Below are 69,425 nucleotides of genomic sequence, written 5' to 3'. Positions count from 1 at the left end.
TAGCGATACCAGCGATACTAGCGATAATAGCAATTTATTGCTCTGTGGATTACTTGGCGGTGCTATTTCAAGGGAAGAAGGGAATACTAGACGGTAACACGAATGATACCGTCACATATCCAGGCTAGAGACTGTATATTTTCTTGATCCAGGCTAGAGGCTGTATCTCAGCTTGTATCCAGGCTAGAGGTTGTATCTCATCTTGTATCCAGGCTAGAGGCCGTATCTCATCTTGTATCCAGGATAGAGACTGTATCTCATCTTGTATCCAGGCTAGAGGCCGTATCTCATCTTGTATCCAGGCTGGAGGCCGTATCTCATCTTGTATCCAGGCTAGAGGCTGTATCTCATCTTGTATCCAGGATAGAGACTGTATATTCTCTTGTATCCAGGCTAGAGACTATATCTCATCTTGTATCCAGGATAGAGACTGTATATTCTCTTGTATCCAGGCTAGAGACTATATCTCATCTTGTATCCAGGCTAGAGACCGTATATTCTCTTGTATCCAGGCTAGAGGTTGTATCTCATCTTGTATCCAGGATAGAGGCCGTATCTCACCTTGTATCCAGGATAGAGGCCGTATTTCGTCTTGTATCAAGGCTTGGACTGAGGCACTTCAGGATCCTCTACCAGGCAGCATTATATATTTCCCTTACGTCCTAACCAGCAGCACATGTGGGGGGTTTTCTGCCCCAGTGAAACTGGTAGGACAGACGGAATGTTTAATGAAGTCAAGTAATTTAACGCCCCCATTACCTCACTATAAGAGGCCAAACCCCCCATACACCAGTGTGGTTTTTTTCTGTCCTTTGGGACCGTAGGACAGACGGGGGCAGCCATTTGGCTGCCGTACACTTAGATTACACGCTAACCTTTTGTTTGCTACCTTTCAGGTTTACTGCTATCTGATCGCTGGTACTGCCGTGCGATGGTGGAGGCATCCTAGCTCGTGTTCTAGGCATGGAGCTCATGTATTCAGCTGCCTCTTTGGTGGTTGTCGGTGAACACAATGATTAAAGTTTGTTCAAGCCTGGCGTCTGACATCACTCTGGGCGCCAAATTTGAATATAAAAGCTTCCAGTCCTTCCGGGCTGTGCGGTTTGCAGCCTGGGTTGTTACTGAGGCAAATTACTTTAGTTACCAACTTTCTCTGATTGGTAGGTTCTCTGCTGCTTTGTTTATCTAATGAATAGACATTGTTCATTCATTTTAACTCTTTCTTTGCAGATAATGTCTTCTGCCAGTGGGGATCAGTCTGGGCGCAAGACGTCATCCAAGCGCAAGCATTTGGTGTGTAGGGATTGTGACACCTCTCTAGCAGACTCCTATGAATTTAATTGGTGTCCCTCTTGCCGTCCTCCTCCTCTTCCTCCTGATACGAAGCCTACCATACGGGACGTAGTAGTCTGGGTAAAGGACTTTGTGGAGTCCTCAATGAACACCCTAAAGGATTCCTTGTCGTCCAGAACATCCCGTGTCCGATCTCCTCTGAGACCCACTCCTATGCAGGAGGAAGCCTACTATACCGTGGACGAAGTCCATTCCTCTGAGTCTAGCGGGGTGGAAGAAGAGGCCGTAAGGTACTCCTTTCCTGTAGAGAAGACCCAGAGGTTACTTAGATCCATCCGGTCGGGGGACCAGGATGTTGATCCCAGGGAAGCTTCAGAGTCCACCTCTAGAGGGCCAAGGGCCTTCAAAGTGGATGAGAATCCTCCGGCAGGTGCAGTCGGATGTCGACTCTGGCATGTCCCCTGATGACATCCTGGCGCAGTTTAAGTCCATTCTACTGGCCATGGATTTTCTGTGTGACTCCGGCCCACAGCAGTTAAAGTTAGCCCCTAAGGCTATGGCCCTTTCTTCAGCGGGTAGAAGGCCATTATGGCTAAAACCTTGGGTGGCAGATAATGCCTCCAAGTATAATTTATGCAGCCTCCCTTACGAGCCAGGAAGGCTTTTTGGGGCCGAACTGGACCGCATTATAGAAGGTCTTGCCTATAGAAAAGGTAAATGCCTCCCTCAAACCCCTAGGGGTAGGGGTAGGCAGGGTAGAGGGTCCAGATCCTTTCAGAGCCAATCCAGGCCTCAGCGAGGTCGTGGGTCCAGGAAGGGAGGATCATATCGTTCCGGTGGGAACAAAAACAATAAGGCTGACCAGTGACGGCCCTCCCCTTCCGCCACATCCAGTCATAAATTTGACTCCTATTCTTTTAGACCTCCCAGTCGGAGGCCGTTTAACTTTTTTTTCTAAATACCTGGACAGAGTTTGTTCCAGATCCCTGGGTCCTGAATATAATAAGGACAGGGTACAGGATACAATTTCTTTCTGTTCCCCCAGAAAAATTTGTTTTGACAAAATTACTTCCCCGCGAGAAGCAAGCGGTGTTGGAGGAGTCTATACTGGAATACAGACGGAAAGGGGCCTTGGAGGAGGTTCCTCCTGAAGACATTGGGTCCGGCGTTTATTCTCCAGTTTTTCTTGTTCCCAAGGCCACAGGAGGTTGGTGCATGATCATAGATCTCCGCTACCTCAACAGATTCATAAAAAAGAGGCGGTTCCGGATGGAGTCCATCAAATCGGTAATCAGCATCCTGAGCCCTGGGGACCTGATGGTTACACTGGATCTAAAGGATGCCTATCTTCACATCCATGTGTGCCAGGCCCACAGGAAGTATCTACGAGTGGCAGTGAGTCTCAGGCAGACGTGAAACATTTTCAGTTTGCCGCGCTTCCCTTCGGCATCACAACCGCCCCCTATATCTTTCCCAAGGTGAGGTGGTAATAGCTGTAGTAGCCCCCCTCAGATTGAGAGGCCTGGAGATCATTCCATATCTGGACGATTGGCTCCTGAAAGCCCACTCGGTAGAGACTCTTCATCTTCTGTAGGCTCAGTCCTTCCTCCAGAGTTTGGGCTGGATTATCAATTGGCAGAAGTCAGAGATTCCTCACTCCACCACCAGGAGGTTTCTAGGATTCATAATAGATTCTGCCAACATGACGCTCTAAAGGAAGCCACTAATGGCCACTAATAGTCACCCTAGGTAACCCTTCCACTGCAGTAGACCTCTAGGGGTATTATGTTTTGACTCACAGTAACCCTGGTAACACACAGTATTACCGTTAACCCCTTAACCACCCTAGACCACCAGGGTTAATAGGTATCAATCTCTAAAGTTCTCTAGATAACTAATGATACTAACCCCTACCCTATGCTGTCAATTGCTCACTGAAGCTCTCCATAGATTGCAAGTGAAGTTCTTCAGTCTATACCACCAAAATTCCTAGCAGCACTTTGTATCTGTTTCTTCAATTCACATATATATATATATATATATATATATATAGTGACACGGTGACAGGTTTGGTCTGGGAAAACAGGTATTTTCAGCCAGGTGAGGTCAAATACTGCACCGGATTTTAAATGCTGGTCCGGGTGTTGGCAGCACCTGGCTGTCCTTAAATAGGCAGCTGGGCTTAGAAGCCAGGTCTCTGTGTTGGGATCTGGGAGTCTTGTGTCTGGATAAAGGTTTTCTACCTGTTTGATGTGAAAACAGGTTGGTGCTGCTATCAGCAAGGACTCTTTGAGGCAGAATTGCCGCATTGTGTGAATTACCACCAACACCGCAAGGTGACTTTTTGTTTGTTTATGACTGCTTGTTTTGTCAATTGCCGGACTAAAATTACTGCATGTCAGGCTTTTAAGTCCGGCGGCTTTCTCCGTGCACCGCCGTGCTGCGCCGGAGCTCCGCCCCCGTCCCCATTATAGTCAATGGGGACGGAGCGGCGGTCCGCGGGCACGGCGAAATAGCCGCAGGACGGATCCGACATGGTGAACAGCCTGTCGGATCCGTCCTGCCGCAAGTGTGAAAGTAGCCTAATCCTGTCTACCAGAGCGAGTCCCCACAATATATATATATATATGAAAAAACAATGGATTCCAGCTCTTCTTAATAAAAAAAATGCTTTATTCGACTTCCATAAAATCCGACATCAAATAGGACACTTAGCTGTGACGCGTTTCGGGCCACAACATCTTAGCCCTTCATCAGGACAAACAAGTAAACGTAAAAACCTCTATTTTATACCCGGGCAGGAGACATGCCCATTTGATTGAATAATCCCCATCACCTGGAATCAGCACCTGGTGGCTAGTCGAGGGGAAATTCAGTCAAATGGAACGGAGACTCAATATTGCTGAAAATTACCTTATTTATATTGTAGGGTCAAGTCATGTTTTCTATTCAACCCCTTAGGTATACAGGTTCCAAGAGTAAACATCCAGTATGTCTCTCTACTAGAAAGTTTCTGTCTGCGATCTCCCCCTCTATCCTTGCTGGACAGTGAGGTTTACAGAATGCAGATAATATGCTGAGAGACACTAATGTGTATTTATCACTGGCAGCTAACCCCCTCCCCAATATCAGTCCGACTCCAAGCTATACGACATCCTCCGGAAGGAGTGTGCCTGGGTGTCCTGTCTGAAAAATAATTAATATAAGTGGAACACCCGGGCACACCTATATTCCATGCTCCCCCTAAAGTGCACAAGAGGGGCTTTCCTCCACCCTTAAGACCAATTGTGGCAGGGATAGGATCTTATTCGGAGTGGGTCGATTCCCTGCTGCAACCCCTTGTGCCTCTTATACCGGGCTATCCTAAAGACACATGTAGCGTTCTCCAGAATTTCCATCTATTTACATGGCAAAAAGAGTATATATGGGTTACTGCCGATAGTAATTCACTATATACCAACAACCCACACCACTTGGCTATTTCTGCTTTAAAATGGTTTTTGGACACGTATAGCAATTACACCCTGGAACGCCACCGATTATATTTGTATTTGCACAGATTTTTTACTTAAACATAATTTTTTTTATTTTAATGGTTTATATTATTTACAAATATCCAGAGTATTAATAAGTGCAAAATTTTCACCTTCTGCGGCCAACGTATTTATGGCGTGGTGGGAAAATTGTTTTTTATTTTCGGACAGTAACCCATACTCGATGTCCATGAAATGGTATGGGCGCTTTATTGCTGACATGCTGTGGGTATGGCAGAGTGATGTAAAAGATCTGATGCTATTTGTGGAGTATCTACACAACTGTGTCCCCTCCAATAAACTCACTTTGGTCAGGGATTTTTTTTTCTCGATTTGTATTCTTGGATCTCTCATTGTGGGGTGATCGAGGGAACCATAGGGTTTATACCTGCACACATGGAAAACTAATGCGGTGTCACGAGGGTATCGAGAACCACGCCTGACTCCGTTATACCCGGGGTCAGGAAGTCGCAGCGGTTGGCTGCACGCTCTATTTAAGATAGGGCTGTTTTCCTTATAGTAGCTTTCTGGGTTTGCTTTGCAAACCCTTTTGGCTCACTCAGGGATCCGTAGCTCCTTCTCCTCAGCTGTTCCTTGTCCAGCACTCCCAAACCTCCTTATATTCCCCTCTCACACTTCTCTGGTTGCCAGAGATAGAGCTTCCTGCCTGGACATCTATCCTGACCCACTGGAGCTGTGTTGCTGCGTTCTCTGACTGTTGATTCAGAACGCTACCCTCCGGATCCCTGTTGGACCTTTGTGGACAGTTGTTGTCGTCCACCTGGGTGTTTGTGTTTGTCTGTCCTCTCCCTGGTGTTTCCCTCTTAGTGCAGTGGTGCGGACTAGCGATCCCACCGGCCCGTTCACTATCTAGGGCTCATTTCAGGGAAAGCCAGGGTTTAGGCACGTGATCGCCGCACGGGTGAGGAACCCGTCTAGGGACGTCAGGGCAGTCAGGTGCCAGCCGCAAGGTGAGTTAGGGGTCACCACCTTTCCCTCTCCCTTAGGCAGGGCTTTCCCTGTTTTCCTCCCTGTGCGTGACACCGGTCATTACATGCGGGCAATACCCTGCTCCATGCATCATCCTGCCATCCCCCCCCCCCCCAATGTAGCCAAAAATATCCCCAGAGGGGAAATGTTGAGGGCTCGACGTAACTGTTCCACCCTGAACTTATTCTTGAAGGAAGCCTCTGATATTTTAGCAAGGTTGCAGATTAGGGGATATTCGATGGGAAATATTCGCAAGGCGAAAGAGCATGCGATGATCATGGATAGAAATTCTCTTGTATTTACTCGAACCAAGAGCATGAAGCAAATCCATAAGAAAAAATATAAGAGAAGAAAATGTGATCCATTTCATGTTCGAAATTTGAGTGAACCTGTGACCTTTGTCACAAATTATAGTGCCGAATATCCCCTTGTCTACAAAATTTTACGTAAACATTTCCCAGTTATAGGTTTTGATAAGGGCTGGGGGGATATTGCAGAGGCAGGCATTGAACGCATAGCGAAGAGAGCACCGACTATTGGACAAAAAGTAAGTCCTAGCTTGTTTTCGGAGAACGCGATTTGTGAACCAGTTTGGCTGACTACGAAGGGCAATTTTAAATGTGGAAGCGAAAAGTGTATCTGCTGCTCACATACAGTACAGACCAAAAGTTTGGACACACCTTCTCATTCAAAGAGTTTTCTTTATTTTCATGACTATGAAAATTGTAGATTCACACTGAAGGCATCAAAACTATGAATTAACACATGTGGAATTATATACATAACAAAAAAGTGTGAAACAACAGAAAATATGTCATATTCTAGGTTCTTCAAAGTAGCCACCTTTTGCTTTGATTACTGCTTTGCACACTCTTGGCATTCTCTTGATGAGCTTCAAGAGGTAGTCACCTGAAATGGTCTTCACTTCACAGGTGTGCCCTGTCAGGTTTAATAAGTGGGATTTCTTGCCTTATAAATGGGGTTGGGACCATCAGTTGCATTGTGGAGAAGTCAGGTGGATACACAGCTGATAGTCCTACTGAATAGACTGTTAGAATTTGTATTATGGCAAGAAAAAAGCAGCTAAGTAAAGAAAAACGAGTGGCCATCATTACTTTAAGAAATGAAGGTCAGTCAGTCCGAAAAATTGGGAAAACTTTGAAAGTAAGGGCTATTTGACCATGAAGTAGAGTGATGGGGTGCTGCGCCGGATGACCTGGCCTCCACAGTCACCGGACCTGAACCCAATCGAGATGGTTTGGGGTGAGCTGGACCGCAGAGTGAAGGCAAAAGGGCCGACAAGTGCTAAGCATCTCTGGGAACTCCTTCAAGACTGTTGGAAGACCATTTCAGGTGACTACCTCTTGAAGCTCATAAAGAGAATGCCAAGAGTGTGCAAAGCAGTAATCAAAGCAAAAGGTGGCTACTTTGAAGAACCTAGAATATGACATATTTTCTGTTGTTTCACACTTTTTTGTTATGTATATAATTCCACATGTGTTAATTCATAGTTTTGATGCCTTCAGTGTGAATCTACAATTTTCATAGTCATGAAAATAAAGAAAACTCTTTGAATGAGAAGGTGTGTCCAAACTTTTGGTCTGTACTGTATGTCAGTTAGTAAAAACATTGTATCCACATGGAATGGCAGTACGCATGAACTGCGACAATACAGAAAATGTTGTGTTTGTCATTACCTGTCGAACCTGCGCGCTGCAATATGTGGGATATACTATGAACCAGCTCAAGGTAAGAATTTGCAAACACCTGAGTGATATCCCGCATGTTTCAACGCGAAATGTATCGGCAGCCACCTCACACTTTGCAATAGTCCATAAAGGCGATACCGCTGCGTTTTTCGTGCAAGGTATCGAAAGAGTTACTACACCAATTAGAGGGGGAGATCGCAGACAGAAACTGTTTAGTAGAGAGACATACTGGATGTTTACTCTTGGAACCTGTATACCTAAGGGGTTGAATAGAAAACATGACTTAACCCTACAATATAAATAATGTAATTTTCATCGATATTGAGTCTCCGTTCCATTTGACTGAATTTCCCCTCGACTAGCCACCAGGTGCTGGGGATTATTCAATCAAATGGGCATGTCTCTTGCCCTGTGTATAAAATAGAGGTTTTTAAGTTTACATGTTTGTCCTGATGAATGGCTAAGATGTTGTGGCCCGAAACGCGTCACAGCTAAGTGTCCTATTTAATGTCGGATTTTATGGAAGTCGAATAAAGCATTTTTTATTACGAAGAGCTGGAATCTATTGTTTTTTCATATTTTGCACCTGACTCAGTCCGAGTCTGATTTTCCGTGCTCCACTGGGAGGTGAGAGCTGCAATGATTCCCCTTTCACCTGACTTTCAAATATATATATATATACCGTATACGTGTGTGTATGTCTGTTTGCACCTCCGTTTTCTCACACTGATATTGTTTAAAGAGGCAATATTGAACTGCCTGCAGTCACCACTAGGTGGCGCTCCCTGCATATGACTTTACACTGAACTCATTGGGAGCTGTAAAAATCTGTATACAGTGAGCTCCCCCTAGTGGCAGATTCATGAAACCACAATTGGTCCTAGGCGATAGTTCTTGCTTATCAGTCTCATATTCCACTAACTTGTGACAAAAAATTTAATCTCACATGAACTCCCCATGCCCCTCCGCGAATACTTTGGGTGTCTTCTTTCTAAAATGGGGTCATTTGTGGGGTATTTATACTATCCTGGCATTCTAGCACCTCAGGAAACATGACAGGTGCTCAGAAAATCAGAGCTGCTTCAAAATGCGGAAATTCACATTTTTGTACCATAGTTTGTAAACGCTATAACTTTTGCGCAAACCAATAAATATACACGTATTGGATTTTTTTTTTTTATCAAAGACATGTAGAACAATAAATTCTGACACAAACTTGTATAGAAATGTAATTATATTTGAACAATGTAACCAGAGAAAGTTAAAAATACACTTTTTTTGAGAAAATTGCGGCCTATTTTGGATAATATCGGAAAAAATGAAAAATGTCAGCAGCAATGAAATACCACCAAAAGAAAGCTGTATTTATGAGAAGAAAAGGAGGTAAAATTAATTTGGGTGGTAAGTTGCATGACCGAGCAATAAACTGTTAAAGTTGTGAAGTGCCGATTTGTAAAGAAGGGCCTGGTCACTAGGGGGGTATAAACCTGTGGTCCTTAAGTGGTTAATAAGACATTTCCATATTTTCTTCATCACTTATAGCGTCCCAGAAGTGAATATTCTTTATATTATATGGAGGATGCTTTTCTGGATATGTTCTAGCTTTCAGTACGGTAGTCGGCCGGGTAAGCATGCCCCCATAGAAGTGAGGGGAGAGAGACTATGAGAGAACCGTCTGAAGGCGCTTAACATACATACCACATATTCCTATTCATGTATGTCAGTATACACTGCTTTGTTTGCATTCTATTCAGGTCTGTACTTTCTATATATATGCATCATTTTAATTGCAATGAATCATGTTCTCCACCTACTAATGGTCATGTATGTTTCATAGCCGCGTGTGGCTCGTACTGTCGGGTTTAATGATTAGTGTCATTATAAACTGCTGGCTTGGGAGTTCTATTCATTTTGTAGCCCTTGTCTGTGTCATCCCATAGAAAACGCAGCTTGCGCAAGTATGGAGGTCAAACCTTTTATAACTGAACGTCGGGAATATTCCGGGAAGATATTTCCAAGCCCCCTTGATAGTATATGACAATACTGCCCCCCGGTGGACATATTTATAGTGCGCTATAGAACACACACGTCTTCAGTCTGCTTTATTTCACAATTAAATATTTACATTCATCATTTTCAAGCAATTCCCTGCACCGTCCCTTTAAGTACCTCTTAAAGCCACAGGAGATAATTTGAATTCTAACCCAAATGTAAACTATTCAATCGCATCTACAGTAAAGGATATAATAAAGTGGCGCAGAGTCTAATGAAGGGTTAAGGACTCCAGATTGCACATTATGTTTTGCTCTCCTGTGGGACGACTGATGACATCTAAGGGGAGCATCGTATCGGTTTCCAAACAACCTGAAAGCTTTAGTCCAGGCATGCTCAACCTGCAGCCCTCCAGCTGTTGCAAAACTACAACTCCCAGCATGCCCAACAGCTGGAGAGCCGCAGGTAGAGCATGCCTGCTTTAGTCAATTATCTGCCAGACCCAGGGCCCCTAAAACCAGCAGGGAAGCCACATGATGGAACTGAAAGCGCTGGTGGTCAAGGCTCCCGCCAGAAAACCCAGAGCCATCTGTTCACCTAACGAATCACGGTTGTGCCTGACAATCACTTGCGTCACTCCAGGACCTAGGGCGAGAAATAAAATCACCGAAATCAGAAGGTTCAGAGGCGGGAAAAAAAACAACTTCTGTCCTGGTCCTCACACAGCGGCGGGGGTGTTACAGTGTGTCAGTGCAGACAAATTTCTCTCCTGTCCCGGATATACATACACTGATACACTGTAACAAGCCTTCAGCTGTGTGAGCTAGATACGTTCAGAAGAAATGCCAGCAGTGATTTCATTCACTGACAGCAAACATAGATCTTAAAATATTCTACTGTTTTCAAACCGACTGTCACAACCAGACAGCTGAGAAGCTCTGACAGAGGCCTTTCAGAACCTCCCCCTTGAGTTTCTGTGTTGTGGCATTCAGCTCCTCCTCTCCTTAGCCTCTCTCAGCTGTCATGTGTTGGACTAATTGCTTCCCTTTAAATTCTTTCCCCAGAATGCTTTTCTGGGCGGCTTATATTTCTTCCTAGAGTATGTGTGCATGCCCATCTGGTTCTCCTCTCCTCTACAAAGTTAAGTGTTAAACTGTTATCTGTTATTTTCTGTTTGCTGGATCCCAGGTGACCCTGACTCCCTCCGTGTCTGGTGTAGGGAGCCGGTGGTCGTGTCCCCTCACTATTGTAGGGTGCTCAGGGGTTATATAGTCAAGGTACGTGGATATGCAAACCTCCACCATTCGGATCTATGCATAGGCTGAGCAGCCAGGGAAAGTGCCAGGTCTTCTACAGGGGTCTCCCTTTCGTTCCTTAGCTTTTGGATCCAGCGAGTCATTTATGCATGTTGTTTTGCCTTGTTACCTGTACACATTCCGTGACATTATAAGCCGCCATAACCGTCTCAAGCATGGATCCGGTTTCACTTTTGGCTGAACGCTTCCAGGGTCTTTCATTGGAGGTAGCTGACCTCCGCAGGACTTTTTCTCAGCTTCAAGTGACCGGTTCAGCTTGCGTTCATGGAGCTTGTTCTGAGCCTAAGATCTCGCTCCAGGATACGTTCTCCGGGGGTAGTGAGAATTTTGTGCGTTTTAGAGAGGCTTGCAAACTCCATTTTCGCCTTCTTCCCCATTCCTCTGGTGATGAGGAACGGAGGGTGGGGATCATTATATCGCTGCTCAGGGATAACGCTCAGTCCTGGGCCTTTTCGCTGCCGGAGGGGGCACGGCCCCTCCGTTCAGTGGATGAATTCTTTTTAGCCCTGGGTCAGATATATGATGATCCGGATCGTATTGCTCTGGCTGAGTCTAGACTACGTCTATTATGCCAGGGTAAACAATCCGCAGAAATATACTGCTCAGAATTTCGGAGATGGGCAGCTGATACTGGTTGGAATGATGCTGCACTCCGAAGTCAATTTTGGCATGGCCTTTCAGAGGGATTGAAAGATGCATTTGCCTTTCATGAAAGGCCTATTTCTTTGGACTCTGCTATGTCTCAGGCCGTTCGTATTGACAGGCGTCTTAGAGAGAGAGGAGAGATGTCCCCTTCCTGTCATACTCGGTCCCAGGACTGTGCAGCGGTCCCATTCTGTGCGCAGGGGTCTCGGTCGCTGTCAGCCCCTTCTGAGCAGGAGCCCATGCAGCTGGGGTTGATTGCTTCTGACAATAGAAGATTCAGCCCGCATGGGAGGGTTTGTTTTTGTTGTGGAGGTATAAATCATTTGGCAAATATTTGTCCCTCTAGGAGATTCAGGCAGTTCTCTGGGTATAATAAAGAAACAAAGAGGAAAGAATCTTTGAAAAATGTTCCGTCTGTTACTATTGGCAGGGTTGAGGCGGAAATTGAAGGTTTTCCGTTTGCTTGTAGTTCCCGTTTTGTCCTGCCGGCTAGGGTGGCGCTAGAGAGCAAGAACATTTTTTGTGAGATTTTTGTGGATAGTGGAGCAGCGGTCAATCTCATTGATAATCACTTTGCGATAACTCATGGTTTCCAGGTGTGCGCTTTGGGAAAGGATATTCCTGTTTTTGCTATCGATTCCGCTCCACTTTCTCAGAAATCATTAAAGGGCATAGTTCACAATATCCGTTTAATTGTGAGTGATGCTCATGTTGAGGATGTGTCATGTTTCGTCCTTAGCGGTTTACCCACCCCTCTGGTGTTGGGGCTGCCCTGGCTCACTAAGCATAACCCCACCATTGATTGGCAAGCAAAGCAAATAAATGGTTGGAGTGACTTTTGCAGAGAGAATTGCCTCATGACATCTGTTTCTGAGGTTGCTACTAAGACTGTACCATCTTTTCTCTCAGAATTTTCGGATGTCTTCTCTGAGAGTGGAGTTCAGGATTTGCCCCCGCACAGGGAGTACGATTGCCCTATTAATCTCATCCCAGACGCCAAGCTGCCTAAATCTCGTTTATACAATCTTTCCCAACCTGAGAGGATCGCTATGCGTACTTATATCTCTGAGAGTCTGAGAAAGGGGCACGTACGACCCTCAAAGTCACCTGTTGCCGCTGGTTTTTTCTTTGTTAAGAAAAAAGATGGTTCTTTAAGACCTTGTCTGGATTTCAGGGAGCTGAACAATATCACAATTCGTGACCCTTATCCGCTTCCTCTGATCCCGGACCTGTTTAACCAGGTTGTTGGGGCTAAAGTCTTTTCCAAATTAGATTTAAGAGGGGCATACAACCTGGTCAGGGTCAGAGAAGGCGACGAATGGAAGACGGCCTTCAATACCCCTGAGGGCCATTTTGAAAACTTGGTTATGCCTTTTGGTTTGATGAATGCCCCAGCCGTTTTTCAGCATTTCGTGAACAGCATTTTTTATCATTTGATGGGAAAATTTGTATTGGTGTATTTGGATGACATTTTGATTTTTTCTCCCGATTTCAAAACTCATAAGGAACATTTACGTCAGGTCTTGCACATCCTGCGGGAGAATAAATTATATGCGAAACTGGAAAAATGTGTGTTTGCGGTTCCAGAAATTCAATTTCTGGGGTTTCTTCTCTCCGCTTCTGGTTTTCGCATGGACCCCGAGAAGGTCCGCGCTGTGCTTGAGTGGGAGCTTCCTGAGAATCAAAAGGTGCTGATGCGTTTTTTGGGCTTTGCCAATTATTACAGGAAGTTCATTTTGAATTATTCCTCTATTGTTAAACCACTCACTGATATGACCAGAAACGGGGTAGATTTTTCTTCTTGGTCAGTAGAGGCGCGTAAGGCTTTTTCTGATATCAAGGAGAGTTTTGCTTCCGCTCCCATCTTGGTGCAACCTGATGTTTCGTTACCCTTCATAGTTGAGGTTGATGCTTCTGAGGTGGGTGTGGGGGCGGTCTTGTCTCAGGGTTCCTCTCCTGCCAATTGGCGACCGTGTGCCTTTTTCTCAAGAAAACTCTCCTCCGCAGAGAGAAATTACGATGTGGGAGTTAGGGAATTGTTGGCCATCAAGTTGGCTTTTGAGGAATGGCGCCATTGGCTAGAGGGAGCCAGACACCCTATTACCGTATTTACTGACCATAAAAATCTGGCCTACTTGTAGTCAGCCAAGCGTCTGAACCCGAGACAGGCCAGATGGTCGTTGTTCTTTTCTAGGTTTAATTTTGTTGTCACGTTCCGCCCTGGAGTTAAGAATGTGAAGGCAGATGCCCTGTCACGTTGTTTTCCGGGAGGCGGGAATTTTGAAGACCCGGGTCCCATTTTGGCTGAAGGTGTGGTGGTCTCTGCTCTTTTTCCTGAATTGGAGGCAGAGGTGCAGGCAGCCCAGTCAGAGGCTCCTGATCTTTGTCCTCCTGGGAGGTTCTTTGTGCCTCTCGCTTTAAGACACAAGATTTTTAAAGAACACCACGATACGGTCCTTGCTGGGCACCCAGGGGTAAGAGCCACACTGGATCTCATCGCTCGGAGATTCTGGTGGCCTGCGCTTCGTAAGTCGGTTGAGGGTTTTGTGGCAGCCTGCGAGACTTGCGCTCGTGCCAAAGTCCCTCATTCACGGCCATCAGGTCCTCTCCTTCCCTTACCCATTCCTTCCCGTCCTTGGACACATCTGTCCATGGACTTCATAACGGACCTGCCTCGTTCCTCGGGGAAGATTGTGATTCTGGTGGTGGTGGACCGTTTTAGCAAAATGGTGCATTTCATCCCTTTTCCTGGTTTGCCCAATGCTAAGACGCTGGCGCAGGCATTTGTTGATCACATTGTCAAATTGCACGGTATTCCTTCAGACATAGTCTCTGATAGGGGCACGCAGTTTGTTTCCAGATTCTGGAAGGCTTTCTGTTCTCGCTTGGGGGTTCAGTTGTCATTCTCTTCTGCTTTCCACCCGCAGTCGAATGGCCAGACAGAGCGCGTCAATCAGAATCTGGAGACATATCTGCGTTGTTTTGTGGCGGAGAATCAAGAGGATTGGTGTTCTTTTTTGTCCCTTGCTGAGTTTGCTTTAAATAACTGTCGTCAGGAGTCCTCTGATAAGTCACCATTTTTTGGTGCATATGGGGTTCATCCACAGTTTGGGACTTTCTCGGGAGAGGGGTCTTCTGGTTTACCTGATGAGGACAGATTCTCCTCGTCTTTGTCATCTATTTGGCAAAAGATTCAAGATAATCTAAAGAGCATGAGTGAGAGATATAAGCGTGTGGCTGATAAGAGACGTGTGCTTGGTCCGGACCTGAATGTTGGTGATCTGGTGTGGTTGTCTACCAAGAATATCAAATTGAAGGTTCCCTCCTGGAAGTTGGGTCCTAGGTTTATTGGGCCTTACAAAATCCTGTCTGTCATCAATCCTGTTGCATACCGTCTTGATCTTCCTCAGACTTGGAAGATCCATAATGTTTTTCATAAGTCCTTATTGAAACCTTATGTTCAACCCATTGTACCCTCGCCTTTGCCTCCTCCTCCGATTATGGTTGATGGGAATCTTGAATTTCAGGTCTCTGGGATTGTGGATTCTCGTCTTGTCCGCGGTTCTCTTCAGTACCTTGTTCACTGGGAGGGGTATGGTCCTGAGGAGAGGATGTGGGTCCCAGTGACGGACATTAAAGCCTCTCGTCTCATCAGGGCTTTCCATAGGTCCCATCCTGAGAAGGTGGGCTCTGAGTGTCCGGAGTCCACTCGTAGAGGGAGGGGTACTGTCACAACCAGACAGCTGAGAAGCTCTGATAGAGGCCTTTCAGAACCTCCCCCTTGAGTTTCTGTGTTGTGGTATTCAGCTCCTCCTCTCGTTAGTCTCTCTCAGCTGTCATGTGTTGGACTAATTGCTTCCCTTTAAATTCTTCCCCAGAAGGCTTTTCTGGGCGGCTTATATTTCTTCCTGGAGTATGTGTGCATGCCCATCTGGTTCTCCTCTCCTCTACAAAGTTAAGTGTTAAACTGTTATCTGTTATTTTCTGTTTGCTGGATCCCAGGTGACCCTGACTCCCTCCGTGTCTGGTGTAGGGAGCCGGTGGTCGTGTCCCCTCACTATTGTAGGGTGCTCAGGGGTTATATAGTCAAGGTACGTGGATATGCATACCTCCACCATTCGGATCTATGCATAGGCTGAGCAGCCAGGGAAAGTGCCAGGTCTTCTACAGGGGTCTCCCTTTCGTTCCTTAGCTTTTGGATCCAGCGAGTCATTTATGCATGTTGTTTTGCCTTGTTACCTGTACACATTCCGTGACACCGACACCTGCATCTGAATACTTTTGTAATTGCATGTCATTAAGAATTTAGCATAACCACTGAGCTATACGATAAAATGGATCTGTATAGCGCCACCTGCTGTTTGTTATTTTTCTTATTTCTTTGTCCTGCTCACTGAGATGGCCGCACGTGCTCAGTTTCATCCTTCAACTGCCTCCTGAGCTGTGATAGGGAGAGAGCTGCAGCAGAAAAGACACGCCTCCTGAGCTGTGATAGAGAGAGCATGGACACACCTCCTGAGCCGTGATAGGGAGAGCATGGACACGCCTCCTGAGCTGTGATAGGGAGAGCATGGACATGCCTCCTGAGCCGTGATAGGGAGAGCATGGACACGCCTCCTGAGATGTGATAGGGAGAGCATGGACACGCTTCCTGAGCCGTGATAGGGAGAGCATTGACACGCCTCCTGAGCCGTGATAGGGAGAGCATGGACACGCCTCCTGAGATGTGATAGGGAGAGAGCTGCAGCAGAAAAGACACGCCTCCTGAGCTGTGATAGGGAGAGAGCTGAATTGGAAGATTTCTGGATCCATGTAAGGTACAGGGCTGGTTCTAGCTTTGTTAGAAAGTGATTGTCATGTCCTATATCAGGCATGCTCAACCTGCGGCCCTCCAGCTGTTGCAAAACTACAACTCCCAGCATGCCCGAACATTGTGGGAGTTGTAGTTTTACAACAGCTGGAGGGCCGCAGGTTGAGCATCCCTGACCTATATGATATTAGTCATGGAACAACCCCTTTAAATAATAGTGTAAAAGCTAAAATGTCTTGTTATTCCACAGTACATTGTAAGGATGCACCCTGGCCACTAGATGGCAGTATAATGCTTCCAGAAAAATTCACATCCAGAAGTGCAAGCAGGAAACCATTAACCCAGCAAATAGGGAGGAGCAAATCCAATTTGGATGAAACATCCGCAGTCGATTCGCATAAAACTTTGTTCCAATACTGTACAGAGCAGGAGCTCCGTGCAGTATTAGAATGTATTGGCTCCGATGAGCCGAAGTTATTATTGCGAGACTTTGCGTAATAAGTTCATAAATTAATTTGTACTGTAAGAAACCATTTCCCGAACTCGGGTTCGGTTCTAAGGTACCGCTTGGAACTGAACCCGAGTTCGGGAAATGTTTTTTTTAAAGTAGAAATTAATTTATGAAGTTATTACGCGAAGTCTCGCAATAATAACTTCGGCTCATCTGAGCCAATACATTCTAATACTGCACGGAGCTCCTGCTCATGCCTAGCTCTAATAAACTAGCAAATAAAAAAAATATGACAGTTACCCTTTAATCTATTAAAAATAAAAAATATTTAGAAGTAGTCTTCATGAAAAAAAAATTAATCTCCTGCCGTTTTGTGTATTCGACTCCCATGCAGACTTCTGTACCTCCATAGCTCATGGCTGCTCTCTGTAGTCTGACGCTACAGTCCTGCACCCGTCTAGCCGTCCACCTACTAATCTAGAGGTGTCACAGGATCAGACTACACAGGGTTTGTTGTCTGTTACCGTGGAGACGTATAAGTCTGCACTGAAGCTGTATACACATAACAAAAAGAATGTTTTAGTATAGACAGTTTGCAAAGTGGTCTCAGATTTCCTTTTACATGCATCAGAGAAGTACAAAGATGGATATAGGCCATACATTCATAGAGTAAGGGGGTTAGCAGCAGGTAACCTCCTTGCTGACAGTTTCCAGATAGTAAAAAATTCTTTATGTTGATCAGAACTCATGGGGCATTTGTATGTCGGCACTGACTCCTCTCTGGAGCTGCAGACTTTCGCTTCATGTCTGCAGCTGTAGGACAGGACTCAGGCGGTCACATCTGTAGAACGTACCGTAGCCATGCTCGTAGTAGCCAGGATTGATGTACACAGCCTGATGAGAGTTCACTGCGACAGAGTGGTAGTTGTCGTCATATGGATTATATATGTAGACCTGGAGAGAGCAGAGCAGATATCACCGCCATATACTGCACTTATAGCATTCCACTCTAGAGATTATACACAGTCATGCAGGAGCTTATATTCTGCGCCAATTACTCTGATAATATGTCTTTATAATAGTCAGAGGTTAGTTCTTCTCATACATGGATCAAAATCCCCTGCATGGCTACAATATAAAACTGCCTGCAGCCACCACTAGAGGGAACAGTATACAGTAAGCTCCAGAGCTCCCTCTAGTGGTGGCTGTATAAATCACATGTAGTAAGCTCCTGAGCTCCCGCTAGTGGTGGCTGTATAAATCACATGCAGTAAACTCCTGAGCTCCCTCTAGTGGTGGCTGTATAAATCACATGTAGTAAGCTCCTACGCTCCCTCTGGTGGTGGCTGTATAAATCACATGCAGTAAACTCCTGAGCTCCCTCTAGTGGTGGCTGTATAAATCACACACATTAAGCTCCTGAGCTCCCTCTATTGGTGGCTGTATAAATCACATACATTAAGCTCCTGAGCTCCGTCTAGTGGTGGCTGTATAAATCACATACATTAAGCTCCTGAGCTCCCTCTAGTGGTGGCTGTATAAATCATATGTAGTAAGCTCCTGCGCTTACTCTAGTGGTGGCTGTATAAATCACATACATTAAGCTTCTGAGCTCCCTCTAGTGGTGGCTGTATAAATCACATACATTAAGCTCCTGAGCTCCCTCTAGTGGTGGCTGTATAAATCACATGTAGTAAGCTCCTGCGCTTACTCTAGTGGTGACTGTATAAATCACATACATTAAGCTCCTGAGCTCCCTCTAGTGGTGGCTGTATAAATCATATGTAGTAAGCTCCTGCGCTTACTCTAGTGGTGGCTGTATAAATCACATACATTAAGCTTCTGAGCTCCCTCTAGTGGTGGCTGTATAAATCACATACATTAAGCTCCTGAGCTCCCTCTAGTGTTGGCTGTATAAATCACATGTAGTAAGCTCCTGCGCTTACTCTAGTGGTGGCTGTATAAATCACATACATTAAGCTCCTGAGCTCCCTCTAGTGGTGGCTGTATAAATCATATGTAGTAAGCTCCTGTGCTTACTCTAGTGGTGGCTGTATAAATCACATACATTAAGCTCCTGAGCTCCCTCTAGTGGTGGCTGTATAAATCACATGTAGTAAGCTCCTGCGCTTACTCTAGTGGTGGCTGTATAAATCACATACATTAAGCTCCTGAGCTCCCTCTAGTGGTGGCTGTATAAATCACATGTAGTAAGCTCCTGCGCTTACTCTAGTGGTGGCTGTATAAATCACATACATTAAGCTCCTGAGCTCCCTCTAGTGGTGGCTGTATAAATCATATGTAGTAAGCTCCTACACTCCCTCTAGTGGTGGCTGTATAAATGACATGCAGTAAGCTCCTACGCTCCCTCTAGTGGTGGCTGTATAAATCACATGCAGTAAGCTCTTGAGCTCTCTATAGTGGTGGCTGTATACATCACATGCAATAAGCTCTTGAGCTCTCTCTAGTGGTGGCTGTATAAATCACATGCAGTAAGCTCCTGAGCTCCCTCTAGTGGTGGCTGTATAAATCACATGCAGGAAAACTCCTGCACTCCCCTCTAGTGGTGGCTGTATAAATCACATGTAGTAAGCTCCTGAGCTCCCTCTAGTGGTGGCTGTATAAATCACATACATTAAGCTCCTGAGCTTCCTCTAGTGGTGGCAGTATAAATCACATACATTAAGCTCCTGAGCTCCCTCTAGTGGTGGCTGTATAAATCACATGTAGTAAGCTCCTGCGCTCCCCTCTAGTGGTGGCTGTATAAATCACATACATTAAGCTCCTGAGCTCCCTCTAGTGGTGGCTGTATACATCACATGCAGTAAGCTCTTGAGCTCTCTCTAGTGGTGGCTGTATAAATCACATGCAGTAAGCTCCTGAGCTCCCTCTCCTGGTGGCTGTATAAATCACATGCAGTAAGCTCCTGAGCTCCCTCTCCTGGTGGCTGTATACATCACATGTAGTAAGCTCCTGAGCTCCCTCTAGTGGTGGCTGTATAAATCACATACATTAAGCTCCTGAGCTCCCTCTAGTGGTGGCTGTATAAATCACATGCAGTAAGCTCCTGAGCTCCCTCTAGTGGTGGCTGTATAAATCACATGCAGTAAGCTCTTGAGCTCTCTCTAGTGGTGGCTGCATGCAAACAGAACATGATGATTTATCTGGATTCTTACGCAGAGGTTTTGGAGCTCTGTATCAGGAAAATGGAGCTTTGAAAGCTACAAAGATCTATTATGAAAATAATCAGAATGGAATTTTAAAGATTAAACAAAAAAATGGTGGACACTTATGACCCACCCCGTGACGACTTACCGGCTGGGATCTTGCGTCCGGTAAAGCTAACTTCCAAGCACTTAAATAGAAAAGAAAGAAAATAGAAGTCGTATGAACTTCTTGTTACGTACATAATAGCTACAGCAGCACAGAGTGTTTCAGAACAATTCCACACATCACTCAACCTGTTTACTGGTGTGCTGAGTAGTAGAAGCATATATGTCAATCATTGTTTCACCCCAGGTCGGATGTTGGACATGTGGTGGTGAAGGTGGGGGGTGGTAGTGTTCCTATTACAGGACATTTATGGGGCTCTGCCTAAATTTAGTGTCTATAAAATGGCTTAAAGGGGTTTTCCATCACAATAAAAATTGCCGATGCTCCCCGCCACCTATGCAGTGACATCACCAACTGCCCATGTGACCACTGCAGCCAATCACTGGCCTCATCTGTATAACTACTCAACATGTGCATCTCCATAGTCAGCACCTCAATAAAGTAGGGCAGGTGAGCAGGTGGAGGGATTATGGGTAATTTCTGCCGGCCGACCAGTGCTCAGATTATAGTGAATGTCAGCACTTGGCAGAAGCTACAGATTATAAAACACCGTCCACTGGACGACCTCTGTGTCCTGACTCTGCAGATTAGATCTCACTATGTATATAGGGTTATATGGAGGAAAAGGGGGTCAACAGTCAAGTCTTTATTCAAAATGCTGCCAGTGACTCCACCAGCAGAACAATGAGTGCAGCTCTGGAGTATAATACAGGATGTAACTCAGGATCAGTACAGGATAAGTAATGTAATGTATGTACACAGTGACTCCACCAGCAGAATAATGAGTGCAGCTCTGGAGTATAATACAGGATGTAACTCAGGGTCAGTACAGGATAAATAATGTATGTACACAGTGACTGCACCAGCAGAATAGTGAGTGCAGCTCTGGAGTATAATACAGGATGTAACTCAGGATCAGTACAGGATAAGTAATGTAATGTATGTACACATTGACTGCACCAGCTGAATAGTGAGTGCAGCTCTGGAGTATAATACAGGATGTAACTCAGGATCAGTACAGGATAAGTAATGTATGTACACAGTGACTGCACCAGCAGAATAGTGAGTGCAGCTCTGGAGTATAATACAGGATGTAACTCAGAATTAGTACAGTATAAGTAATGTTATGTATGTACACATTGACTGCACCAGTAGAATAGTGAGTGCAGCTCTGGAGTATAATACAGGATGTAACTCAGAATTAGTACAGTATAAGTAATGTAATGTATGTACACAGTGACTGCACCAGCAGAATAGTGAGTGCAGATCTGGAGTATAATACAGGATGTAACTCAGGATCAGTGCAGGATAAGTATTGTAATGTATGTACACAGTGACTGCACCAGCAGAATAGTGAGTGCAGCTCTGGAGTATAATACAGGATGTAACTCAGGATCAGTACAGGATAAGTAATGTAATGTATGTACACAGTGACTCCACCAGCAGAATAGTGAGTGCAGCTCTGGAGTATAATACATGATGTAACTCAGGATCAGTACAGGATAAGTAATGTAATGTATGTACACAGTGACTCCACCAGCAGAATAGTGAGTGCAGCTCTGGGGTATAATACAGGATGTAACTCAGGATCAGTACAGGATAAGTAATGTATGTACACAGTGACTGCACCAGCAGAATAGTGAGTGCAGATCTGGAGTATAATACAGGATGTGACTCAGGATCAGTACAGGATAAGTAATGTATGTACACAGTGACTCCACCAGCATAATAATGAGTGCAGCTCTGGAGTATAATACAGGATGTAACTCAGGGTCAGTACAGGATAAGTAATGTATGTACACAGTGACTCCACCAGCAGAATAGTGAGTGCAGCTCTGGAGTATAATACAGGATGTAACTCAGGATCAGTACAGGATAAGTAATGTAATGTATGTACACATTGACTGCACCAGCTGAATAGTGAGTGCAGCTCTGGAGTATAATACAGGATGTAACTCAGGATCAGTACAGGATAAGTAATGTATGTACACAGTGACTGCACCAGCAGAATAGTGAGTGCAGCTCTGGAGTATAATACAGGATGTAACTCAGAATTAGTACAGTATAAGTAATGTTATGTATGTACACAGTGACTGCACCAGCAGAATAGTGAGTGCAGATCTGGAGTATAATACAGGATGTAACTCAGGATCAGTGCAGGATAAGTAATGTAATGTACACAGTGACTGCACCAGCAGAATAGTGAGTGCAGCTCTGGAGTATAATACAGGATGTAACTCAGGATCCGTACAGGATAAGTAATGTAATGTATGTACACAGTGACTCCATCACCAGAATAGTGAGTGCAGCTCTGGGGTATAATACAGGATGTAACTCAGGATCAGTACAGGATAAGTAATGTAATGTATGTACACAGTGACTGCACCAGCAGAATAGTGAGTGCAGCTCTGGAGTATAATACAGGATGTAACTCAGGATCAGTACAGGATAAGTAATGTATGTACACAGTGACTGCACCAGCAGAATAGTGAGTGCAGCTCTGGAGTATAATACAGGATGTAACTCAGAATTAGTACAGTATAAGTAATGTTATGTATGTACACATTGACTGCACCAGTAGAATAGTGAGTGCAGCTCTGGAGTATAATACAGGATGTAACTCAGAATTAGTACAGTATAAGTAATGTAATGTATGTACACAGTGACTGCACCAGCAGAATAGTGAGTGCAGATCTGGAGTATAATACAGGATGTAACTCAGGATCAGTGCAGGATAAGTAATGTAATGTACACAGTGACTGCACCAGCAGAATAGTGAGTGCAGCTCTGGAGTATAATACAGGATGTAACTCAGGATCCGTACAGGATAAGTAATGTGATGTATGTACACAGTGACTCCACCAGCAGAATAGTGAGTGCAGCTCTGGAGTATAATACATGATGTAACTCAGGATCAGTACAGGATAAGTAATGTAATGTATGTACACAGTGACTCCACCAGCAGAATAGTGAGTGCAGCTCTGGGGTATAATACAGGATGTAACTCAGGATCAGTACAGGATAAGTAATGTATGTACACAGTGACTGCACCAGCAGAATAGTGAGTGCAGATCTGGAGTATAATACATGATGTAACTCAGGATCAGTACAGGATAAGTAATGTAATGTACACAGTGACTGCACCAGCAGAATAGTGAGTGCAGCTCTGGAGTATAATACATGATGTAACTCAGGATCAGTACAGGATAAGTAATGTAATGTATGTACACAGTGACGGCACCAGCAGAATAGTGAGTGCAGCTCTGGAGTATAATACAGGATGTAACTCAGGATCAGTACAGGATAAGTAATGTAATGTATGTACACAGTGACTGCACCAGCAGAATAGTGAGTGCAGCTCTGGAGTATAATACAGGATGCAACTCAGGATCAGTACAGGATAAGTAATGTATGTACACAGTGACTGCACCAGCAGAATAGTGAGTGCAGCTCTGGGGTATAATACAGGATGTAACTCAGGATCAGTACAGGATAAGTAATGTAATGTACACAGTGACTGCAACAGCAGAATAGTGAGTACAGCTCTGGAGTATAATACATGATGTAACTCAGGATCAGTACAGGATAAGTAATGTAATGTATGTACACAGTGACGGCACCAGCAGAATAGTGAGTGCAGCTCTGGAGTATAATACAGGATGTAACTCAGGATCAGTACAGGATAAGTAATGTAATGTATGTACACAGTGACTCCACCAGCAGAATAGTGAGTGCAGCTCTGGGGTATAATACAGGATGTAACTCAGGATCAGTACAGGATAAGTAATGTATGTACACAATGACTCCACCAGCAGAATAGTGAGTGCAGCTCTAGAGTATAATACAGGATGTGACTCAGGATCAGTACAGGATAAGTAATGTATGTACACAGTGACTGCACCAGCAGAATAGTGAGTGCAGCTCTGGAGTATAATACAGGATGTAACTCAGGATCAGTACAGGATAAGTAATGTATGTACACAGTGACTCCACCAGCAGAATAGTGAGTGCAGCTCTGGAGTATAATACAGGATGTAACTCCGGATCAGTACAGGATAAGTAATGTATGTACACAGTGACTCCACCAGCAGAATAGTGAGTACAGCTCTGGAGTATAATACAGGATGTAACTCAGGATCAGTACAGGATAAGTAATGTAATGTATGTACACAGTGACTCCACCAGCAGAATAGTGAGTGCAGCTCTGGAGGATAATACAGGATGTAACTCAGGATCCGTACAGGATAAGTAATGTTATGTATGTACACAGTGACTGCCCCAGCAGAATAGTGAGTACAGCTCTGGAGTATAATACAGGATGTAACTCAGGATCAGTACAGGATAAGTAATGTAATGTATGTACACAGTGACTCCACCAGCAGAATAGTGAGTGCAGCTCTGGAGGATAATACAGGATGTAACTCAGGATCCGTACAGGATAAGTAATGTGATGTATGTACACAGTGACTCCACCAGCAGAATAGTGAGTGCAGCTCTGGAGTATAATACATGATGTAACTCAGGATCAGTACAGGATAAGTAATGTAATGTATGTACACAGTGACTCCACCAGCAGAATAGTGAGTGCAGCTCTGGGGTATAATACAGGATGTAACTCAGGATCAGTACAGGATAAGTAATGTATGTACACAGTGACTGCACCAGCAGAATAGTGAGTGCAGATCTGGAGTATAATACATGATGTAACTCAGGATCAGTACAGGATAAGTAATGTAATGTACACAGTGACTGCACCAGCAGAATAGTGAGTGCAGCTCTGGAGTATAATACATGATGTAACTCAGGATCAGTACAGGATAAGTAATGTAATGTATGTACACAGTGACGGCACCAGCAGAATAGTGAGTGCAGCTCTGGAGTATAATACAGGATGTAACTCAGGATCAGTACAGGATAAGTAATGTAATGTATGTACACAGTGACTGCACCAGCAGAATAGTGAGTGCAGCTCTGGAGTATAATACAGGATGCAACTCAGGATCAGTACAGGATAAGTAATGTATGTACACAGTGACTGCACCAGCAGAATAGTGAGTGCAGCTCTGGGGTATAATACAGGATGTAACTCAGGATCAGTACAGGATAAGTAATGTAATGTACACAGTGACTGCAACAGCAGAATAGTGAGTACAGCTCTGGAGTATAATACATGATGTAACTCAGGATCAGTACAGGATAAGTAATGTAATGTATGTACACAGTGACGGCACCAGCAGAATAGTGAGTGCAGCTCTGGAGTATAATACAGGATGTAACTCAGGATCAGTACAGGATAAGTAATGTAATGTATGTACACAGTGACTCCACCAGCAGAATAGTGAGTGCAGCTCTGGGGTATAATACAGGATGTAACTCAGGATCAGTACAGGATAAGTAATGTATGTACACAATGACTCCACCAGCAGAATAGTGAGTGCAGCTCTAGAGTATAATACAGGATGTGACTCAGGATCAGTACAGGATAAGTAATGTATGTACACAGTGACTGCACCAGCAGAATAGTGAGTGCAGCTCTGGAGTATAATACAGGATGTAACTCAGGATCAGTACAGGATAAGTAATGTATGTACACAGTGACTCCACCAGCAGAATAGTGAGTGCAGCTCTGGAGTATAATACAGGATGTAACTCCGGATCAGTACAGGATAAGTAATGTATGTACACAGTGACTCCACCAGCAGAATAGTGAGTACAGCTCTGGAGTATAATACAGGATGTAACTCAGGATCAGTACAGGATAAGTAATGTAATGTATGTACACAGTGACTCCACCAGCAGAATAGTGAGTGCAGCTCTGGAGGATAATACAGGATGTAACTCAGGATCCGTACAGGATAAGTAATGTTATGTATGTACACAGTGACTGCCCCAGCAGAATAGTGAGTACAGCTCTGGAGTATAATACAGGATGTAACTCAGGATCAGTACAGGATAAGTAATGTAATGTATGTACACAGTGACTCCACCAGCAGAATAGTGAGTGCAGCTCTGGAGGATAATACAGGATGTAACTCAGGATCCGTACAGGATAAGTAATGTTATGTATGTACACAGTGACTCCACCAAATCAAATACAAAAGTAAAAGCAAGCACAATGTAACATCATTCTGCAAGGATATAATATATAAACTAATTCTATATTCACTACATTAAGTGAATATTAGGTACTTTGTAAATAAACCTACTCACTCACTTCATTACAGTTTGTGCTGACTAACTTTGTCTTTTGCTTTTGCACCAGCTAAATAGTGATTGCAGCTCTGGAGTATAATACAGAATGTAATTTAGTACAATCATGTAAGAAATGGTAAGGAAATCGCAACAGGGAAATTAAAGGTTAAAACTAGCCGGGTTATCTGAGTACAAGGGTCCTGCCCTCTATGTGGCGCCATATACTCACACAGCATCGTCCCCACTCTCTGCGCACAGCACCAGCCTGGAGCGATCCCTCATCTCTATTGTCAGTAATGAATCCCGGTTACTTCCCTCCGGAGGTTCAATATCTGAAGGGAAGACAAGACATTTCTCTATTACTGTCCCGATAGACGGAGAAACACTACAAGATACATAAAATGTTATTTTAGGCTGGTATAACCTGTGCATTGTGAGGGATGAGAATCCATTTTGTATAAACATGTCCTCCATCTTGTGTATGTGGGAGATGGAGGTCAGTGTCTTGAATGGAGCATACAAGGTTAATCTAAAACAAGGCATGCAAAGGTCAGCTGTCACAACCAGACAGCTGAGAAGCTCTGACAGAAGCCTTTCAGAACCTCCTCCTTGAGCTTTCTTTGTGTTGGTTTTCAGTTCCTCATCTCGTTAGCCTCTCTCAGCTGTCATGTAGTTGGACTGATTGCATCCCTTTAAATTCCTCCCCATAATGCATTAGTGTGCGGCTTATACAACTTCCTGGAGTGTGTGTGCATGCTGATCCTATCTTCCAGCCTTCTACAAGAGAAGTGTTACATTCATTTGTGATTTTATGTTTGCTGGATCCCAGGTGACCCTGACTCCCTCCGTGTCTAGTGTAGGGAGCCGGTGGTCGTGTCCCCTCACTATTATAGGTGTTATACAGTCGAGGTACGAGGATATGCGATCATCTACCATTGGGATCTTCGCATAGGCTGAGCAGTCAGGGAGAGAGCCAGGTCTTATGCAGGGGTCTCCCTTTTGTTCCTTAGTTTTGGATCCAGTGAGTCATATATTCATTTTGTATTGTCTTGTTTCCTGTACACCTTCCGTGACATCAGCTCATGTGTGCATCCACATCCCCTCCCCACAGTTTCCTGTCTAGCAGAGCTATCAGTCTGAGCCTCAGGAAGTGTAGGGGGGGGGGGGGGGGAGGAGAGAGGAATGGAAACATATGTATGGTCCTGTATGGTCTTATGATCTATATCTTATAACCGCAAATGTCATGTTTGTCATGTGATGTTTTTTTCTGTTTCAAGCCTATATTATTGTGAGCTTGTCTTTGAATTAAAGAGAAATATGATACAACTACATCCAATGTATGTGTCAGTTTCCCCGAGCTCTCGCATCCTTTTTAATTTGGATTCCAACAATTATAGGTGAAGGGATATTTCCCTTACAAAATCTTGGCGCCCAACGTGGGGCTCAACTAGAGGACACTTCATCTGGTCTCCGACAAATTGGACGTTCCGGTCCGGGATTTGATACAAGAAATAGCGCTAAAAGGTTAGAGACTTTATCTTACACTATATCTGTGTCTTCCTGAGTGTTTTGTCCGGTTCGAGGATCTGGTGATTGAATATACGTATAAGGCTCCTTTCACACTAGCGTTCGCTGGTCCGCTCGTGAGCTCCGTTTGAAGGAGCTCACGAGCGGACCCGAACGCAGCCGTCCAGCCCTGATGCAGTCTGAATGGAGCGGATCCGCTCAGACTGCATCAGTCTGGCGGCGTTCAGCCTCCGCTCCGCTCGCCTCCGCACGGACAGGCGGACAGCTGAACGCTGCTTGCAGTGTTCGGGTGTCCGCCTGGCCGTGCGGAGGCGTGCGGATCCGTGCGGATCCGTCCAGACTTACAATGTAAGTCAATGGGGACGGATCCGTTTGAAGATGCCACAATATGGCTCAATCTTCAGGCGGATCCGTCCCCCATTGACTTTACATTGAAAGTCTGGACGGATCCGTCCGAGGCTATTTTCACACTTAGCTTTTTTTTTGCTAATATAATGCAGACGGATCCGTTCTGAACGGAGCCTCCGTCTGCATTATTACGATCGGATCCGTTCAGAACGGATCCGATCGAACGCTAGTGTGAAAGTAGCCTAAGTACTTTTATAGTTGAGCCTATCTTTGATAAGAACCTGAAAATTACTATGATTGTTGGAGTTTGAGACCTAAGAGATGGACAGTCTCATTGGGAAGTCTTTGGTTTAGTTTGGGTATATGCCTTATTTGTTCTTTATTGTATGTGGAAAATCTTGGAGAATTACAGGAAGGGTAATCAAAGTCCTTGGACTCCAATGTCCGGTTTGTGAGGTTTTGATTGGTTAAGAAACTCAGTAATATAGGTAAATATAGGGCAGAAAATTCTGAGGAAACTGAGGGAAATAGACGTCTGAATAATTGTTTCACTTTCTGTGGAAAAAGATTGACATACAAAATAGGGGACAATTTCAGTATACCAGAGGGTTACAAAACAGCTAAGACTTTAGTCAAAGAGAGGAAAGGAAAAGAAGGTTTAAAAAATATTGACAGGGTGTTGAAGAAGGTAGGAATGAAGGATGGAAATTTGAATGTGGTTACTTGAGAAAGATTCAGAAGGACACATTGTGGTTGGAAAAAGGATCATGATGTGAAGAAGTAGTTAATACCTGGGTTAAAGTGGCAGGGGAAGTTGAAACTGAGGGGTGGCGAGGATAAGTAGTCAGAGGTAGACTGTTGTATACTCAGAAATCAAAAGACAATGACGCTGACGAACGACCTCCCCCATATCCAACTGCCCCTAGACCTCCAAGAGGGAATGGACCGGAGGGATGGACTTGTAATGTCTGTGGCAATCAGAATCCAGACTGGGCCAATGCGTGCTGAGCCTGTGGTGCCCCTGACCCCACAGACCTGTAGGACTCTACCCTGTTCTGACTAAGACAAGACCCCTACCCAGACCCACAACAGGACAACAGGGGGCGACGGGAGGAGGACCTGATACAACCTCAAGACCACCCGGACAGGTCATTGGAGCAACTAGCCGGAATCAGGAACCTGAATTTCTTCACGCCAGTGTGACTGAGTACCACCCCTCGAGTCCAAAAGACCAACTCGCACTTTTGACCCGACTGCCCGACCCTCTGACGTGACCTATGCCTACTTTAGGACTCTTCAACAGATACAGGTGACTTATGGGGCTACGTTGACTGACTTGAAGGATCTGATGTTGCTGAAGATGGGCGAGTCACGAACACAGAAATGTCGCCATGGATATAATGACTAGAGACTGGGTCAAGACTTTACAGTCTGGGACTGAATTTGTCAGGGTTTTTGCAGAATGGGCATGTACAAGGGAGGAAGAAAGTTCCTGAAGTCTTAAAGACGTAGTACAGGGTCCTCAGGAGACTGTTGAGACTTATGTTGCAGGACTAAGGACTATCTGGACCGACGTGGGTTGGGATCAAGCTGGAAACATGGGAGAAAAACTGTTGACATGTGCATTCATGGAGGGGCTTCAACCCACCCTTCCAGGCTAAGCTCAAAGCTTGTAAACCTGAATGGCGTGTGACCCCTTTAACCCAATTAATTGCTGCAGCCAAAGGGTTAGAACTAGACATGAAGAAAAACCCTGCTCCGGTTAAACACATGGGGCAGGGCACTGGTCCCAAACCCAAACGTGATTTTAAATGTTACAATTGCGGCAAATCAGGTCACATGAAGAGAGATTGCAGGGCTCCCAGGAAACCTAGAGACAACAGTGGCCAAGTTAGTCCACAATCACCACCGTCTTCAGATTAGGATACCGTTACACCTGTGATGGTTCTGCCTGTAAAAGTAGAGTCCGTGGACATATCCCGGTATCCCTAGGAAATAAAAAGGAAGTATTATTCCTGGTCGACACGGGGGCAGCCAAAACAGTTGTTGACCAGAACTTTTTAAAACCCAGTCCATACCACGTCCCAGCCATGTGTTTCACTGGGGAAACCGTGTTTGTCCATGAGTCTGAACTAGTCAAACTAAAAATCAAAGACAGTACTGTTATCACTCAAATTTTGGTAAAGGATGATCTCCCTGAACCTATTCTGGGAACTGATGTACTCCAACCGCTCAGGGCCAGTATTCATCTTCACCCAGATGGGACTAGTCACGTAGACTTTGGAGTCTCCGAAGAAGTTCTCTGCCCAATGATGGCTTCTATAACGGTGGCTGAATTAAATCTTCCTGATTGGACAGAATCTGAAAAGAGTCTGCTCAGCCAGGTCCCCGAGAGCCTTTGGGCCACCTCAAAGATGGACATAGGCAAATTACCTGTGTCCGCTGTGATCGTTTCTCTAAAGCCCGGGTGTCAGCCCCTGCAAGTTAAACAGTACCCATTGAGTCACGCTCAGGAAATAGCAGTGTCCAGCCAAATAGATGATTTTCTCCGAGCAGGTGTTCTCATCCAGACTGTGTCCCCGGCAAACACTCCCCTATTTCCAGTCAAGAAGAAGGCCGTTAAGGGTCAGCCAGTCACATATGGAATGGTCCATGATCTTCGAGAGGTGAACAAAGTCACAGTCCTACAAACCCCAATAGTGCCCAATCCGCACACTCTGCTGTCCCAAGTTCCGTCCACAGCTACCCGTTTCACTGTGATTGACCAGGCGAATGCATTTTTCAGTGGTACCTCTGCATCCAGATTGTCAGTATATTTTTGCTTTCACTTTCAAGAAGAACCAGTATACATGGACTGTTTTACCCCAGGGGGCCCAGAACTCGCCGTTAATAACTTTCATACTTTGAAACTGTGCATACTGTCTGCCCACGCTCTGGGCATTCCAAAATATGACGAACCTTTCTGTTTGTTTTGTTCTGAAATGCAGGGGCACTTTTCTGCTCGCCTCAATCCTGTTGCCTGAGGCACCCCCTCTTGTGTAAGGGCAGTAGCGGCAGTGCAAGCCATGATTAAAAAAAGCTTCTGAAATTTTTCTGGACTCCCCTGTAACTGTTCAAACTCCTCATGACATTCAAGGCATTCTCGCTCAAGTGCGACCAACACATATCTCCATGGCCAGACAACTGAGACTGCAGTGTGCACTCCTCATACCTGCAAACATCTCATTAAAACGTTGGACTACTCTGAATCCTGTTACTCTGTTACCGATACAGATTCAGAAATGGTGGCGGGAGGTGTATCAGAACTTTTAGCTGATCTTGTTGAACATGACCCTCATGATTGCGAACAATTAATGCAGCAGGAAAATGTCTGGTTTTGTACATGTTCATGAAAAACCTCTTTCTAATCCTGACTTTGAGTATTTTGTAGATGGAAGCAGGTTCATGGGAGAGGATGGCTGGTTCCATACTGGATATGCAGTGGTCACACAGCACGAGGTAGGTACAGCTGTACCACTCCCAGCTCATATATGAGCACAAGAGACGGAGTTGAAGGCACTCACTGAGGCACTGAGGAGAAGAAGGTGAACATCTACACAGACTCAAGGTATGCTTTTGGTATTGCACATAACTATGGGCCTACTTGGCGGGCCAGGGACTTCCTAACATCTGCAGGCCAGCCTATAAAGAATAAAAGACTCTGTACTAGAGCTTATGAACTCTCTGTTGTTACCAGAGGAAGTTGCCATCATCAAGGCACACACCAGGCACAACATGGTAGAGGCAAAAGGTAACGAACAAGGTGACAAAGCGGCCAAACAAGCCGCACTACAGCCCGTAAAGACTGTCCCACCCCGGTAAAAATCCTGAAGCCTGAAGACGTGTCTGTAAGTATGCTCCAGAAAATGACTGGTCAAGCCCCTCCCGAGGAAAAAGAACTTTGGGCAAAGCACGGGGCCAAGGTTGATGAAATAGGAATCTGGAGAAATAAAGGACTTTTTTACCTCGTCCAATGTATCCTGCTATGGCACAGGAGGCCCATGGGCCTACCTATCTGTCTAAAGGTGCTATGGTAAGTGTTGTAAATGCTGATTGAACAGCACCAGGGTTTTCCACAGTAGCAGCTCGGTTTGTACAAGGGTGCATGATTTGTGCATTGAATAATCCCGGTCAAGTGGTGAAGACTCCAGGGAAGCACACCCCGAGGCCATTTTACCCATTTCAGAGATTGCAGATAGACTATATACAGCTACCTAAGGTAGGTGTGTATGAGTTTGTTCTTGTGTGTGTTGATCTCTTTTCAGGATGGCCGAAAGCCTTCCCAGTAGCAAAGGCAAATGCAAAGAATACCGCCAAGAAATCGGTCAGTGAACTGATATGCAGGTATGGTGTTCCTGAAGTCATTGAGTCAGACAGGGTGTCCCATTTCACAGGAGAAGTAATGAGGGAGGTCATGCAGGCGCTAGGGGTCACTCAAGCGTTTCACACGGCCTACAAACCCCAAAGCAGTGTTAAAGATCCAGAAAGCCATGCAGGAAACCCAAAGACCTTGGCCAGAATGCCTGCCCCTCACCCTATATTCTGTTAGCACCACCCCCAACCAAAAAACAGGACTGTCTCCTTTTGAGATTTTGTTTGGGTGCGCTCCCAGTCTTGGCTTGTACTTCCCCCAGCAGTTACAGATGAACTATGGAGGGGGCACAGAGGTCTTTATTACTATGGAGGGGGCACAGAGAACTTTATTACTATGGAGGGGGCACAGAGAACTTTATTACTATGGAGGGGGCACAGAGGTCTTTATTACTATGGAGGGGGCACAGAGGACTTTATTACTATGGAGGGGGCACAGAGGACTTTATTACTATGGAGGGGGCACAGAGAACTTTATTACTATGGAGGGGGCACAGAGAACTTTATTACTATGGAGGGGGCACAGAGGTCTTTATTACTATGGAGGGGGCACAGAGGACTTTATTACTATGGAGGGGGCACAGAGAACTTTATTACTATGGAGGGGGCACAGAGGACTTTATTACTATGGAGTGGGCACAGAGGGCTTTATTTCTATGGAGGGGGCACAGAGGACTTTATTTCTATGGAGGGGGCACAGAGGACTTTATTACTATGGAGTGGGCACAGAGGACTTTATTTCTATGGAGGGGGCACAGAGAACTTTATTACTATGGAGGGGGCACAGAGAACTTTATTACTATGGAGGGGGCACAGAGGTCTTTATTACTATGGAGGGGGCACAGAGGACTTTATTACTATGGAGGGGGCACAGAGGTCTTTATTACTATGGAGGGGGAACAGAGGACTTTATTACTATGGAGGGGGCACAGAGGACTTTATTACTATGGAGGGGGCACAGAGAACTTTATTACTATGGAGGGGGCACAGAGAACTTTATTACTATGGAGGGGGCACAGAGGTCTTTATTACTATGGAGGGGGCACAGAGGACTTTATTACTATGGAGGGGGCACAGAGAACTTTATTACTATGGAGGGGGCACAGAGGACTTTATTACTATGGAGGGGCACAGAGGTCTTTATTTCTATGGAGGGGGCACAGAGGACTTTATTTCTATGGAGGGGGCACAGAGGACTTTATTACTATGGAGTGGGCACAGAGGACTTTATTTCTATGGAGGGGGCACAGAGAACTTTATTACTATGGAGGGGGCACAGAGAACTTTATTACTATGGAGGGGGCACAGAGGTCTTTATTACTATGGAGGGGGCACAGAGGACTTTATTACTATGGAGGGGGCACAGAGAACTTTATTACTATGGAGGGGGCACAGAGGACTTTATTTCTATGGAGGGGGCACAGAGGACTTTATTTCTATGGAGGGGGCACAGAGGACTTTATTACTATGGAGGGGGCACAGAGGACTTTATTACTATGGAGGGGGCACAGATAACTTTATTACTATGGAGGGGGCACAGAGGACTTTATTACTATGGAGGGGGCACAGAGAACTTTATTACTATGGAGGGGGCACAGAGAACTTTATTACTATGGAGGGGGCACAGAGGTCTTTATTACTATGGAGGGGGCACAGAGGACTTTATTACTATGGAGGGGGCACAGAGGTCTTTATTACTATGGAGGGGGCACAGAGGACTTTATTACTATGGAGGGGGCACAGAGGACTTTATTACTATGGAGGGGGCACAGAGAACTTTATTACTATGGAGGGGGCACAGAGAACTTTATTACTATGGAGGGGGCACAGAGGTCTTTATTACTATGGAGGGGGCACAGAGGACTTTATTACTATGGAGGGGGCACAGAGAACTTATTACTATGGAGGGGGCACAGAGGACTTTATTACTATGGAGTGGGCACAGAGGTCTTTATTTCTATGGAGGGGGCACAGAGGACTTTATTTCTATGGAGGGGGCACAGAGGACTTTATTACTATGGAGTGGGCACAGAGGACTTTATTTCTATGGAGGGGGCACAGAGAACTTTATTACTATGGAGGGGGCACAGAGAACTTTATTACTATGGAGGGGGCACAGAGGTCTTTATTACTATGGAGGGGGCACAGAGGACTTTATTACTATGGAGGGGGCACAGAGAACTTTATTACTATGGAGGGGGCACAGAGGACTTTATTTCTATGGAGGGGGCACAGAGGACTTTATTTCTATGGAGGGGGCACAGAGGACTTTATTACTATGGAGTGGGCACAGAGGACTTTATTACTATGGAGGGGGCACAGAGAACTTTATTACTATGGAGGGGGCACAGAGAACTTTATTACTATGGAGGGGGCACAGAGGTCTTTATTACTATGGAGGGGGCACAGAGGACTTTATTACTATGGAGGGGGCACAGAGGTCTTTATTACTATGGAGGGGGCACAGAGGACTTTATTACTATGGAGGGGGCACAGAGGACTTTATTACTATGGAGGGGGCACAGAGAACTTTATTACTATGGAGGGGGCACAGAGAACTTTATTACTATGGAGGGGGCACAGAGGTCTTTATTACTATGGAGGGGGCACAGAGGACTTTATTACTATGGAGGGGGCACAGAGAACTTTATTACTATGGAGGGGGCACAGAGGACTTTATTACTATGGAGTGGGCACAGAGGTCTTTATTTCTATGGAGGGGGCACAGAGGACTTTATTTCTATGGAGGGGGCACAGAGGACTTTATTACTATGGAGTGGGCACAGAGGACTTTATTTCTATGGAGGGGGCACAGAGAACTTTATTACTATGGAGGGGGCACAGAGAACTTTATTACTATGGAGGGGCACAGAGGTCTTTATTACTATGGAGGGGGCACAGAGGACTTTATTACTATGGAGGGGGCACAGAGGTCTTTATTACTATGGAGGGGGCACAGAGGACTTTATTACTATGGAGGGGGCACAGAGGACTTATTTACTATGGAGAGGGCACTGAGGACTTTAATTCTATGGAGGGGGCACAGAGAACTTTATTACTATGGAGGGGGCACAGAGGACTTTATTTCTATGGAGGGGGCACAGAGGACTTTATTACTATGGAGGGGGCACAGAGAACTTTATTACTATGGAGTGGGCACAGAGGACTTATTACTATGGAGGGGGCACAGAGGTCTTTATTACTATGGAGTGGGCACAGAGGTCTTTATTTCTATGGAGGGGGCACAGAGGACTTTATTTCTATGGAGGGGGCACAGAGGACTTTATTACTATGGAGGGGGCACAGAGAACTTTATTTCTATGGAGAGGGCACAGAGGTCTTTATTACTATGGAGGGGGCACAGAGGACTTTATTACTATGGAGGGGGCACAGAGGACTTTATTACTATGGAGGGGGCACAGAGGTCTTTATTACTATGGAGGGGGCACAGAGGACTTTATTACTATGGAGGGGGCACAGAGGTCTTTATTACTATGGAGTGGGCACAGAGGTCTTTATTTCTATGGAGGGGGCACAGAGGACTTTATTACTATGGAGGGGGCACAGAGGACTTTATTACTATGGAGGGGGCACAGAAAACTTTATTTCTATGGAGGGGCACAGAGGTCTTTATTACTATGGAGGGGGCACAGAGGACTTTATTACTATGGAGGGGGCACAGAGGACTTTATTACTATGGAGGGGGCACAGAGGTCTTTATTACTATGGAGGGGGCACAGAGGACTTTATTACTATGGAGGGGGCACAGAGAACTTTATTTCTATGGAGGGGGCACAGAGGTCTTTATTACTATGGAGGGGGCACAGAGGACTTTATTACTATGGAGGGGGCACAGAGGTCTTTATTACTATGGAGGGGGCACAGAGGACTTTATTACTATGGAGGGGGCACAGAGAACTTTATTACTATGGAGGGGGCACAGAGGACTTTATTACTATGGAGTGGGCACAGAGGTCTTTATTTCTATGGAGGGGGCACAGAGGACTTTATTTCTATGGAGGGGGCACAGAGGACTTTATTACTATGGAGTGGGCACAGAGGACTTTATTTCTATGGAGGGGGCACAGAGAACTTTATTACTATGGAGGGGGCACAGAGAACTTTATTACTATGGAGGGGGCACAGAGGTCTTTATTACTATGGAGGGGGCACAGAGGACTTTATTACTATGGAGGGGGCACAGAGGACTTTATTATTATGGAGGGGGCACAGAGAACTTTATTACTATGGAGGGGGCACAGAGAACTTTATTACTATGGAGGGGGCACAGAGGTCTTTATTACTATGGAGTGGGCACAGAGGTCTTTATTTCTATGGAGGGGGCACAGAGGACTTTATTTCTATGGAGGGGGCACAGAGGACTTTATTACTATGGAGGGGGCACAGAGAACTTTATTACTATGGAGTGGGCACAGAGGACTTTATTACTATGGAGGGGGCACAGAGGTCTTTATTACTATGGAGTGGGCACAGAGGTCTTTATTTCTATGGAGGGGGCACAGAGGACTTTATTTCTATGGAGGGGGCACAGAGGACTTTATTACTATGGAGGGGGCACAGAGAACTTTATTTCTATGGAGAGGGCACAGAGGTCTTTATTACTATGGAGGGGGCACAGAGGACTTTATTACTATGGAGGGGGCACAGAGGACTTTATTACTATGGAGGGGGCACAGAGGTCTTTATTACTATGGAGGGGGCACAGAGGACTTTATTACTATGGAGGGGGCACAGAGGTCTTTATTACTATGGAGTGGGCACAGAGGTCTTTATTTCTATGGAGGGGGCACAGAGGACTTTATTTCTATGGAGGGGGCACAGAGGACTTTATTACTATGGAGGGGGCACAGAAAACTTTATTTCTATGGAGGGGGCACAGAGGTCTTTATTACTATGGAGGGGGCACAGAGGACTTTATTACTATGGAGGGGGCACAGAGGACTTTATTACTATGGAGGGGGCACAGAGGTCTTTATTACTATGGAGGGGGCACAGAGGACTTTATTACTATGGAGGGGGCACAGAGAACTTTATTTCTATGGAGGGGCACAGAGGTCTTTATTACTATGGAGGGGGCACAGAGGACTTTATTACTATGGAGGGGGCACAGAGGACTTTATTTCTATAGAGGGGGCACAGAGGACTTTATTACTATGGAGGGGGCACAGAGGACTTTATTACTATGGAGGGGGCACAGAGGACTTTATTACTATGGAGGGGGCACAGAGGAGTTTATCGCCCAAGGTCCCACATGAACCTGGAGCCATCCCTGCATCTTCTTGTATATAGTGATATGGAGAATGCTGGTATAACCTGGGCATCGTCTGGTTATAGATTTATAATAACACTTCTAGTATTTTAGTAATTAGTATACAATACTAGAGATTACAGTTGTCACTTACCTCCACACTCTTGCCCGGCCCTGACATTCAAACAATTGTGCGTCAGTAAGATCCGTTCCTCCATGTTTTGGCGACTTTCATCAGGATAATAGACCAAACCGCCATCCAGCCATAGGTCAAACCAGTGCTTTTTCCATCTCCGCAAAACAGAGCCTATAGAAAATGGTGGTGAATACAATTCCTCTGCAACCCCTATAGTCACGCCCCTGGCTCATCCCCACGTGCTTCAAAATTATTTTACCCACTGTTATGAGCCCCATTTATAAATTACATGTTCTTTATTCTTTTGTGTTATTCCATAAAGATCGGCCATGTCTGCTATGTTCTCCTCACATGTCATTATACCCATATTCTGGGTACACAGTGTGGTAGGAGCCCCCACTTACTTTGTCTCCAGAGCCATCCACTCTTCACCAAAGCCATTTCCTCCTGGGTTTTCTCCTGCAAGAGATATCATAGTAAGAGTCAAATACAGATCTGTTAGTTCAGTGGAGGCTGTATAATCAGTATGTAGTGAGCTCCCCCTAGTGGTGGCTGTATAATCTGTATGTAGTGAGCTCCCTCTAGTGGTGGCTGTATAATCTGTAAGTAGTGAGCTTCCCCTAGTGGTGGCTGTATAATCTGTATATAGTGAGCTCCCTCTAGTGGTAGCTGTATAATCTGTATGTAGTGAGCTCCCTCTAGTGGTAGCTGTATAATCTGTAAGTAGTGAGCTCCCCCTAGTGGTGGCTGTATAATCTGTATATAGTGAGCTCCCTCTAGTGGTAGCTGTATAATCTGTATGTAGTGAGCTCCCTCTAGTGGTAGCTGTATAATCTGTATGTAGTGAGCTCCCTCTAGTGGTGGCTGTATAATCAGTATGTAGTGAGCTCCCTCTAGTGGTGGCTGTATAATCTGTATGTAGTGAGCTCCTCCTAGTGGCAGCTGTATAATCTGTATGTGGTGAGCTCCCTCTAGTAGTGGCTGTATAATCTGTATGTAGTGAGCTCTCCCTAGTGGTGGCTGTATAATCTGTATGTAGTGAGCTCCCTCTAGTGGTGGCTGTATAATCTGTATGTAGTGAGCTCCCCCTAGTGGTGGCTGTATAATCTGTATGTAGTGAGCTCCCTCTAGTGGTGGCTGTATAATCTGTATGTAGTGAGCTCCCCCTAGTGGTGGCTGTATAATCTGTATGTAGTGAGCTCCATCTAGTGGTGGCTCTATAATCTGTATGCAGTAAATTTCCCCCTAGTGGTGAGTGTATAATCTTTATGTAGTAAGCTCCCTCTAGTGGTGGCTGTATAATCTGTATGTAGTGAGCTCCCTCTAGTGGTGATTGTATTATCTGTATGTAGGGAGCTCCCTCTAGTGGTGGCTGTTATCTGTATGTACTGAGCTCCCTCTAGTGGTCACTCTATAATATGTATGTAGTGAGCTCCCTCTAGTGGAGGCTGTATAATCTGCAGGGTAGGCTCCAGGTTCATGTGGGCCCCTGGGCGATAAAGCCTCAGTGGGCCCCCTTGTGGCATTAACTCTTACCCCAGCCTTCTAAATTCAGACCCCCAGACCATGTATTATACATAATCTGGGAATCTGAATTTAGAAGACTGGGTTAAGAGTTAATTTAGGGGTTCTGGCCTAAGTTCCGAATTTAGGGGTCTAGTCTGGGGCTCTGATTTTATTTAGGATCTAGTCTGGGGCCTAAACTAATTTAGGGGTCTAATCCGGGGTCTGAATTTAAGGGTCCATTTATTTAGGTAGTCTGCAGGCAGAATTGATTTTTTGTAGAGGGTCGGGGCAACTACAGAATATAGATAAATTATTTGGACACCAGACCAGATAAATATAAATTATTAGGACCCCAGACCAGACTCATACAGGAGTTTGCAATGCATGGTGTGTGTGTGCTACCAAATACCACGTATTAATGCTACATGGTGTGGTGTTTGGGGGGAGGGATCTGCACAGCCAGTGTCGGACTGGGGTTCCTAGGGCCCACCAGTAAAATTTATTTTGGGGGCCATAGTACAGATACATTCAAGTATCACCTGCTCAAACAGCGATGCTACCAGATGATTGACTATGGGGGTCCTTGCAGGAACTTTGAGAAGGTAGATCTTGGGGAGAAAAGGACACTGGCAGCTTTCCCCTGTACCTAGAAGTCATGTCAGCTCTGATCGTGTCTAGAATAATAAATTGTGGAGTTTCTTTAATAATTTATCAAGTTTTTATATGAACATAGGCTGTTTGAGGTGCTGTACATTGTATATATGTATGTAGTGCAATAAGTCTACTGTTTCATGTGCCACTTGTGCAAGAGGTGGGAAATTAGGGGCCCACCTTGCTCAGGGGCCCACCGGGGGATTCAGCCTCCACTAATAGGAGAATAATGAGCAACAAACATCTTTGTGGGGGAATTCCTTAGACCCCCCCCCCCCCCCCCAGTATACCTCAGGCTACCACATACTATGTACATACATGTATATGGACGAGGAAAAGAAATGCACAGCAAGCAGTAAAGCAAATATTCCTAAAGGCTCAGTCATTTTAGTAGGAATATTTGCTTTACTGCTTGCTGTGCATTTCTTTTCCTCATCTATATACATTACATTATAGTATGTGGTACGAGGTATACTAGGGGGGGGGGAGCTAAGGAAATTCCCCACAAAGAGGTTTGTTGCGCAATTCATGTTTCTCCTATTAGTGGAGGTGGGATCCCTCCCCAAAAACACCACACCAAGCGCGCGGCCGCCCCCTCATGTTACTGGTCATAGACTCACACACACCTACTCCTGCCCTGCTCCTGGTTTCGGCGCTCGGCTGCTATGCTGTCTACTCTCGCCTCCGCTCCGCCCCTGCTGTGATCACTTTTGTCCAGTCCTCCTCCGATTTGTCTCGCAGGCCTGGAGGAGATCCTGTGAGATGGCAGCAGCGCAGCAGCAGTAAGGTAGGTCAAAATGTTTAAAGGGACAGCGCAAATGAGTGGGCCCCCTAAGGAACAGTGGGCCCCGGCACTTGCCCAGGTATGCCGGGTGCTGACGCCGGCCCTGATAATCTGTATGTAGTGAGCTCCCTCTAGTGGTGTCTATATAAATCTGTATACAGCCGCCATTAGGGGGAGCTCAATACATACAGATTATACAGCCACCACTAGAGGGAGCTTGCTACATACTGACTATACAGCCACCACTAGGTGGAGCTCACTGTATACAGATTATACAGCTACTACTACGGGGAGATCACTACATACAGATTATACAGCTACTACTAGGGGGAGATCACTACATACAGATTATACAGCCACCACTAGAGGGAGCTCACTACATACAGATAATACAGTCACCACTAGAGGAGATTACTACATACAGATTATACAGCTACTACTAGGGGGAGATCACTACATACAGATTATACAGCTACTACTAGGGGGAGATCACTACATACAGATTATACAGCCACCACTAGAGGGAGCTCACTACATACAGATAATACAGTCACCACTAGGGGAGATTACTACATACAGATTATACAGCTACTACTAGGGGGAGATCACTACATACAGATTATACAGCCACCCTAGAGGGAGCTCAGTACACACAGATTATACAGCCACCACTAGGGGAGCTCACTACATACAGATTATAGAGCCACCACTAGAGGGAGCTCACAACATACAGATTATACAGCTACCACTAGAGGGAGCTCAGTACATACAGATTATACAGCCACCACTAGGGGAGCTCACAACATACAGATTATACAGCTACCACTAGAGGGAGCTCACTACATACAGATTATACAGACAACACTAAGGGGAGCTCACTACATACAGATTATACAATCACCACTAGGGAGCGCTCACTACATACAAATTAGACAGTCACCATTAGGGGGAGCTCACTTTATACAGATTAGACAACCACCACTAGAGGGAGCTCACTACATACAGATTATACAGCCACCACTAGGGGGAGCTCACTACATACAGATTATACAGAAACCACTAGTGGGAGTTCACTACATACAGATTATACAGCCACCACTAGAGGGAGCTCACTACATACAGATTATACAGCCACCACTAGAGGGAGCTCACTACATACAGATTATACAGCCACCACTAGAGGGAGCTCAGGAGCTCACTACATACCGATTATACAGCCACCCAGCGGTGTAGCTATAGTGGAAGCAGGGGAAACACTGCTTTGGGGCATTAACTCAGAAGGGGCCCACCCAGGAGGAGAACTATAAGATTTTATTGTCAGGGCCCACTGAACTGTATTATACAATGGCATAATATATAGTGACAGTATAAACAGTGACATGACATACCGTATATACATATAGGAAATGGACGGAGTGGCTGCCTGGCCTCATCTGACAGATCGATCTTGACTAGCCTTCCAAAAATTTGCTGTAGGGCCCAGCCATTTTTAGTTATGCCACTGCAGCCATCACTACAGCAGGGAGCTCACTACATACAGGTTATGCAGCCACCACCAGGGGGCGTTTACTACATATAGACTATACAGTCACCATTAGGGGGAGCTCTTTACATATTATACAGCCACCACTAGGGGGAGCCCGCTACATACAGATATATACAGCCACCACTAGGGAAAGCTCACTGCATACAGATCATATAGGCACCACTAGAGGGAGCTCACTACATATCGATTATACAGCAACCACTAGGGAGAGCTCACTACATATCGATTATACAGCAACCACTAGGGAGAGCTCACTACATACAGATTATACAGCCACCACTAGAGGGAGCTCACTACATACAGATTATACAGCCACCACTAGAGGGAGCTCACTGCATACAGATTATACAGCCACCACTAGGGGGAGCTCACTACATACAGATTATACAGCCACCACTAGGGGGAGCTCAGTACATACAGATTATACAGCCACCACTAGAGGGAGCTCACTACATACAGATTATACAGCCACCACTAGAGGGAGCTCACTACATACAGATTATACAGCCACCACTAGAGGGAGCTCACTACATACAGATTATACAGCCACCACTAGGGGGAGATTACTACATACAGATTATACAGCCACCACTAGGGGGAGCTCACTACATACAGATTATACAGCAACCACTAGGGGGAGATTACTACATACAGAACAACTCCCATTGTATTATTTAACAAACAATATGCTGATATCTCCCCCTTGTGGTGGCTGCAGGCAGACAAAAATTTCTCATGCAACTCTACAGGGGGAATTCATTAAGTCCAGTGTTTCATATGTAGTAAATCTGTCATAAACCGTACTATTGACTGTTACAGATTCCTGTCAGAGGTATGGTCCTTTAATAACCAGATTCGGCACAGGAAGAGATTGACCGGCGTGTGGTCGCCGGAAATCTCACCCGTTTCTACAGTAGAAGACGATGGTATCAGGTTCTGCGGCCGGAGATTTACTTGCTGTTCATTATGTTACTGGTAGAAAATGATAGTTTTGATATTGAATCTGCAGGGGGGTTAATTCACTTACAGAGCAGCCCGGCCGGGGGCCCGCAGCCGCCGCTTCTCATAGTAAGGATTTATAATGAGAAATTGTATTAACCGCGATAAGGAGGCAGTGTTATTAAATACAGAAAGACTGGCGGTTGGCGCTGACACGCACAGAGCCCCCCCCCCCCATGGCTTTCAGTATGATGCCGCATAATCAGTTACTCCATAAAAGACGGATGCTGAAGGAGCCTTGCTAACACCGATACCACACAATGTACAGATTTGGGAGCCGACTCATACGGCCAGTACTACAACCCCCCACCCTTCATAGTGACATATGGAGCCCACATGGGATATTGCATCACTAGGCAGTCAACGCTCAGAAGTACGGGAAAGCTGGGGAACCAACCACTGCCGTAGCAGACACAGCGACTGTTACAGGGGCCCATGGATTCAAGGGCCACCACTGCCACCGCACTGAGGGTCCTGACACCAGCCAGCATTAGAAGCTTATGGCACCCAGGAGAGGACCTGGGATTGAAAGAGTGGTGAGTAAATCAAAGGATCTGGTCTGGGGACTGAATTCATTTTGTGGTCTGGAGTCTGAATTTAGAACTCTGGTCCAGGGTCTGTAACGGCGTACGGATTTCATTTTGGGCTCTGAATATAGGGATCTGATCTGGGGTCTAAATTTATTTGGGGTGTCTGAATTTTATTTGGGGTATTTTCCTTGGTCTAAATTCATTTCATTTTAGTCTGGATTTATTTATTTATTTTTTCTGGGTACATAAACGCAAAAAGAAAAACTGAGTCTAGAAAGGCTCCAAATATATAATTTTTTTTTAAATTTAAAAACGTGTAGAAAGCGTTATTAAAATAGAGACAAAAGACATCAAGAATGAGGTGCGGCATACACCTGAGGTGATCCAAAAGGGATATAGATATCATATGAAGAAGTCAACAAATAGTTAAATGTGTCAGGTAAATGCTAATGCGATACAATGTTTACGCATATCTTCACCGGATGCTGAGCTATGGTGACTATATGTAGAGTAGGGGCTAATAAACGGCAATACAAAGGATGCGAATACATCCTAGGAAGATGGTCAGCATGTGGTCGAAGTGTGCCAGCTAGACATAACTATAGCACAGGATCCAAACCAGAGAACAGAAGACATTCCTCATATTAGTTGTGACATAAGTAACATAACCATGGACATGGGGAACTCACAAAATATGGACAAAACTAAACAAAAAAGCACAAAAACATACAATGCAACTATCTTGAGTTTCGCACCATTCCTCTGAATATGTATATTCATTTTTTATATTTTTTTATAAATTAGTTTTTAACCTTGTTTTTGTGCTTTTTTTGTTTAGTTTTTGTCCATATTTTGTGAGTTCCCCATGTTCATGGTTATGTTACTTATGTCACAATTAATATGAGGAATGTCTTATGTTGTCTGGTATGGATACTGTGATATATTTACACTTTAGCAACTTTTTAAATCTCGATTAAAATCTCTCCCCCCATTTTGTGTATACAGCCCCAGCGCTGACCAATGTTTCCCCATGACTACAAACATGTAGTCGGCAGCTATGAAGACGCATAAGGCTACTTTCACACTAGCGCACGGACCTCCGGCAGGCTGTTCCATCGGGTGAACAGCCTGTCGGATCCGTCCTGCAGCTAGTGAATGTGTGCCCCCGTACTGCCACTCCGTCCCCATTGACTATCATGGGGGCGGGGGCAGAGTTCCGGCGGAGACACGGCAGCGCACAGCAAGAGGCTGCCGGAATAAATGTCGGACATGCCTCTCGGCTTGCGCTGCTGTGCCTCCGCCAGAACTCCGCCCCGCCCCTATTATGATAGTTTCTCATGGGGTTCTCCTACCACAGTAAATGATTATATTGGTAGGATAGAGTATTCTTGTAAATAGGCTCTGTGACAACCTCCCCCCCCCACCCCCAAATTTTGTGTATACAGCTCCTATGCAGACTTAGGCTACTTTCACATTAGCGCACGGACCTCCGGCAGGCTGTTCCGTCGGGTGAACAGCCCCTGTACTGCCACTCCGTCCCCATTGACTATAATGGGGGTGGGTGGCAGAGTTCTGGCGGAGGCACAGCAGCGCAAGCCGAGAGGCTGCCGGAAAAAAAACTACGACATATCCGACATCTATTCCGGCAGCCTGTCGCCGTGTGCTGCCGTGTCTCCGCCGGAACTCTGCCCCCACCCCCATTATAGTCAATGGGGACTGAGTGGCAGTACGGGGGCACACGTTCACTAGCGGCAGGACAGATCCGACAGGCTGTTCAGCCGACGGAACAGCCTGCCGGAGGTCCGTGCGCTAGTGTGAAAGTAGCCTAAGTCTGCATAGGAGCTGTATACACAAAATTTTGGGGGGTGGGGGGGGGGGGGTCAAGGTTGTCACAGAGCCTATTTACAAGAATACTCTATCCTAACAATATAATCATTTACTGTGGTAGGAGAACCCCATGAGAAACCATCATCAGAAAACCAGAACAGGTCGGCCATGATTTAAGTCGAAATCATATCCAAATAGTAGTGGAGAATACATGAGTATGAGAGGACATAAGGGCCCCTAGCAACAAGCTCACTGGTAACCCATAGCAACCAATCACGGCTCAGCTCTCATTGCCCACACTGCTCTGAAATCAATGAAAGCTGAGCTGTGATTGGTTGCTATGGCTAAATGAGTTTCCACATAGAACATCATTATGACTGCACTGCTGCCAACAGTCCTGAATTTTCTGAGACAGTCCTGGCAAATTCGGGAATTCCTGAGCCAAAGTGGCTGTGGCTTGTGTAATCCCCACCTATACGGGTCCATTCACACGTCCGCAACTGTTTTGCGGTCCGCAAAATGCGGATCCGCAAAACACGGACACCGGCCATGTGCGTTCCGCATTTTGCGGACCGCATATGGCTGGCACTATGATAGAAATGCCTTTTCTTGTCCCTGGCTGCGGATGTGGACAGTGCATGGTGTGCTGTCCGCATCTTGTGCGGCCCCATTGAAAATGAATGGGTCCGCACCCATTCCAGAAAATAGCAGAACGGATGCGGACCCATTTTGCGGACGTTTGAATGGACCCTAAGTGAGGTGTTCCTGGGGCAGGACTTATGATCTGTATGAGGGGTTAAAGGGGTTTTCTTCGGGATAGGCCATCAGTGTCAGATCGGTGGTGGTCTAACTCCTGCCACACAGTTAAGGGGCTGTGGCGCTGTGTCCACTTCATTGTTTGCCAGACGCAGCACCCTATTCTGGCTCGTGGACATTCACTTCAATGGGACTGAGCAGTGAGGTGCAATTCCAGGCCCAGCCACTACCAATGTGTGGCGCTGTGCTTAGTAGGTGTCAGGTGTAGAAAACCCATGCTCATATGCCCTTTAGGGCCCTCTTTTCAGGATCCTTGTCTATTAGCCAGAGCGGAGATCGCTTCCAAAAATACGCAATACGGGCACGGCCTGGCAACGGCCTTAGGGTCAGTGAAGAAAATCACATGCAGTACTTTAGTCCGTGATGCAGACCAAACGCGCACATTGAAGTCTACGAGTCCGTGAAAAACCACTAACACAACACAGATGGCATCAGTGTTTGGTTTGTTTTTCACTGACCATTGGTAGGAGATGCTCTGAAATTCATTTTCAGCCTAGCAGTGTCTGTGGAATATGGATGACACTCGGAGAGCAAAAAAACAGCCACTCGGACCAAACACCGATTCTTCACGGACATTTTCACGGATGAAACACAGACAGATTTTTTCACGGACGTCAAACGGACACAGAGATGTGAACGAGGCCTAAATGTTAATGAATTTGCCGGGGCTGATAGCCCTGGTCCTGACACCTTCCCATCACTCCCCAGTGGCAAGGGCTGTGTAAAAAATGGCACGAGCAACAAAATATTGCTGCACAAGCATTAAACATTTGCAAAACGGGTTTGTAAAAAAAAAAATTATTACGCCAAACTGGCGTAATGACCCCAATTGTGTTTCCATCTGTGAGGAATCGGCACATCTGTGCATTACATGGGCGGCCAACTGATTCTGATAAGAACTGTGTAATACTACATTTTCCCTGTGGTGGCGCTGCAGGGAAACTGAACACTTCTTGCTGATTCCTCCGATCATCCTGTGATCATCGCATCATTAAGGTTCAGATTGTCCAAAATAAAAACCCAGTGTCCTGATAATGATGACTATGGGGATACCGGTTATGGCAGACATTAACCCATGTGTGCCCAGATTTAGATTTTACATCCCTTACCAGACCGGTCACCACAGACCTCAATGGATTCAGTGTCATAAACGGACAAACACTTGTGAGCACCCGGCAGGGCTTTCATCGATTTATTTACTTTACTCTCATGTGTCGCACACATCACACGGGAACAACATGTGACAGACAATAACATAACATGATGAAAGACCCATCGTCGCATCGTTAAAATGTTAATCAGACCTCAGATCAGACCCCTCAATGTTAATCAGACCTCAGATAAGACCCTCAATGTTAATCAGACCTCAGATCAGACCCCCAATGTTAATCAGACCTCGATTCAGACCATCAATGCAATGTTAATCAGACCTCAGATCAGACCCCCCAATGTTAATCATACCTCAGATGAGACCCCCAATGTTAATCAGACCTCAGATCAGACCTGCAATGTTAATAAGACCTCAGATAAGACTCCCAATGTTTATCAGACCTCAGATAAGGCCCCAATGTTCATCAGACCTCCGATAAGACCCCCAATGTTAATCAGATCTTTGATCAGACCCCCAATACAATGTTAATCAGACCTCAGATCAGACCTGCAATGTTAATCAGATCTCAGATAAGACTCCCAATGTTAATCAGACCTCAGATCAGACCCCTAATGTAAATCAGACCTCAGATAAGGCCCAAATGTTCATCAGACCTCAGATCAGACCCGTAATGTTAATCAGACCTCAGATAAAGCCCCCAATGTTAATCAGACCTCAGATCAGACCCCCAATACTAATCAGACCTCGGATCAGACCATCAATGCAATGTTAATCAGACCTCAGATCAGACCCCAATGTTAATCAGACCTCAGATAAGACCCCCAATGTTAATCAGACCTCAGATCAGACCCCCCAATGTTAATCAGACCTCAGATTAGACCCCCAATGTTAATCAGACCTCAGATCAGACCTGCAATGTTAATAAGACCTTAGTTAAGACTCCCAATGTTTATCAGACCTCAGATAAGGCCCCAATGTTCATCAGACTTCAGATCAGACCCGTAATGTTAATCAGACCTCAGATCAGACCCCCAATGTTAATCAGACTCAGATCAGACCCCACAATGTTAATCAGACCTCAGATGAGACCCACAATGTTAATAAGACCTCAGATAAGACCCCCAATGTTATTCAGACCTCAGATCAGACCTGCAATGTTAATAAGACCTCAGATAAGACTCCCAATGTTAATCAGATCTCAGATCAGACCCCCAATGTTCATCAGACCTCAGATAAGGCCCCAATGTTCATCAGACCTCAGATCAGACCCCTAATGTTAATCAGACCTCGGATAAAGCCCCCAATGTTAATCAGACCTTAGATCAGACCCTCAATGTTAATCAGACTTCAGATCAGACCCCCAATACTAATCAGACCTTTGATCAGACCATCAATGCAATGTTAATCAGACCTCAGATCAGACCCTCAATGTTAATCAGACCTCAGATAAGACCCCCAATGTTAATCAGACCTCAGATCAGACCCCTAAATGATAATCAGACCTCAGATAAGACCCCCAATGTTAATCAGACCTCAGATCAGACCTGCAATGTTAATCAGATCTCAGATAAGACTCCCAATGTTAATCAGATCTCAGATCAGACCCCCAATGTTAATCAGACCTCATATACTTTACTCTCATGTGTCGCACACATCACACGGGAACAACATGTGACAGACAATAACATGATGAAAGACCCATTGTCGCATCGTTAAAATGTTAATCAGACCTCAGATCAGACCCCTCAATGTTAATCAGACCTCAGATAAGACCCCAATGTTCATCAGACCTCAGATAAGACCCTCAATGTTAATCAGACCTCAGATCAGACCCCCAATGTTAATTTAGACCTCGATTCAGACCATCAATGCAATGTTAATCAGACCTCAGATCAGACCCCCCAATGTTAATCATACCCCAGATGAGACCCCCAATGTTAATCAGACCTCAGATCAGACCTGCAATGTTAATAAGACCTCAGATAAGACTCCCAATGTTTATCAGACCTCAGATAAGGCCGCAATGTTCATCAGACCTCCGATAAGACCCCCAATGTTAATCAGACCTCTGATCAGACCCCCAATGTTAATCAGACCTCAGATCAGACCCCCAATACTAATCAGATCTTTGATCAGACCCTCAATACAATGTTAATCAGACCTCAGATCAGACCCCAATGTTCATCAGACCTCAGATAAGACCCCAATGTTCATCAGACCTCAGATAAGACCCTAAATGTTAATCAGACCTCAGATCAGACCCCCAATGTTAATCAGACCTCAGATCAGACCCCTAATGTTAATCAGACCTCAGATAAGGCCCAAATGTTCATCAGACCTCAGATCAGACCCGTAATGTTAATCAGACCTCAGATAAAGCCCCCAATGTTAATCAGACCTCAGATCAGACCCCCAATACTAATCAGACCTCGGATCAGATCATCAATGCAATGTTAATCAGACCTCATATCAGACCCCCAATGTTAATCAGACCTCAGATAAGACCCCCAATGTTAATCAGACCTCAGATCAGACCCCCCAATGTTAATCAGACCTCAGATCAGACCCCCCAATGTTAATCAGACCTCAGATTAGACCCCCAATGTTAATCAGACCTCAGATCAGACCTGAAATGTTAATAAGACCTTAGTTAAGACTCCCAATGTTTATCAGACCTCAGATAAGGCCCCAATGTTCATCAGACCTTAGATCAGACCCGTAATGTTAATCAGACCTCAGATCAGACCCCCAATGTTAATCAGACCTCAGATGAGACCCACAATGTTAATAAGACCTCAGATAAGACCCCCAATGTTATTCAGACCTCAGATCAGACCTGCAATGTTAATAAGACCTCAGATAAGACTCCCAATGTTAATCAGATCTCAGATCAGACCCCCAATGTTCATCAGACCTCAGATAAGGCCCCAATGTTCATCAGACCTCAGATCAGACCCCTAATGTTAATCAGACCTTGGATAAAGCCCCCAATGTTAATCAGACCTTAGATCAGACCCCCAATGTTAATCAGACTTCAGATCAGACCCCCAATACTAATCAGACCTTTGATCAGACCATCAATGCAATGTTAATCAGACCTCAGATCAGACCCTCAATGTTAATCAGACCTCAGATAAGACTCCCAATGTTAATCAGACCTCAGATCAGACCCCTAAATGATAATCAGACCTCAGATAAGACCCCCAATGTTAATCAGACCTCAGATCAGACCTGCAATGTTAATCAGATCTCAAATAAGACTCCCAATGTTAATCAGATCTCAGATCAGACCCCCAATGTTAATCAGACCTCATATCAGACCCCCCAATGTTAATCATACCTCAGATCACACCCCCAATGTTAATCAGATCTCAGATAAAGCCCCCAATATTAATCAGACCCTCAATGCAATGTTAATCAGACCTCAGATCAGACCCCCAATGTTAATCAGACCTCAGACCAGACCCCCCCCCCCCAATGTTAATCAGACCTTAGATCAGACCCCCAATGTTATCAGACCCTCAGTGTTATTCAGCCCTCAGATCAGACCCCCAATGTTACAGACCTCAGATCAGACCCCCAGTGTTAATCAGACCTCAGATCAGAGCCCCCCAAAAAACTCAGATCAGACTCCTAATGTTAATCAGACTTCATAATACCACTGTTACTGAGATTCATCTCTCTTCCTGCCGCCCAGTGCTGTGACCCAACATCGCACGGTGTGAGGTCACAGAGAGCGCCAATGTCCTCATGCTGTTCACAGGACACAGCATATTAGTATTTGTCTCTTAAGACGCACTGACATTCCCCTCTCCCACTTTGGGGAGAAAAAGTGCATCTTATAGGATTAAAAAATAGAGTAGTTATCCCATGTATCCCGTGTGCAGACGCAGCACATGTATGTCATGTAACACTGTTGCTTAATAAATGTTATTGTGGCGGGGGGGGGGGGGGGTGTCACATGATGGATGGCATGTTCCAGTTTCAGGCCATGGATACATTACATGGGACTGACCGATTCATGGGCTAAACCATTCTACTATGCAGATTGTGGTCAACAACCTGATATAGGAAAGGTAAGTAAGCAGAATTTTAAATACATGAATATTTGTAAATTGTATAATTTCCTATTATATAAACAAATACATTTTAAAAAAATTAAAACCAGAATACCCCTTTAAAAAAAAATTCTGAGGTCGGTAGTGTTAGGTTATGTTTGACGAGGCAATACTGAAACTTGTAGTTCTCCACCAGTGGAAGAAATCTATTTAAAGGGCTGGTAACCCTAAATTCAGCATTTTATAACAGTGTTATATGAGGAACGCTGATATCAGTCAGATGATGTGCGACCTAAAGTCGCGGTGATGAGGTGGCCGTCAGGGGTCTACATGCTTACTGCTACTTACCCCCTGAATGACATTAGAGTCATCCTCTCCCCACCCTGGAATGACTGATAACAGGGAGCAATAGCAGGTGTAATGTCCATTTAAGACACAGTGGCATAGAGCAGGTTTTGTATGCCGACCCCCTCATATGACCCCTTGCACCCCCATGAGCTGCACCTACCTGTGTTCTGCAGCCTCTTGTCTTCGCTGTATCTTCAGTCTTTAAGACGTATCTAGGGTATTTAAATACAAGAAGCTTCAGGTAGGATTACGCAGTGCATGTTGGGAGTTTTAGTCAACACCTTGCACCAGGTGACCTGATGTAAATGGAGTGTTCCATCCTCCGGACTACCCCTCCCAGCATGCTGCAGGGCACAGCTCTGGACTGTTCCAGAAGAGGCGGCATCCGGTGACACTTGTGTGGACAGGGAGCACCGGGCTGATCCTCTTATTCCGTGTAATCTACGAGTAATGACAGCACCAGGGGAATTAGTGCAGAGCTGGATATATAAGGGGCACTTGGCTCAGGGACTGATGTGGGACTACAAGTAGCAGGAAGTCCTGCCAGAGGGGTGCACAGGAGATGCATATTTATAGGGGTTTACAGGATTAGAAAAACATGACTGCTTTCTTCCACAAACAGCTTGACACCCGTCACAGGTCACTGACTGCAGAGGAGGCAAACTGCACTTCCAGATGCAACACATGGACGGCGTGAAGGAAAACAACTATTTTTTCTAATCTTGTATAACTGGATATTCCAGTATAATAGTCTGGAGCTTATGTCATTTTCTTTAACCTGTGCACAGAAGGCCTAAAAATTACCATGTCCTCCCCAATTATCTGAAGGAGAAGAGAGAAAGAGCAAATGGATCAGAACAAACTACCATTTTATATACAGTATATAGTCACTGTGTACATACATTACTTATCCCATACTGATCCTGAGTTACATCCTGTATTATACTCCAGAGCTGCACTCACTATTCTGCTGGTGCAATCACTGTGTACATACATTACTTATCCTGTACTGATCCTGAGTTACATCCTGTATTATACTCCAGAGCTGCACTCACTATTCTGCTGGTGCAGTCACTGTGTACATACATTACTTATCCTGTACTGATCCTGAGTTACATCCTGTATTATACTCCAGAGCTGCACTCACTATTCTGCTAGTGCAGTCACTGTGTACATACATTACATTACTTATCCTGTACTGATCCGGAGTTACATCCTGTATTATATTCCAGAGCTGCACTCACTATTCTGCTGGTGCAGTCACTGTGTACATACATTACATTACTTATCCTGTACTGATCCTGAGTTACATCCTGTATTATACTCCAGAGCTGTACTCACTATTCTGCTGGTGCAGTCACTGTGTACATACATTACTTATCCTGTACTGATCCTGAGTTACATCCTGTATTATACTCCAGAGGTGCACTCACTATTCTGCTGGTGGAGTCACTGTGTACATACATTACATTACTTATCCTGTACTGATCCGTAGTTACATCCTGTATTATACTCCAGAGCTGCACTCACTATTCTGCTGGTGCAGTCACTGTGTACATACATTACTTATCCTGCACTGATCCTGAGTTACATCCTGTATTATACTCCAGAGCTAAATTCACTATTCTGCTAGTGCAGTCACTGTGAACATACATTACATTACTTATCCTGTACTGATCCTGAGTTACATCCTGTATTATACTCCAGAGTTGCACTCACTATTCTGCTGGAGGAGTCACTGTGTACATACATTACTTATCCTGTACTGATCCTGAGTTACATCCTGTATTATACTCCAGAGCTGCACTCACTATTCTGCTAGTGTAGTCACTGTGTACATACATTACATTACTTATCCTGTACTGATCCTGAGTTACATCCTGTATTATACTCCAGAGTTGCACTCACTATTCTGCTGGTGCAGTCACTGTGTACATACATTACTTATCCTGTACTGATCCTGAGTTACATCCTGTATTATACCCCAGAGCTGGACTCACTATTCTGCTGGTGCAGTCACTGTGTACATACATTACTTATCCTGTACTGATCCTGAGTTACATCCTGTATTATACCCCAGAGCTGGACTCACTATTCTGCTGGTGCAGTCACTGTGTACATACATTACATTACTTATCCTGTACTGATCCTGAGTTACATCCTGTATTATACTCCAGAGCTGCACTCACTATTCTGCTGGTGTAGTCACTGTGTACATACATTACATTACTTATCCTGTACTGATCCTGAGTTACATCCTGTATTATACCCCAGAGCTGGACTCACTATTCTGCTGGTGCAGTCACTGTGTACATACATTACATTACTTATCCTGTACTGATCCTGAGTTACATCCTGTATTATACTCCAGAGCTGCACTCACTATTCTGCTGGAGGAGTCACTGTGTACATACATTACTTATCCTGTACTGATCCTGAGTTACATCCTGTATTGTACTCCAGAGCTGCACTCACTATTCTGCTGGTGCAGTCACTGTGTACATACATTACATTACTTATCCTGTACTGATCCTGAGTTACATCCTGTATTATACTCCAGAGCTGCACTCACTATTCTGCTGGTGCAGTCACTGTGAACATACATTACTTATCCTGTACTGATCCTGAGTTACATCCTGTATTATACTCGAGAGCTGCACTCACTATTCTGCTGGAGGAGTCACTGTGGACATACATTACATTACTTATCCTGTACTGATCCTGAGTTACATCCTGTATTATACTCCAGAGCTGCACTCACTATTCTGCTGGTGGAGTCACTGTGTACATACATTACTTATCCTGTACTGATCCTGAGTTACATCCTGTATTATACTCCAGAGCTGCACTCACTATTCTGCTGGTGGAGTCACTGTGTACATACATTACTTATCCTGTACTGATCCTGAGTTACATCCCGTATTATACTCCAGAGCTGCACTCACTATTCTGCTGGTGCAGTCACTGTGTACATACATTACTTATCCTGTACTGATCCTGTGTTACATCCTGTATTATACCCCAGAGCTGGACTCACTATTCTGCTGGTGCAGTCACTGTGTACATACATTACTTATCCTGTACTGATCCTGAGTTACATCCTGTATTATACTCCAGAGCTGCACTCACTATTCTGCTGGTGCAGTCACTGTGTACATACATTACATTACTTATCCTGTACTGATCCTGAGTTACATCCTGTATTATACTCCAGAGCTGCACTCACTATTCTGCTGGTGCAGTCACTGTGTACATACATTACTTATCCTGTACTGATCCTGAGTTACATCCTGTATTATACTCCAGAGCTGCACTCACTATTCTGCTGGTGTAGTCACTGTGTACATACATTACATTACTTATCCTGTACTGATCCTGAGTTACATCCTGTATTATACTCCAGAGCTGCACTCACTATTCTGCTGGTGGAGTCACTGTGTACATACATTACTTATCCTGTACTGATCCTGAGTTACATCCTGTATTATACTCCAGAGCTGCACTCACTATTCTGCTGGTGCAGTCACTGTGTACATACATTACTTATCCTGTACTGATCCTGAGTTACATCCTGTATTATACTCCAGAGCTGCACTCACTATTCTGCTGGTGTAGTCACTGTGTACATACATTACATTACTTATCCTGTACTGATCCTGAGTTACATCCTGTATTATACTCCAGAGCTGCACTCACTATTCTGCTGGTGCAGTCACTGTGTACATACATTACTTATCCTGTACTGATCCTGAGTTACATCCTGTATTATACTCCAGAGCTGCACTCACTATTCTGCTAGTGCAGTCACTGTGTACATACATTACATTACTTATCCTGTACTGATCCGGAGTTACATCCTGTATTATATTCCAGAGCTGCACTCACTATTCTGCTGGTGCAGTCACTGTGTACATACATTACATTACTTATCCTGTACTGATCCTGAGTTACATCCTGTATTATACTCCAGAGCTGTACTCACTATTCTGCTGGTGCAGTCACTGTGTACATACATTACTTATCCTGTACTGATCCTGAGTTACATCCTGTATTATACTCCAGAGGTGCACTCACTATTCTGCTGGTGGAGTCACTGTGTACATACATTACATTACTTATCCTGTACTGATCCGTAGTTACATCCTGTATTATACTCCAGAGCTGCACTCACTATTCTGCTGGTGCAGTCACTGTGTACATACATTACTTATCCTGCACTGATCCTGAGTTACATCCTGTATTATACTCCAGAGCTAAATTCACTATTCTGCTAGTGCAGTCACTGTGAACATACATTACATTACTTATCCTGTACTGATCCTGAGTTACATCCTGTATTATACTCCAGAGTTGCACTCACTATTCTGCTGGAGGAGTCACTGTGTAACATACATTACTTATCCTGTACTGATCCTGAGTTACATCCTGTATTATACTCCAGAGCTGCACTCACTATTCTGCTAGTGTAGTCACTGTGTACATACATTACATTACTTATCCTGTACTGATCCTGAGTTACATCCTGTATTATACTCCAGAGTTGCACTCACTATTCTGCTGGTGCAGTCACTGTGTACATACATTACTTATCCTGTACTGATCCTGAGTTACATCCTGTATTATACCCCAGAGCTGGACTCACTATTCTGCTGGTGCAGTCACTGTGTACATACATTACTTATCCTGTACTGATCCTGAGTTACATCCTGTATTATACCCAGAGCTGGACTCACTATTCTGCTGGTGCAGTCACTGTGTACATACATTACATTACTTATCCTGTACTGATCCTGAGTTACATCCTGTATTATACTCCAGAGCTGCACTCACTATTCTGCTGGTGTAGTCACTGTGTACATACATTACATTACTTATCCTGTACTGATCCTGAGTTACATCCTGTATTATACCCCAGAGCTGGACTCACTATTCTGCTGGTGCAGTCACTGTGTACATACATTACATTACTTATCCTGTACTGATCCTGAGTTACATCCTGTATTATACTCCAGAGCTGCACTCACTATTCTGCTGGAGGAGTCACTGTGTACATACATTACTTATCCTGTACTGATCCTGAGTTACATCCTGTATTGTACTCCAGAGCTGCACTCACTATTCTGCTGGTGCAGTCACTGTGTACATACATTACATTACTTATCCTGTACTGATCCTGAGTTACATCCTGTATTATACTCCAGAGCTGCACTCACTATTCTGCTGGTGCAGTCACTGTGACATACATTACTTATCCTGTACTGATCCTGAGTTACATCCTGTATTATACTCGAGAGCTGCACTCACTATTCTGCTGGAGGAGTCACTGTGGACATACATTACATTACTTATCCTGTACTGATCCTGAGTTACATCCTGTATTATACTCCAGAGCTGCACTCACTATTCTGCTGGTGGAGTCACTGTGTACATACATTACTTATCCTGTACTGATCCTGAGTTACATCCTGTATTATACTCCAGAGCTGCACTCACTATTCTGCTGGTGGAGTCACTGTGTACATACATTACTTATCCTGTACTGATCCTGAGTTACATCCTGTATTATACTCCAGAGCTGCACTCACTATTCTGCTGGTGCAGTCACTGTGTACATACATTACTTATCCTGTACTGATCCTGATGTTACATCCTGTATTATACTCCAGAGCTGCACTCACTATTCTGCTGGTGCAGTCACTGTGTACATACATTACTTATCCTGTACTGATCCTGAGTTACATCCTGTATTATACTCCAGAGCTGCACTCACTATTCTGCTGGTGCAGTCACTGTGTACATACATTACATTACTTATCCTGTACTGATCCTGAGTTACATCCTGTATTATACTCCAGAGCTGCACTCACTATTCTGCTGGTGGAGTCACTGTGTACATACATTACTTATCCTGTACTGATCCTGAGTTACATCCTGTATTATACTCCAGAGCTGCACTCACTATTCTGCTGGTGGAGTCACTGTGTACATACATTACTTATCCTGTACTGATCCTGAGTTACATCCTGTATTATACTCCAGAGCTGCACTCACTATTCTGCTGGTGGAGTCACTGTGTACATACATTACTTATCCTGTACTGATCCTGAGTTACATCCTGTATTATACTCCAGAGCTGCACTCACTATTCTGCTGGTGCAGTCACTGTGTACATACATTACTTATCCTGTACTGATCCTGAGTTACATCCTGTATTATACTCCAGAGCTGCACTCACTATTCTGCTGGTGGAGTCACTGTGTACATACATTACATTACTTATCCTGTACTGATCCTGAGTTACATCCTGTATTATACTCCAGAGCTGCACTCACTATTCTGCTGGTGCAGTCACTGTGTACATACATTACTTATCCTGTACTGATCCTGAGTTACATCCTGTATTATACTCCAGAGCTGCACTCACTATTCTGCTGGTGCAGTCACTGTGTACATACATTACATTACTTATCCTGTACTGATCCTGAGTTACATCCTGTATTATACTCCAGAGCTGCACTCACTATTCTGCTGGTGCAGTCACTGTGTACATACATTACTTATCCTGTACTGATCCTGAGTTACATCCTGTATTATACTCCAGAGCTGTACTCACTATTCTGCTGGTGCAGTCACTGTGTACATACATTACTTATCCTGTACTGATCCTGAGTTACATCCTGTATTATACTCCAGAGCTGCACTCACTATTCTGCTGGTGGAGTCACTGTGTACATACATACATTACTTATCCTGTACTGATCCTGAGTTACATCCTGTATTATACTCCAGAGCTGCACTCACTATTCTGCTGGTGCAGTCACTGTGTACATACATTACTTATCCTGTACTGATCCTGAGTTACATCCTGTATTATACTCCAGAGCTGCACTCACTATTCTGCTGGTGGAGTCACTGTGTACATACATTACTTATCCTGTACTGATCCTGAGTTACATCCTGTATTATACTCCAGAGCTGCACTCACTATTCTGCTGGTGGAGTCACTGTGTACATACATTACATTACTTATCCTGTACTGATCCTGAGTTACATCCTGTATTATACTCCAGAGCTGCACTCACTATTCTGCTGGTGGAGTCACTGTGTACATACATTACTTATCCTGTACTGATCCTGAGTTACATCCTGTATTATACTCCAGAGCTGCACTCACTATTCTGCTGGTGCAGTCACTGTGTACATACATTACTTATCCTGTACTGATCCTGAGTTACATCCTGTATTATACTCCAGAGCTGCACTCACTATTCTGCTGGTGGAGTCACTGTGTACATACATACATTACTTATCCTGTACTGATCCTGAGTTACATCCTGTATTATACTCCAGAGCTGCACTCACTATTCTGCTGGTGCAGTCACTGTGTACATACATTACTTATCCTGTACTGATCCTGAGTTACATCCTGTATTATTCTCCAGAGCTGCACTCACTATTCTGCTGGTGCAGTCACTGTGTACATACATTACTTATCCTGTACTGATCCTGAGTTACATCCTGTATTATACTCCAGAGCTGCACTCACTATTCTGCTGGTGCAGTCACTGTGTACATACATTACATTACTTATCCTGTACTGATCCTGAGTTACATCCTGTATTATACTCCAGAGCTGCACTCACTATTCTGCTGGTGCAGTCACTGTGTACATACATTACTTATCCTGTACTGATCCTGAGTTACATCCTGTATTATACTCCAGAGCTGCACTCACTATTCTGCTGGTGCAGTCACTGTGTACATACATTACTTATCCTGTACTGATCCTGAGTTACATCCTGTATTATACTCCAGAGCTGCACTCACTATTCTGCTGGTGCAGTCACTGTGTACATACATTACTTATCCTGTACTGATCCTGAGTTACATCCTGTATTATACTCCAGAGCTGCACTCACTATTCTGCTGGTGCAGTCACTGTGTACATACATTACTTATCCTGTACTGATCCTGAGTTACATCCTGTATTATACTCCAGAGCTGCACTCACTATTCTGCTAGTGCAGTCACTGTGTACATACATTACTTATCCTGTACTGATCCTGAGTTACATCCTGTATTATACTCCAGAGCTGCACTCACTATTCTGCTGGTGCAGTCACTGTGTACATACATTACTTATCCTGTACTGATCCTGAGTTACATCCTGTATTATACTCCAGAGCTGCACTCACTATTCTGCTGGTGCAGTCACTGTGTACATACATTACTTATCCTGTACTGATCCTGAGTTACATCCTGTATTATACCCCAGAGCTGGACTCACTATTCTGCTGGTGCAGTCACTGTGTACATACATTACTTATCCTGTACTGATCCTGAGTTACATCCTGTATTATACTCCAGAGCTGCACTCACTATTCTGCTGGTGCAGTCACTGTGTACATACATTACATTACTTATCCTGTACTGATCCTGAGTTACATCCTGTATTATACTCCAGAGCTGCACTCACTATTCTGCTGGTGTAGTCACTGTGTACATACATTACATTACTTATCCTGTACTGATCCTGAGTTACATCCTGTATTATACTCCAGAGCTGCACTCACTATTCTGCTGGTGCAGTCACTGTGTACATACATTACATTACTTATCCTGTACTGATCCTGAGTTACATCCTGTATTATACTCCAGAGCTGCACTCACTATTCTGCTGGTGAGTCACTGTGTACATACATTACTTATCCTGTACTGATCCTGAGTTACATCCTGTATTATACTCCAGAGCTGCACTCACTATTCTGCTGGTGCAGTCACTGTGTACATACATTACTTATCCTGTACTGATCCTGAGTTACATCCTGTATTATACTCCAGAGCTGCACTCACTATTCTGCTGGTGTAGTCACTGTGTACATACATTACTTATCCTGTACTGATCCTGAGTTACATCCTGTATTATACTCCAGAGCTGCACTCACTATTCTGCTGGTGTAGTCACTGTGTACATACATTACTTATCCTGTACTGATCCTGAGTTACATCCTGTATTATACTCCAGAGCTGCACTCACTATTCTGCTGGTGTAGTCACTGTGTACATACATTACTTATCCTGTACTGATCCTGAGTTACATCCTGTATTATACTCCAGAGCTGCACTCACTATTCTGCTGGTGTAGTCACTGTGTACATACATTACTTATCCTGTACTGATCCTGAGTTACATCCTGTATTATACTCCAGAGCTGCACTCACTATTCTGCTGGTGGAGTCACTGTGTACATACATTACTTATCCTGTACTGATCCTGAGTTACATCCTGTATTATACTCCAGAGCTGCACTCACTATTCTGCTGGTGTAGTCACTGTGTACATACATTACTTATCCTGTACTGATCCTGAGTTACATCCTGTATTATACTCCAGAGCTGCACTCACTATTTGCTGGTGGAGTCACTGTGTAATACATTACTTATCCTGTACTGATCCTGAGTTACCATCCTGTATTATACTCCAGAGCTGCACTCACTATTCTGCTGGTGTAGTCACTGTGTACATACATTACATTACTGATTGTGTACTGATCCTGAGTTACATCCTGGTATATATCCAGAGCTGCACTCACTATTCTGCTGGTGTAGTCACTGTGTACATACATTACTTATCCAGTACTGGATCCTGAGTTCCATCCTGTATTATCCTCCAGAGCTGCACTCACTATTCTGCTGGTGTAGTCACTGTATACATACATTACTTATCCTGTACAGATCTCGAGTTTAGTCTTGAGAAATATTGACCTTGATGGACATGTCAGTAGTGGCTCTTAAAGGGGTCTTCTGAAGCCCAGTGAGTCCCCGAATTATCTGTATCCTGCCTGCAGAAGAAAGTTTCCAGTACATTTACCATCTCGAATTTCTGTTGATCGGCCACTCTGGAACCCGTTACATGAAGGCCATCTTTGGAAATCACGTCCTTCAGTCTGAATACCCGGTTTCCGGCCTGGTCTATGGATGGGCAGGTCTCGTCCACAACCAAGAATGGGAGAGGTGCTTTGAATGGGGCCAAAATTATTAGTCTCCCTGCTGCATGCACAAATCCTGAATCCACCTCATCTGCGCATGCACCAGGGAGAGCAATAGTTCTGGTCCCATCCACAGCACCTCACCAGAGCGGCCGATCCACGCCGCTTAGAGGTGGTAAGTGTACTGGAAACGTTCTTCTGCAGGCAAGAGAGTATGGGTCTGCTGGGTCCTGGAAAGGCCCTTTAAGCACTGGGATGGACATAGGGATTTGGGTCATGGTTAGTGACCATTCACCCATAACTGAAGACCCTGGTCAGGTAGAGCACAGATTACAGGCCCATCCTGGGGCCACGCATAATACCGTAATAAGGGGTTATTAATAGGCGGCTGCAGATCAGGAGAGCTTTATCCGCAGTATCATCCACAGCTTAGCATTATGCAAGGTCTGTTTACATGGCCCCGGCCCAGCTGACACCTGACGGCTGTTTACACTGTCATCCTCATGTTATATTCAGGAGAAACCTGAGGAAAGCACCCTTCAATACTTTAATAGAGTGTCCACATAATACTGCCATTTGGCACCCACACAAACAGCCATCAAGTGAAGAAATATTACCGCCATACGTGCCCACTCAATACGGCAATTCATTGTTCATAATAACTTCCATACTGCCATTCAAGGTCCAAATACTGCCATACAATGCCCACACATTCACCCATGAAGTTAAAAAATAATACTGCTATAAAGTGAATGCTTCCATACAGCATTCTATCATACAGTGACCATATAATGCGGCCATATTTTTCAGTGTAGTCCTTAGGATCTCCCTAGGAAAACTACCATCACAAAATCAGCTGAGTGCAGAAATAATACTGCCAAACATGGCCACGCAATACAGATATTCAGTGTTCAGATAATACTGCCATACGATAATACCTCCATTCAATGCCTATTCACTGCCGTTGACTGTACAAATACTGTCATACCATTGCAATACACTCACCCTTTAATGCTAACTATAATGACACCATACAGTGATAAAAAAAATTACTTCCATACAGTATCCAAATAATACTACCATATAGTGACCATATAATACTGCCATTTTCTTCAGTTGTCACCTTAAGGAAACTGAGGCCCTGGGCAACTGACCAGTTTGCTGCCCCTTAAAACAAATGTTTATGGGGAACCTGTCAATCTCGCCATATAGTCCTAAACGTTTGTGGGTGGCTGATCAGGGTCTTGTCACCATACAGTACAGACCAAAAGTTTGGACACACCTTCTCATTCAAAGAGTTTTCTTTATTTTCATGACTATGAACATTGTAGTTTCACACTGAAGGCATCAAAACTATGAATTAACACATGTGGAATTATATACATAACAAAAAAGTGTGAAACAACTGAAAATATGTCATATTCTAGGTTCTTCAAAGTAGCCAGCTTTTGCTTTGATTACTGCTTTGCACACTCTTGGCATTCTCTTGATGAGCTTCAAGAGGTAGTCACCTGAAATGGTCTTCACTTCACAGGTGTGCCCTGTCAGGTTTAATAAGTGGGATTTCTTGCCTTATGGGGTTGGGACCATCAGTTGCGTTGTGGAGCAGTCAGGTGGATACACAGCTGATAGTCCTACTGAATAGACTGTTAGAATTTGTATTATGGCAAGAAAAAAGCAGCTAAGTAAAGAAAAACGAGTGGCCATCAGAACTTTAAGAAATGAAGGTCAGTCAGACGAAAAATTGGGAAAACTTTGAAAGTGTCCCCAAGTGCAGTCACAAAAACCATCAAGCGCTACAAAGAAACTGGCTCACATGCGGACCGCCCCAGGAAAGGAAGACCAAGAGTCACCTCTGCTGCGGAGGATAAGTTCATCCGAGTCACCAGCCTCAGAAATCGCAGGTTAACAGCAGCTCAGAGTAGAGACCAGGTCAATGCCACACAGAGTTCTAGCAGCAGACACATCTCTAGAACAACTGTTAAGAGGAGACTGTGTGAATCAGGCCTTCATGGTAGAATATCTGCTAGGGAACCACTGCTAAGGACAGGCAACAAGCAGAAGAGACTTGTTTGGGCTAAAGAACACAAGGAATGGACATTAGACCAGTGGAAATCTGTGCTTTGGTCTGATGAGTCCAAATTTGAGATCTTTGGTTCCAAACACCGTGTCTTTGTGCGACGCAGAAAAGGTGAACGGAAGGACTCTACATGCCTGGTTCCCACCGTGAAGCATGGAGGAGGAGGTGTGATGGTGTGGGGGTGCTTTGCTGGTGACACTGTTGGGGATTTATTCAAAATTGAAGGCATACTGAACCAGCATGGCTACCACAGCATCTTGCAGCGGCATGCTATTCCATCCGGTTTGCGTTTAGTTGGACCATCATTTATTTTTCAACAGGACAATGACCCCAAACACACCTCCAGGCTGTGTAAGGGCTATTTGACCATGAAGAAGAGTGATGGGGTGCTGCGCCAGATGACCTGGCCTCCACAGTCACCGGACCTGAACCCAATCGAGATGGTTTGGGGTGAGCTGGACCGCAGAGTGAAGGCAAAAGGGCCAACAAGTGCTAAGCATCTCTGGGAACTCCTTCAAGACTGTTGGAAGACCATTTCAGGTGACTACCTCTTGAAGCTCATCAAGAGAATGCCCAGAGTGTGCAAAGCAGTAATCAAAGCAAAAGGTGGCTACTTTGAAGAACCTAGAATATGACATATTTTCAGTTGTTTCACACTTTTTTGTTATGTATATAATTCCACATGTGTTAATTCATAGTTTTGATGCCTTCAGTGTGAATCTACAATTTTCATAGTCATGAAAATAAAGAAAACTCTTTGAATGAGAAGGTGTGTCCAAACTTTTGGTCTGTACTGTAGACGTTAAAGGGGTTGTCCGGGATTGGGGACATTACTCTAATAGTACAAGTGTGGCATACACATTACATACAAGCAGGTAGTACCTTTGGCACAGATTTCTGCAGCCCCGTTTTCATCTTTGAAATTCCTGGCCGGAAGTTACTGTTTTCTTCTCCTCAGTCACGTACCGGGTCCCTTGCAGGCAAGCAAAGCTTCCTCTTCCGCTGCTCAGGGACCCCGGGTCACTGGCAGCAAATGAATCGAGGTGAATATGGATGAGGGGGCGGAGTTACAGCGGCTGGCCGACATCCCGCTAAGCCCCGCCCCTTAACCACCAGCTCAGCTCCGCCCCTTGACAACCCACTCAGCCCCGCCCCTCCAGTGGTGAGCTTCAGAATGAATTGAGGCGAATATTGATGAGGGGGCGGAGTTACAGCGGCTGGCCGACATCCCGCTAAGCCCCGCCCCTTAACCAGCTCAGCTCCGCCCCTCCAGTGCGGTGAGCTGCAGAATGAATTGAGGTAAATATTGATGAGGGGGCGGAGTTACAGCGGAGCAGAGAGACAGCTGTAACCACCTGATGCTGCGCTGCCCCAGGACCCACAGGGCAGTGCAGCCGGAAGTCAGGTAAAGATAAACAGATATATAAACAATGAGTGGGGGACTGTTGGAGCCACATAGAAGTGGCAAAAATAGCTGAAAATGTATGGAGGTCTTTACTTAGCTGTACATTGTGAGTAAACGTGTTTTTTTTTAAAAACATTTGGTCCCGGACAACCCCTTTAATGTGGCATCAGTACGACGTGCCGTAAATGTATGATCGGAGGTGGTCCAGCTGTTGGGACCCCAATAAACTGGTAATACAAAGAACCAATTCTGAGAGTTGCACTTCTTTGGCTTCCTTTGGCCATGACATTTACCAGACTGGCCCATAGACTACAATAGGCTAACCTGGCGTCAATGTGGTTGGGGGAACCTAATGGTGGGCATGCCCCAACCCCCCCGTAACATGTACATTATGCATGTAAACCAGAAGCAGGGAGATGTGATGCGATGTATAAGTCCTCCTCTGGTAGCAGCTTATCTCACTTGAGAACATCCAACATGCCAGACCCCTCTTTCCCAAATTATTTGACATCAGGGGAAGGACATCTCCATACACTTCAGATGGCTGGCCAGTCTTGAGGAAATCAGCAGTGTTGTCTGATGTTCTTCTAATGTGTATGGTCCTTGAGGGAAACCATTATATCATAAGAGCTGCAGGGTGTGCTAGTGGTCGATCTCAGGAGCCTCGGGATCCTCTGTTATGGTCTCTTTTTATCTTAGTCCTCTTTAGGTTTCTTGAACTTTTATGATGCTTGTCTGAGCAATTACCAGATCACAAACCATTAAGAGGATTGTGAAAGTCCTATGTGGTACACACCAGGTGTAACCCGCACATGACGTGGTCATCTGAGAACAGAATTACGACAGGAAAGGACAATTTTTCAGTAATCTCCACTCCTGGAACATATTCTGTAAGTGAAAGCTTTGAAGATCGGCAAGAACTGGAGAAGCTCAAGGGAATCCTCATCTGAAGGGCCAGAAGATTTGTCCTTGTGATTGATGGACGGGTATTTTTATATTATTTGTGAATGTGTTTTAGGTACCGCCATGGGCACGAATACAACGCCATCCACTGTCTCCTTATCTGTATCTAGTGTGTGTGGTGGGGGGAAACTTCTCTATATTTCTAATGTTCATGTATATGTCTGTTATTGGAACAATAGATTATTACATTTTATATAGCGCCATCAGCTTCCATCCACAGTGTGATACAAAAGAGCAAAATACAAATACAGTAGTCAGTATAGAATGAGTCCCAGATATATCAGAGCTGGTATGGAGGGTGCAGTCATAGGAGTTGTAGCTGGGCCCCTGCTCCTGGGGGCCCGTAGGGGAACAGCAGCTCTCAATGTGGGTGGACAGGACATAGCAAAAATCAAGGTTCTTTTAATGCAAGGATCTGCAGGTTTTAACTGAAGAAGGTAATTGACCCATTAGCTGCTGATACTTGACATAATCTCTCTGGATAGAGAAGCTTTCCCTCCAAATGATGATTACAATAATCTGGATAATTACTGTAACATCATCCAAACCGATCTACTGTCCACCGACTCTGCAGACTGTATCACACAGGATAGGATTAGATACACAGCGCAGCAGACAGTATCACACAGGATAGGATTAGATACACAGCTCAGCAGACAGCATCACACATGATAGGATTAGATACACAGCGCAGCAGACAGTATCACACAGGATAGGATTAGATACACAGCTCAGCAGACAGTATCACACAGGATAGGATTAGATACACAGCTCAGCAGACAGTATCACACAGGATAGGATTAGATACACAGCTCAGCAGCCAGTATCACGCATGATAGGATTAGATACACAGCTCAGCAGACAGTATCACGCAGGATAGGATTAGATACACAGCTCAGCAGACAGTATCACGCAGGATAGGATTAGATACACAGCTCAGCAGACAGTATCACACAGGATAGGATTAGATACACAGCTCAGCAGACAGTATCACACAGGATAGGATGAGATACACAGCTCAGCAGACAGTATCACACAGGATAGGATTAGATACACAGCTCAGCAGACAGTATCACACAGGATAGGATTAGATACACAGCTCAGCAGACAGTATCACACAGGATAGGATTAGATACACAGCTCAGCAGACAGTATCACACAGGATAGGATTAGATACACAGCTCAGCAGACAGTATCACACAGGATAGGATTAGATACACAGCTCAGCAGACAGTATCACACAGGATAGGATTAGATACACAGCTCAGCAGACTGTATCACACAGGATAGGATTAGATACACAGCTCAGCAGACAGTATCACACAGGATAGGATTAGATACACAGCTCAGCAGACAGTATCACACAGGATAGGATTAGATACACAGATCAGCAGACAGTATCACACAGGATAGGATTAGATACACGGCTCAGCAGACAGTATCACACAGGATAGGATTAGATACACAGCTCAGCAGACAGTATCACACAGGATAGGATTAGATACACAGATCAGCAGACAGTATCACACAGGATAGGATTAGATACACGGCTCAGCAGACAGTATCACACAGGATAGGATTAGATACACGGCTCAGCAGACAGTATCACACAGGATAGGATTAGATACACAGCTCAGCAGACAGTATCACACAGGATAGGATTAGATACACAGCTCAGCAGGCAGTATCACACAGGATAGGATTAGATACACGGCTCAGCAGACAGTATCACACAGGATAGGATTAGATACACAGCTCAGCAGACAGTATCACACAGGATAGGATTAGATACACAGCTCAGCAGACAGTATCACACATGATAGGATTAGATACACAGATCAGCAGACAGTATCACACAGGATAGGATTAGATACACAGCTCAGCAGACAGTATCACACAGGATAGGATTAGATACACAGCTCAGCAGACTGTATCACACAGGATAGGATTAGATACACAGCTCAGCAGACAGTATCACACATGATAGGATTAGATACACAGCTCAGCAGACAGTATCACACAGGATAGGATTAGATACACAGCTCAGCAGACAGTATCACACAGGATTAGATACACAGCTCAGCAGACAGTATCACACAGGGTAGGATTAGATACACAGCTCAGCAGACAGTATCACACAGGATAGGATTAGATACACAGCTCAGCAGACAGTATCACACAGGAGAGGATTAGATACACAGCTCAGCAGACAGTATCACACAGGATAGGATTAGATACACAGCTCAGCAGACAGTATCACACAGGATAGGATTAGATACACAGCTCAGCAGACAGTATCACACAGGATAGGATTAGATACACAGATCAGCAGACAGTATCACACATGATTGGTTTATATTCTCTGACTTAGTAGACAGTATCACATATAGTAGATTAGATACACTTCGGGTGGAGCCTTATCTTCACATGTAGTAAATATCCAGTATTATATATGTGTCCTTCCAGCCACCAGCTGCTACCGTGTAGAGGCCATACTGTTACAGAGAAGGTGCAGGCACAGACCGTTTATCAATGCTGCAAAAACTTCTGCAGACTCGCCGTCGGCACAGCCCAAGAGGCGCAGCGTTACATTTCACAGGGAGGGATTCTTTACTGTAAGAGCAGCTGTGGACTATCAGGTCTGGCAGACACAATGGGGTCATTTACAAGGACCAGAATTTTACGCCGGTCTTTGATCCCCGCACAATGAAAGTGAATATGCCGGGGCTGATAGTGCGGCCCACACCATTTGGAGTAGTGAGGATGGCAAACATAAGGGGTTATGTAAATGGGTCAGATACGTTTGAGATTCTTTTGGCTTTAGGAGAAATTTGAATATATTTTAGAAGAAATTTAGGT

The 69,425-nt window shown here is 44.8% G+C and overlaps 1 protein-coding gene across 1 annotated transcript; it reads right to left on the bottom strand.

The window, feature by feature from the left end:
* Positions 1-9,610: 9,610 nt before the first annotated feature.
* Positions 9,611-52,394, bottom strand: PLEKHB1 (pleckstrin homology domain containing B1). The gene is made up of 7 exons (XM_044286301.1): positions 52,291-52,394; positions 38,359-38,413; positions 37,973-38,125; positions 26,494-26,596; positions 20,055-20,094; positions 17,594-17,693; positions 9,611-10,162 (listed from the first exon to the last, which is right to left on the bottom strand). Exons 2-7 carry the CDS (start codon positions 38,393-38,395, stop codon positions 10,029-10,031), a joined length of 567 nt encoding a protein of 188 aa, XP_044142236.1. The 5' UTR covers positions 38,396-38,413; positions 52,291-52,394; the 3' UTR covers positions 9,611-10,028.
* Positions 52,395-69,425: the final 17,031 nt, after the last annotated feature.

The sequence above is a fragment of the Bufo gargarizans genome, chromosome 3 (assembly GCF_014858855.1).
Source record: "Bufo gargarizans isolate SCDJY-AF-19 chromosome 3, ASM1485885v1, whole genome shotgun sequence".
In the NCBI taxonomy this organism is placed as follows: domain Eukaryota; kingdom Metazoa; phylum Chordata; class Amphibia; order Anura; family Bufonidae; genus Bufo; species Bufo gargarizans.
This window is presented reverse-complemented; position numbering and strand designations above follow the sequence as displayed.

Excerpts from the sequence above, each read along its gene's own strand:
- PLEKHB1 (XM_044286301.1), bottom strand. The coding sequence starts at position 38,395 with ATGGCTTTGGTGAAGAGTGGATGGCTCTGGAGACAAA. Across the intron at positions 20,095-26,493 it reads GAGAGTGGGGACGATGCTGT|TGCTTGGAAGTTAGCTTTAC; the intron begins GTGAGTATATGG and ends TTTCTATTTAAG. Across the intron at positions 17,694-20,054 it reads CGGACGCAAGATCCCAGCCG|GTCTACATATATAATCCATA; the intron begins GTAAGTCGTCAC and ends TGCTCTCTCCAG.